Raw genomic sequence first — 72,089 nt, forward strand, 5'->3', positions numbered from 1 at the left:
TCTACTAAGAGATGAATCAAACTGAAAGATCTAACTAAGCGATACAGAAGGCTTTCTGGCAGAGCCTTATATACAAGGAGCAGAGCCCACGCCTGTGAGCAATTAACAGAAACACCGGCACCTGTTTCTTTTAAACAGACAGTACTTACATTAGACCGGCTCTAAAGTAACTTGACTATTCAAAAAATCCAACAGGAAAGAGAGAGCCAGGCAAGCAGGAAGGTTGGACTACCTTCTCCTGGAAGATGCTGCCTTGACTTTTTCATTGGGTTTTTCCCCGTCCTGCCTGCCTCTCCTTCCTGCCTGATGCCTTTTACACCCACAAATTGCTCTGAGGCAGCAAACTTAACCCATGCTTTAAATATACAGTGGGTGTGCACAGCCTCTGAAGTTTTGATGAAAAAGCAAAATAAATGTTAAGAAATGAAATACTGAGGCATTAGCATTCAGAGCAGCAACGTTCCTTTTGACTTTTTGTAAAGTGTACAGACCCACCGTACATGTTCCAAAACTGTAACATCCGTCGTTGGATTGGCTGAACTTTAAAAGGGGGCTTTCATAATCTTTATTTACCTTCAAGAGACACATTTGATATGGATTGTTTCTTTCTCACGTTCACCTGCCCTTTAAAGATATTACTTGTGATTGATGATTACCGCAAGGAAATGTAAATTCATCAGATTGGGAAAAAAGTCAGGTTGACTGCATGAACAGCTGATTAAAACGTACGCACACAGCAATATTACCCAGTTCCCAAACAGGCCGTTCTGTGCCTAGCTGTTAAAGTTAGCACTAAGCTCTCCAGAGAAGCCAGTCTCCTCTCTCCAGCAGCTGCCACCTGGCATCAGTCAATACATCCAGGCATAGGCAAACTCAGCCCTCCAGATGTTTTGGGACTACAACTCCCATCATCCCTGACCACTGGTCCTGTTAACTATGCCTGCCAAGCTGTAGCAAAGCAAGAGAAGGGAAACAGGACCACTCCATCAAGCACAGCAACTTTTGGCTTTCTCTCTTTGAACTTTTCCACCCCAGCCAATCATTAGAGAAACTTGTATCCAAAAACTTGTGCCTGAATTTGCATATCTCCTCCTTCCACCCCTTACATGTTCCTTTTGTGCTGTGTCTTCTTAAGATTGCAAGCCTGATGCAGGCAGGGTCTGTCTGTTTTATCTATAGGAGCTTTTGGGGGGTGGTGGGGTATGAAGAATTGGATTATTATAGAACAGACATAGGTTGGATGGCCATCTGACAGGGATTCCTTAGCTGTGCACTGCAAGGGGTTGGACTAGATGGCTCTTTTTGAGTGCTTTCCAACTCTACAATTCTATGATTCTAAGACATGCATATTTTTGAATCAGTCTCAAAAGAGATCAGCTTGGTGTGACAACACAAAGCACTCGATAGTCATGGGAGAAGTTTTTATCTTTTTACATGAGTGTTCCATGTGGTGTTTTAAAAAACAAATAAGCAAACTTTTCCAATATCTGCTTGATTTGAGGAGGGTAGGATGGCTCTGTTGCACATCCGGAGCTACATTCCCTTGGTTATGCACCCAGATTTTATTGTGCTTTCTTGATAAATGGCTCTGGGTGTTACCTTGACAAGAAACACAAATAATAGCCGAGCAGAGTGTGTGCTCTGGAATCACATGCTGCAGCTATTTTCTGCACCGTTTCAGACTGCAGGTAGTAATAGATTGCTTGTTTCGAGAGTTTTTCTCAGAGTGGGGTGAGGTGGGGGTGGTTATTTAAAAAAAACACCTCATCCCTGGCATACTCCCCTCCTCTTTTGTACAGAGTATTGCTGTTTCGTTGGGGAGGGGGGGGTGTTTCAAGGATGTTTTGAAACATGTGGTGCCAACACAGGGTTGTATCCATTGTTAGACATTGCAGCCACTTTGCTGTGTTAAAAACTGTGCTCGCTCTGCTTTTCAAAAGGATGGTACAGGGGGCATGGTGCTTGTTGAATCAATGTCTTAGTTTGCATTTTGCTATGCATCTATACCTCTCATGTACCTGCTACACCTTATAACCTGTGCCTTGTCCACATACCAATCTAATTTACGCTTTCAAGCCTCTGGCAGGAACTGAGCTGCAAGTTCAAGTTTTTTTTTCTGCAGCAGTGAGTCCACCCATTATCACCAGCGTAGAATCATAGAGTTGGAAGGGAGAATAAGGGTTATCTAATCTATCCCATGGCAGTGCGGGAATCATTCTCCCAATGTGGGGCTCGAACACATGACTCTGAGATTAAGCAGCTCATGCTCTACCAACTTGTTCCTGTGGCCCTGGGAAAGCTTCTCAGAAGGGAGGCTAAGAATGCCCTGTTTGGGCATTCTAAACCCCACCCTTCCATAGCTGCCAAGTTTTCCCTTTTCTCGCGAGGAAGCCTATTCAGCATAAGGGAAAATCCCTTAAAAAAAGGGATAACTTGGCAGCTATGCACCCTTCACCCCGTGCAATTATACTGTAATTGCATAAGCGGGAGCAGAGATGAGCAGGCCAATTCTACTGCCCATTGACCAACTCTCTGCCCTCCATAAATGGGAGGCAAATGTCTGGAGTTGGGGACCTGTTGCGCTTGTGTAGGCACTCTGCATTATTCAGAACCCTGGAAGATAATGTCCTAGGAGAAGAGGCTCCCCCTTTCCAAAGATATCCCTATTATTCATGGAAGCTGAAAGGGAGAGTAACAGGTTGTGCAGGAATAGTCCAGTGGTGTGAACTGGTATAGTTGCATGCCACCTCAATCTCTGGGCAGTGTGAGATTCCAGGGTTTCCAGACGCTTACCTCTTTGCTTTAAAAAGAGAATGGGGAGCCTCAAGTCTGTGGGCCAAATATGCACACAGAGAGACCCAAACTACTCTATATAGCCCTCAGGATTCTTCCCTAAGCCATGACCCTCTCTCCACGACACATTCCTCATCCGTCTAGCTCTGTGGCCACTGTCAGTCCTTTTGTTGTCTGGAATGTGTCCTTGAAACTTGGCTTGCCAGGGTGGAGTTTGTGTTTCTGTGTGTGACTGGAGTGTAGCCTGCTGGAAGAAAGTCAGAGCTCTATCTGTTGCCCTACCCATTGCGCTGTGGGTTAAACCACAGAGTCTAGGGCTTGCTGATCAGAAGGTCGGCGGTTCGAATCCCTGCAACGGGGTGAGCTCCCATTGTTCGGTCCCAGCTCCTGCCCACCTAGCAGTTCGAAAGCACATCAAAGTGCAAGTAGATAAATAGGGACCGCTCCGGCAGGAAGGTAAACGGCGTTTCCGTGCGCTGCTCTGGTTCACCAGAAACAGCTTTGTCATGCTGGCCACATGACCCGGAAGCTGTCTGCGGACAAACGCCAGCTCCCTCGGCCTATAGAGCGAGATGAGCGCCGCAACCCCAGAGTCGGACATGACTGGACCTGATGGTCAGGGGCCCCTTTACCTTTACTTCTCCTATCACTCACATGCAGCCCCCAGAAGATTGGTTCGCGGGGAATGTGAAAAAAGGTTCCCTGCCCCTCCTTTAGAAGCAGCACGAAATTGTTCAAGACAGAGAAAGAAGAAACAAACGACAGGGTTATTCTGGCCAAAACCAATCTGGGGCTCCAGCATACATTTAATAATGCATCTAAGTTGCACACATTTCAACCATAAGCCTTACATCCTTGCAATGAGAAGACAAGGCTGATGTGCCTTTTAGAGGCTGGTAAACAAGAAAGCACCAATAGCTAATTGACTGATGATGGCTGCAATTATCCAGACACTCCTGTTGCTCCTCTTAATATCATAAACACTACAGACACCCTCTTTAGGATGAGATGGCTTTGGAGTTTGACTGTTTCCAAATATCCTCTCCTCCACTGCCCACATTGCAATTCTGTTCCTGAGTGGAACAAGTCGAACAGGAAGCTAATGAATCCAACAACCAACAGTATTTAACTGGGTTCCTCCTTCTTTGGCTGGTGTTTCCTTCTGATCTTGTAGAGTGAAAAATTCACTCAGCGAATAGTTAAACTACGGAATTTGGTTCCACAGGTGGGCAGAGTGGATTCAAATGGAAAAAAGGAGATTCCAACTAAATATAAGGAAGAACTTTCTGACAGTAAGAGCTGTTAGACAGTGGAATGGACTGCCTCAGAAGGTAATAGACTTTATTTCAATGATTTTTTAATTATGATTCCTGCATTGCAGGGGTTTGGACTTGATGACTTTGAGGTCCCTTTGACTCTACAATTCTATGAGTCTATGCAGTGCTATTTTTCTATTTAAAAAAGGAGGTGCCAGAACTCACCATGAACACCTACCTTGTTCTCTTATAATGGCAATGGCGCCCACCTGAGAAGTGCCAGAATTGAGTTCTGGTGACTTCTGACTGGGAATATGGGAAGCTAGTTCCCTACGGCTTGTCCTTGTCATCAGAAGTGAGTCAGAAATGCATCTCTGCTGGCTTCAATAAAGTTTTCGTTGGCCTTTGGTTTTAACAAAAATAACAGAACAACCCAGGAGATGGAAGCAAAATGTCATTAAAACTATAAAAGTGGCATTTATCACAGGTGGAGCCCGATGAGTCATGCCACAATAGGAGCAGACCGTTGCCCCCAGGTTCTCCTAAAGGGAGCCTCTCCACCAAATTAGTATACAGAAGGAGATTTCTTCAAGCTCAATTAAAAATCTTCATCAAGCCCTCTCGATCATGAACTATGGATTGATTCAAGCTTCAGCAGCCACCAATGAATGTGAGGAGGAATTAAAGAACCTCTTAATGAGTGTGAAAGAGGAGAGCGCAAAATATGGTCTGAAGCTCAACATCAAAAAGAACTAGGATCATGGCCACTGATTCCAACACCTCCTGGCAAATAGAAGGGGAAGAAATGGAGACAGTGAGAGATTTTACTTTCTTGGGCTCCATGATCACTGCAGATGCTGACAGCAGTCACAAAATTAAAAGATGCCTGCTTCTTGGGAGAAAAGCAATGACAAACCTAAATAGCATCGTAAAAAGCAGTACAACGCATCATCAGAGATCTACAACCTCTCCTAGACAATGACAGCTCTCTTTCTCAAGCTCTGGGAGGAAGACCTTTCATTGCCTACAGATAGCCACCCAATCTTAAACAACTCCTCACCCACAATAATACCACCACCAGACTTAACATGGACACTGGCACCAGAGCCTGCAATAATCCCAGATGCCAACTTTGCTGCCACATACACCCGGACAACACCATTACTGGCCCCAACAACATCCAACATTGCATCTCAGGACTATTCAATTGCTCGTCTTCTCACATTGCGTATGCCATCAAATGCCAACAGTGCCCTTCAGCTCTCTATATTGGACAAACAGGCCAAACCCTATGCCAAAGGATAAATGGACATAAATCTGACATCAGGAATCACAAGACAGAGAAACCAGTTGGGGAACAATTCAATCTCCCAGGACATTCTATACAAGATCTCAAAGTAGCTGTCTTATTACAAAAGAATTTCAGAAATAGACTGGAAAGAGAAGTTGCTGAACTGCAACTTATTACCAAGCTTAAAACTATGGAGAAACCTGGTCTGAATAAAGACATCGGATTCTTATCTCATTATACCTGATAAAGCTATCTTTAGCCATCTCATCCCTTGCTTTTTCCTGTAAGACCAATTGCAGTCGTTAACAGTCGTCAACAGCTATCAGTCAGTCAATCACCCATTCCCACCACCCTTCTGAGTAATACCCCCTCCCCACCCTCTCACTATATTTAAGCATCTGGTGTCTTCTGTTTCAGTGTATCTGAAGAAGTGTGCATGCACACGAAAGCTCATACCAATGAAAAACTTAGTTGGTCTCTAAGGTGCTGCTGGAAGGAATTTTTTTATTATTTTTTGTTTCAACTACATCAGACCAACACAGCTACCTACCTGAAATTAAAAAGCAGAGACATCACCTTACTGACAAAGGTCCGACCGTACAGTTAAAGCCATGGTTTTCCCAGCAGTGATGTATGGAAGTGAGAGCTGGACCATAAAGAAGGCTGATCGCTGAAGAATTGAAGCTTTTGAATTATGGCGCTGGAGGAGACTCTTGAGAGTCTCATGTACTGCAAGAAGATCAAACCTATCCATTCTGAAGGAAATCAGCCCTGAGTGCTCACTGGAAGAACAGATCCTGAAGCTGAGGCTCCAATACTTTGGCCATCTCATGAGAAGACTCCCTGGAAAAGACCCTGATGTTGGGAAAGATGGAGGGCACAAGGAGAAGGGGACGACAGAGGATGAGATGGTTGGATAGTGCTCTCAAAGCTACTAACATGAGTTTGACCAAACTGCGGGAGGCAGTGCAAGACAGGAGTGCCTGGCATGCTCTGGTCCATGGGGTCACTACTAAATGACTAAACAACAACAACAACAACAAATGACTGGAAAGCAGGCGTACAATGTGTTGTTCCCCATCTAGGGGTGGCAAAACATGAGTTCATGCCACTTCAGCCAAAATCAGGACTCTGCCATGACTTGGTGTGCTCCCATTGGCTTTTGAGGTCAGCTGAGTGTTGTCAGGCCGGTGCTGCCACTAACAGGCAGCCATCCTTTACATAACAACATAGACTGACCAGTGAACAAGGCACTGGAGGTTGGCCACTGGTGGTCTCGTTTCAGACAGCTCCACCTCCTCAGTCCCTTACACAGAGGAAGAGGAACCCGTGGTCCTCCTGGCTTAAACTCCCATCATCTCTGACCGTAGGCCATGCTTGTTGGGTCTGGTGGGAAGGCCAAATTTTTCCCATCCCTGCCTTACACTGATTAAAATGAAGCCACTGGAGATCCTTCTTTAATTATGATATATTTCCGGGGGGTGGGGTGGGGTGGGGTGGGGGCTGGTTGAGAATCCTCAGGTGCCTTTGATGCCTAATGAAAATTAACATAAGGCATACCAGGCATGCAGAATAATGCCTGTCTGTGTTAGCAGCTTTTTAAATATTGTTTTTCCTTCTGAAACCTCAATTTTCCTGTTAATTATGGCTGAGAGCTTCTGTGCAGATTGATAATGAATGGCGCATTGATTCAGAACCCCCTGTTTAATTCATACTAAGAGGATTCATAAAGCGATGATCCATTAAAACAGGCAGATAAACTGCCAGGTACATTTATTTATTTATTTATTTAAAAATGTACACCTACTTTGGATTTAAGGAGCTCTTTTGCTTTTTATTTGCAAACACTTGCTATTATCTGTTGGTTTCCCCCCCTCCCCGACATGTTTTTATCTATACATAATTTACAGCTTAATTAAGTTACGGAGCCTGGTGCATCAGGAGGAATGTTGTGAAGCACAATCTTGGGAAGGGGAAAGAAGCAGGCGATGAGTTGAACACAAACACCACTGCCTCACGAGGAATGAGTCACACGCCCAAGAGGGTGGAATTTGCAAAGATTCCTGAGGATAGAAATACTTTACTCTCACGTATCACAGCTTGACAACACATCTGGGTTCTGCAAGGCTAAGATTGTTTGTCTTCCAACAATTCCAGCTTCAAGCATGGGTCATTAGCAGAGTCGTCATAACCAGTGTATACTGAAATTGATAGCAATTTTCCAAGGAGAGGCTCAGTTCAGTTCCTAGCCTTCTAAAGGGAGGCTCAGTTCGGTTCTGTGTGCTTCCTAGCCAAATCCAAAGTACTGATTTTGACCTGCAATGCTTTTTACAGACCCCAATAGCTTCTGGAATGCCTCTCATGGTATCAGCCTACCTGGACCTTTCAATTTTCTTCTGACGCCCTTTGCTAGGTCCTTCCTCTGAGGAAGCCTCAATGAGTGATCACAGTGATGGGCCCCCATCTGAGGAATTCCATCCCCAGAGCTGGTCAGCCTAGTATCTCCGCTGACAACTTTACATTTCCGAGCACAATTCAAAGTGTTGGTGCTGACCTTTAAAGCCCTCAACCCAGTATACATGAAGGAGCGTCTCCACCCCCATCGTTCTGCCCGAACACTGAGGTTCAGCACTGACGGCCTTCTGGCAGTCCCCTCATTGCGAGAAGTGAGGTTACAGGGAACCAGGCAAAGGCCCTTCTCGGTAGTAGCACCCGCCCTGTGGAATGCCCTCCCAGCAGATGTCAAGGAAATAAACAGCTATCTGAAGGCAGCCCTGTTAGTTTTTAATGTTTGATGTTTTATTGTTTTATTGTGTTTTTAATATTCTGTTGGGAGCATTTAAGAGTGGCTGGGTAGGCCCGGCTAGATGGGTGGTGTTTAAGTAATATATTATTATTATTATTATTATTATTATTATTATTATTATTATTGTTATTATTATTATAGCACCTGGTAGAGACTTACCTTTTCCCCAGGCATCTCACAGACTGTGCTGATTTTGCTCTACTAATTTTGCATGATGCCAAAGTAGCTATTTGGGGGGGGGGTGTTTTGATTGTGTGTGTGTGTGTGTTTCACAGAGAAATTCCCTCGGCATAATTGTCATTTGCACTCTGTGGCTATTTGGCAGTCTCATTTGACTGTGAGCAAATCATGCACAGAAGCCAAACGGAGCTCACTCAGAATCATAGCTGCCAAGTACCCCGTTTTCCCCGGGAAACCCCCGTATTTTCTTACCGTTTCCCGCAGGTGTCCCGAATGGCAAAATACCCCAGATTCCCCCGGATTACGGCGCTCCTGCCGGCAGCCATGTTCTTCTGGTGCCGCGCCGGCACCGGAAGTCGCTTCTACGCACTTCCGGACATGCGTAGAAGCGACTTCCGATGCCGCTGTGCCCATTTCCAAAATGTCTGTGGCGCCAGAAGTCGCCTCTATGCATGTCCGGAACTTGCATAGAGCAAAAAAAGAAAAGTCGAGTCAATTTGGAATATGGAGGGAATGATGAAAATAATTTAAGGAATCGCAGAAAGAGAGAGAGGGAAGTTGATGTTTGAAATGTTAGAATTATTGTTGAAATGTATATTTGTTATAAATAAAAAAAATTAAAAGGAAAAGAAAAGGTTTTCTCTCCCACCCACCCCACCCTGAGAACACAAATTAATTGTTGTTCCATTGTTGGGATATCAGCTCCACTGATACACATAACATTTTACAAGGACAGGAGGAAACACCACGGACAGAATAATTGCTAGACACAGGAAGAACAAGGATATAGTTTGAGTGCCTCACTTGTAGTTTTATAAATCATTTAATGCATCAACACAAACAGAAGTCATTAATATTGCAGTTGATGTATAAGGTATTATTATTATGACCGGAAAGTAATTGAAATTAATAAGATTTTCGAATGCAAAAATAAAGAAAATAATCAAACCATCAATTCTTTTTTTAAGTAATTTTTATTCATTTTCCATTAACTTCATGTCTGAAAGTACATCATAATCAAATTACATTCATACATAGAGCGATAAAACAAAAAGACAAAAACAAGCAAAAAAAAGACCTAAAAAAGGCCAAAAAAGAAAAAGAGAATAGAATAAAATAAAATAAAAAAGAAAAGAAAAATACTGAACAAGAAAAAAAAACTTCTTAATTCATATCATTATCATAACAATTACAATTTGGACTTCCCCAACTCCCCCCACTCTGGGTTCCTTGTTAATTATCAGTTAGGCAGTTTCCACAATAATAATATAATCCTTTTTAATACTCAAAATTAACTTTTCTATTTTGCACATGATGTTCATATTTATATATCTATATATTCATTTTCATACTTCCAATTCCCAAACTTAGATCAAACCATCAATTCTAGCACGTGGGGGGGGGCGCACCTAAATCATACAATTTGGTATTTGAATGACTGGCATTATAAATTGGTATTGTTAAAATGAGGTTATTATTGGATTGCAATTGAAAATTAATAAAAATCATTATATAAAAAAAGAGAACACAAATTCAGGATTCCGTAAGTGCTGCCCAGATATTACAGGTGTGGCAGATGAGCAAGCTAGCTGGTACTTAAGGGAGTTGGAATTTTTTTCCCCTGTTGGAGCTGGACAGAGTAGCCATCCAGATGTGATGACCAGCGAAATCCCCCGCGGTGTCATGGTCCCACGAGGCGGTGGGACTCTTCTGTTAGGGATGGCGGTTATTCATAAAGCCCTGCTTTGTGTGCTTCATCTTCTGCATTTTCTGTCTTTCTCCTTGAAATCCACAGCCGATGGGGAGGGGCCAGAGATACTCCTGCTGCTGGCGGTCGCCTTCCCGGCCAAAGGCAGCCGGTTCCTTTGAGGGCCCCACCACCACCACAATGAAATGAGCGCAGCTGGACAGAGCATGTGGGGCTGGGGATGGAGAGTGCTTGAGGCTCAAGGGGCTAACAGTGGGAAGCTGTGCCAGCAACTTTGGGGGTGTCAGGGACTTTACTTTTTGAAATATGGCAAGCTTAGATGATCGAATCAGCCGAAGGAACTGGTTTGGTAAGCTTGCCTTCATACATTCTGCTCTCACAGATACAGGATCCCAAGAATTGGAAGGGACTCAGGGAATCATCTAGACCAGTGATCTAGGATTGAAGCTGTTGAGCTTTTTTCATGATTTTTCCCCAAAGTTGTTGAGCTGTTTTTTAGGTTTGAAGTTGTTGAGGTTTTTTTTTAGGATTTTACCCCAGGAAATAAACTGTCACAGGGGCCGGATTAGGCCCCCGAAAAACCACTTCCGCATTCCCATGGAGGTTGTGTTGTGGGCTGGCCCCGAGGGAACTCTCGTGATGGGGCTGAGAGCTGCTCAGCCCCCTCGCGAGGTGGGAGTTCCCGCCTCCGTCAGACCCGGGCCGCCCAATAGGGTCGGCCAGGAGGCGGAGCTTACTGAATTTAAAACCGGCCGGAGGCAGGAACTCAGCCTTTCCTGCCCCGGATCCCAACCCGATCGGATCCCAACCCAAACAGACTTTGGGCATGCCTGATCTGGACTGACAACACACACGACCTCTTAAACTCCTAACCGTATTGTCTTCACTGACCGACCTGCCAGAGTTTCAGACAGGGGGTCTTTACCAGGCCTAGCAGGAGAGGACAGGCATTGAGCTTGAGACCAGGGCCAGATTTAGGTTTGATGAGGCCCTAAGCTACTGAAGGTAATGGGGCCCTTTATATGTCCAGCTGTCCTTTGTCAACAACAAATTGTCACTGTTTTTGTGTTGAATATATGCTATATGGTACTTTATGGACCTAATAGGTATCTAAAGCCATTTGCACATAACGATATTTTTTTTTATCAAAGTAATTGTTGAACTAGGGACCCAGGTGTCGCTGTGGGTTAAACCACTGAGCCTAGGGCTTGCTGATCAGAAGGTCGGCGGTTCGAATCCCTGCAACGGGGTGAGCTCCCGTTGCTTGGTCCCAGCTCCTGCCAACCTAGCAATTTGAAAGCACGTCAAAATGCAAGTAGATAAATAGGAACCGCTACAGTGGGAAGGTAAACGGCGTTTCCATGTGCTGCTCTGGTTTGCCAGAAGCGGCTTTGTCATGCTGGCCACATGACCTGGAAGCTGTACACCGGCTCCCTCGGCCAATAATGCGAGATGAGCGCGCAACCTCAGAGTCGGTCACGACTGGACCTAATGGTCAGGGGTCCCTTTACCTTTACCTTAATTGTTGAACTGGAATACAATTATGAAGAAGTATATTAATAGTGTAATACAATTAAGAAGAAGTATATTGGGGTGGGGGGCAAGAGAGTGAGGCCCTAAACTATAGCTTGTTTAGCTTATACGGTACATAAATCCGGCACTGCCTGAGACCTTCTGCATGCAAAGCACATCCTCTGCCCCTGCTCTACATTCCTTCCCGATAGCATCTGTAGGACCACCATTGAGGAACGCTGCTCTGTAGAGCCTCATCCATTCATAAAGACCTGTTACCTTTTCCTGACATGGCTCTTCTTCACCCAACACATTGCGGAGGCAACATCAGAGGCCCATCAGGCAGTACCCCAAGCTCCCACTATAATGAAGCCGTTAATGGTGTCTTAATTGTTCATTCCTTCTAATTTTCCTCACCTGTCAGGTGCTTTCAAAGGCAGTGTTGTGGCATGGCAGATGAGTAAGCGGGCTTCTTAGATATGATCCCCATGCTTTCCACATCTTTCAGTACAACTAGTTGGGGGAATTAGTGGATGCTTAGCTTACGTTCTCATTGAATACATCATGCCGCAAAGAAGAGGACAAAGAGCTGGCCGGGGATTGAACCTAGGACCATAGCTGCCAAGTTACCCCTTATTTTAAGGGATTTTCCCTTATGCTGAATAGGCTTCCTCGCGAGAAAAGGGAAAATTTGGCAGCTATGCCTAGGACCCTCTGTATGCAATAGAGTTGCTCTACCACTCATCTGTGGTCTTTTAGGAATGGCAATTTCAGGGGCAGTGATATTAGGTCTAGTTTACTTTGCATGAAGGGCACTAAAGGCACTCTTGGAGGAAATTGATTTTCTAGATCCATTTCAAGCAGGGGGTTTTGGCACAGAAACTGCTTTGGTTGGCCTGTATTATGACTTCTGTCGGGGTGGGGCTTTCTCCTCTGCAGTGGCCTTTGATTGCCACTTCAACCACCAGGTAAGCTTGATTTGATTTTCCCCTTGTTCCCGATACAGTGGTACCTCTGGTTAAGAACTTAATTTGTTCCGGAGGTCCGTTCTTAACCTGAAACTGTTCTTAACCTAAAGCACCACTTTAGCTAATGGGGCCTCCCGCTGCCGCCGGAGCACAATTTCTGTTCTCATCCTGAAGCAAAGTTCTTAACCTGAGGTACTATTTCTGGGTTAGCGGAGCTTGTAACCTGAAGCGTTTGTAACCCGAGGTACCACTGTATAGACCTTCACTCCCCACTTGTTTGCAATGAAAATATTTATTCTGCCCTTTCTCTTAATTTAGATATTCACTCGCCCTTTCTTCCTGGTGGTGATTGTGGGGGAACTATTGTGTGGTTTGCCTCAGGTACCAAAATATATTGGGCCAGCCCTGAGCAAGACAGGACAGGACTTATTAATGAACACATGCGAAACTGGTATGGACTAGCAACACAGTGAGCCATCCATTCTTACAAGTCAGAAGCCAGCACTGGAGAATATCATGGTATATAAGATCACATCAGAGTGCAGGGAGACCCCCTTACTCAAGTAAAACTCATTAGGAACAAGACGACTTCCCACACTCTCTCCTGACTAGGAGGAGCCAGTGGCCAGCCTGGTGGCCAGAGTCAATCCAGGGCCTGGAGGCAGAGTGGGGCCTGCCACTGACGCAAGGGTTCTGTTCCACATGCAAGGGCAAAATTGTATAAAACCAGAAAAACCCCAAATCCACCTACCTCTACCTGTCCAGAGCAGACCTTGCCCTCTGCCTTGCTTACAGGGCTCTGGGAAGGTTATGAGAGTGTCCCCACGGCTCTCATGTGACTTTTCCAGAGTCCAGTAAGTGAGGCACTCCCATCCTTACCAGCCTCTGAGAAGGATGAACAAGGGCTCTGGGGAGCTTCCGTGACCTTCCCAGACGATGGTAAACAAGGTGGAGGGCTTAAAAAGCACTTTCCATCACAGGTTTTCCCCTTCCTTCCTTCCTTCCTTCCTTCCTTCCTTCCTTCCTTCATTTACTTGTCGTGCACCTCATGTCGTGATCATGTAAGTAAATGACACCTGGTTGCTGCCCCCTTGAAGTTCACTGAGAAACTGTCACCTGCAGTTCAGTGGCCCACTATAGGGGACAGCCGAGTAGAAACCTAGTTGCTCCTAATGGGTGCTTGGAGGGAGAGTTGGGGGGAAATGTAATGAATATATTTAAATTATATAGTGATCAAATGTCTAACAGCTTCTCTTAAAATTCAGCATGTTTTCTTCCACTGCTAAGAATAAAAAGTGGCTGGTCATTTGAACTCAGGTGTGTTTTTTTTAAGACACTTCTATGGCAAAGCCATAGCTGCCAAGTTATCCCTTTTTTAAAGGGATTTTCCCTTATGCTGAATAGGCTTCCTCACGAGAAAAGGGAAAACTTGGCAGCTATGGGCAAATCCTGTGAACACTAAACAAACTTCCAAGTCTTAGAGATTTATGTACAGTACTAGAGTTTATGGCTGTGCCTTGCATGCCTCTTCCTTAACAGGAAGGAAAGCCAATACCTTACCATGACATGCCTCGTGAAGAATTGTATTCTGAAAGCATCTCCTTCTTCCCCTCCCCCCAGAGATGATTTGAAAATCTTCACAAGCTTACTTGTGTATAAAGAGGTGTGACAACAAGGGAAGGCCAGATGAGAAAGTATCACATCAAACCTCTTCATCAAAATGTTGGCAAAATCCAAAGGGCTTTTCAGCAAAAAGATATGATGAATCATGAGTGCCCAGCCAGCTCTCTGAAATGAAGACTGTTGCAAAATCCTAAGAGCTCCAGTAGCAGCTTGATAGTGCCTCTGGTGATCTGGAGAAGAAAGAGGTACAGTGGTACCTCGACTTCCGAATGCCTCGACTTACGAAGGTTTTGACTTACGAAGTCGGCAAACCTTTTTCTCCGCCTGCGCAGAAGCGGCAAACGCGGTCTGTGCATGCACAAAGCACAAAATTGCGCTTCACGCATGCGCAAAATGGACACTTCGACATCTGAAGGTTTCAACTTACGAAGAGCGCCGCGGAACAGATCGCCTTCGTAAGTCGAGGTACCACTGTACATGTTTTTCCTCCTGTTTGGAGAAACTCCAGTGAATTTGGTCCAGTAGAATTTCAAAGTGGCTCATTTGTACCAGGGAAAACTCCAGGGAAAATGATCCATCAGGTTGTACCAAGAAAAAGCTGGCTAACCAAGGGGCCTAATGGCTGGTCTCTAGCACCAATTCCATGGAGTCATTTTGCAATTCATTTTTATTAATGAACATAAGAAGAGCTATGCAGGATCAGACCAAAGGCTCATCTAGTCCAACAGTGACTAAGCAGATGCCTATGGGAACTCCACAAGTAAGACATGAGTGCAATAGAAATCTCCCACTCACGTTTCTCTAACAAATATTATTATTATTCATAGACTTAGCAGCGCTGATGCTGGAGGTAATATATTATGATTCACAGCCATCTGCTTCTGTAGGTCAGCTGAGAAGCTCAATAGAGTTTCACGATCAGTGGTGGACCTGAAACTAGAACAAGTTACAGGTAGGTAGCCGTGTTGGTCTGAGGTAGTCAAAACAAAAAAATAAAAAATTCCTTCCAGTAGCATCTTCAAGACCAACTAAGCTTGTCATAGGTATGAGCTTTCGTGTGCATGCACACTTCTTCAGAGTTCTGGGTAACCACTGTTAATCTTCTACAATGGGGTTGTTCCATGACAGATCACTTAAAAAAAAATTAACTATTACATCTCAGTTCCTGATTAAAATAGTGGTACTGGATTATCTCACATGCCACAGTCACTGGTGTGAAGAAAAATTTTCTATGCTTTATAGTTCACATGCCACCTTTACATCATCTCTGCTACTGACTCTCAAACTTTGGGATTTATTCAATCTGAGTTGTGTGACTCAAATTGGGTCCACTAGACCTACAAAATTTAAGGAGTGTGGACTGAAGTCAGTTGTGGAGGTCCTCTGGGATTTTGAGCCTTGAAGCTTAAGCTCCATTAGTTTCGCAGCAGATCTGCCTGTGCTCATGATTTAACACTATATAACTGAAGGCTCCTAGATATCAGGATATCCCAGACTGCCTTCCTACCTGCATCCAGTTCAAGGGGTGGCACTGGCTATTAGTCTCCTCCTTCATCTCAGTGTTGCCCTTATGGAAGTCAGCAGGCTGGAAGATGGTGGCAAAACTGGAAGTAGGTGACTCTGCCTGACACTGATTTGGAGTCCATCCGCCCTTGGCTCCCTGCTTTCTGTCTTCCTAGTCTCAATGAGAACCAGCCAATGGGAAGGTACAGCCAATGGGAAGGTACACAGCACATAGTTCTACTATGGAAGTCGCCCCCATGGGAGGCCTTCAAAAGAGGATCAGACAGATTCCTGGAGGCAAATGATATCAAAGGCTACTAGTCATGATGATAATAATAATAATAATAATAATAATAATAATAATTTATTATTTATACCTCGCCCATCTGGCTGGGTTTCCCCAGCCACTCTGGGCGGCTTTCCAACCGAATATTAAAAACAGTACAGCATCAAACATTAAAAACTTCTCTAAACAGTTGTCTTCTAAAAGTAAAATAATTGCTTATTGCCTTGACATCTGCTGGGAGGGCGTTCCATAGGGTGGGTGCCACTACCGAGAAGGCCCTCTGTCTGGTTCCCTGCAACCTCACTTCTCGCAATGAGGGAACCGCCAGAAGGCCGTCGGTGCTGGATCTCAGTGTCCGGGCTGAATGTTGGGGGTGGAGACGCTCCTTCAGGTATACAGGACCGAGGCCGTTTAGGGCTTTAAAGGTCAGCACCAACACTTTGAATTGTGCTCAGAAACGTAAAGGGAGCCAGTGTAGGTCTCTCAGGACGGGTGTTATGTGGTCCCGGCGGCCACTCCCAGTCACTAGTCTAGCTGCTGCATTCTGGATTAGTTGCAGTTTCCGGGTCACTTTCAAAGGTAGCCCCACGTAGAGCGCATTGCAGTAGTCCAAGCGGGAGATAACCAGAGCATGCACCACTCTGGTGAGACAGTCTGCGGGCAGGTAGGGTCTCAGCCTGCGTACCACATGGAGCTGGTAGACAGCCGCCCTGGACACAGAATTAACCTGTGCCTCCATAGACAGCTGTGAGTCCAAAATGACTCCCAGGCTGCGCACCTGGTCCTTCAGGGGCACAGTTACCTTATTCAGGACCAGGGAGTCCTCCACACCTGCCCGCCCCCTGTCCCCCACAAACAGTACTTCTGTCTTGTCAGGATTCAACCTCAATCTGTTAGCCGCCATCCATCCTCCAACTGCCTCCAGGCACTCACACAGGACCTTCACCGCCTTCACTGGTTCTGATTTGAAAGAGGTAGAGCTGGGTGTCATCCGCAGACTAATGAACACCCAGCCCAAACCCCCTGATGATCTCTCCCAGCGGCTTCATATAGATATTAAAAAGCAGGGGGGAGAGAACGGAACCCTGAGGCACCCCACAAGTGAGTGCCCAGGGGTCTGAACACTCATTCCCCAACGCCACTTTCTGAACACGGCCCAGGAGGAAGGAGCGGAACCACTGCATAACAGTGCTCCCAGCCCCTCTAGACGGTCCAGAAGGATGTTATGGTCAATGGTGTCAAAAGCCGCTGGGAGATCCAGCAGAACTAGGAAACAGCTCTCACCTTTGTCCCTAGCTCGCCGGAGATCATCGACCAGCACGACCAAGGCAGTTTCAGTCCCATGGTGAGGCCTGAATCCCAATTGGAAGGGATCCAAATGGTCCATGACTATGCTCTCTGCCTCCATGGCATAGCTGCCAAGTTTTCCCTTTTCTCGCGAGGAAGCCTATTCAGCATAATGGAAAATCCCTTTAAAAAAGGGATAACTTGGCAGCTATGCTCCATGGTCTGAGGCAGTAATGCTTCTGAATGCCAGTTCCTGGAAACCACAGGAGAGGAAAGAGCTCTTGTGCTTGAATCCTGCTTGCAAGGTTTCCTAAAGGCATCTGGGTGGCCATTGTGAGAATGGGATGTTGGACTAGATGAGCCGTTGGCCAGAACCTGCAGGATCTTCCCGTGTTCTTATGTTTCCCATTCCTTGCAGCAGGTTGGACATGGCAATCTGTATTCATAGGATGCATTTGAAGGCAACAAAACTATACAGTTATTTTTTAAACATTAACTATCGCATTAGATCCAGCAAGTCGATAAAGTGAGAAAAGAAACAAGGGCCTGCTCTCTCCCTTCCGATAATGTCCTTGATATTCCCTTTGCGAGTGTATTCTCCTATTCTCTTTACTTTACCTTATCAACCCTGCTTTATAATAGCAAATAAATGCACCTCTCTGAGATTATTGGCATGCCATAAAATAGGGAGCTGAGGGAGGGAGGAAAGCTGTGTCTTGAAATTTGTGGGGTTTCAAATAAATAGGACAATCTCTGCAGTTTCTGCGACTCCTAAAAACAGCTGTGACACTCGTTATCTGCAGTCACATAAACACAGTTTATCAATGCAATTACAGGGAGGAAAAAACATTTCTCTCTCGGCTTTCTCAAGGATATAAAAAAGGCAAACAGACCGAGGAAATTACCTGGATAGAAGCTGAAAGCATGCCCAGTGGGAGAAACAGGATATTAGTGTGCTGTGCTTAGCGGCAGTGGCTGCCACACAAACAACTTCAGGTAAGGGTGAGAGGATTTCTGCCAGCATATTTCCACTGCCATGAGAATATAGGAGGCTGTTTTATAGTGAGTCAGAACTATCTGTCCATCTAGCTCCATATAGTCTACACCAGGCATCCCCAAACTTCGGCCCTCCAGATGTTTTGGACTACAATTCCCATCTTCCCCAACCACTGGTCCTGTTAGCTAGGGATCATGGGAGTTGTAGGCCAAAACATCTGGAGGGCCACAGTTTGGGGATGCCTGGTCTACACTGTCTGGCAGCTGCTGTCTGAGATTTCAGACCCAGGTCTCTCCCAACCCCACCTGAAGATGCCAGGGACTCAACCTGCAAAGCAGATGCTCTGCTACTGAGCCACAGCCCTTCCACAAGAGACAAAAGGTCAGAAGTTCACTGGCAGTTTGGAAAACTGCTGTAACACCCTTCCCTCCCCCCAATTCCTCCTCTGAGGAGACCATCAGCCTCCAGGTCCGGGCAGAGCTGAACCCTGATCCCTTCCTACACAGGAGGAACCAATGGCCAGTCTATGCAGAGTCAATTCACAGCCTGATGGTACTTTTCCAAGAATACGCCACCTGCAATTCCCTGGTCCATCACATGCGGCAGGTGTCCACGGATCCCAGAAGCTGCTGATACCTGATTTTCACTGCTCCTGCCTTCCAGTTTAACTAGGATAATTTCTAACAACATTTCTGCATTTGGAATAGGTGCAGTTAGCCATAACTGCAAGGAACTGCAAGTTCCTTGTTTGCATATTTTCGCCCCACTACATTACCAATGTATGTGAACATTGATCTGCCGAAATGCATATATTTTACAGAATAGCAATGCTTACATATTTTGAACAATATGTGTTTGTTTGTTTGTTTGTGTGTGTGTGTGTGTGTTCCCATTGCATGTTCTCCAGTGCCTGTTATGTCACAGTATATTCCTTTTTAAAAAAACACATTCTGATATTCAATACAAAGTGAAACAGCTTATTTAACAAGCTTGCAGACAGGATTTGGGTACTAGAAACAGCTTTCTTAATGTGACACCAAAACTTCAGAAGCCAGCGGCAGTCCTGCAAAGAGCCTTCTGACTTTTATCTGCTTGCGTTGACAAGATCGTGTAATGCTCTGCAGGCTTACTCAGATAGTGTAGCCGACTCTAAAAACATCAATACACAAGGAATGCATGTGTTGGGCTCTGAAGTGTATCATTTCAAAAGGGAGCCCCCGCTATTCCATTTCTGATGGCTTTATTTGCAAACATGTTCAGTAATCAGCTTACATTGCAGTAGCACTATTACTGCTTAGAAATTTCACCATGCCGAACAGCTGCATTCTTTTATAAGCTTCTCAGAGAAGCAGCCAGCTTTCTTGTTACAGCCCTTCATCCTACATAGAAAGAAAAAAATGAGTAGGCAAGTTGGGGGTGAAGAAGAAAGAGGAAAAAGTATGAGGCACACCCAGCAGTGGGTCATTTGCTTTCCCCTGAAAAGGTGGGATACCCGTGAATTTCTTCTTATCTGAATTTCATCCTTCATGTTGGGGTTGCAACATGAACGAGGGTTGTGTGCAAATGGTCCTCTTGAATTTCTCCACCCTTAGGATTGACCTCCTTTATTCTTTTAGTAGGACCATCCCAATTAGATTTACAAGAAGCCACGGTAAAATGGAGAAGAAGTGTTTTGTCAGAAAGCAGAAGACACACAATGAATCCTACAGATTGTGTTTTGTCACAAGATGGCACTTTGTCAGCAAATTACCCCTGGAATAGCAGCAGGATCCTAATTTGGGCCTACTTTAGGTAAACCTTAGTTTAATAACATCCATTATATCCAATTTTCATAAATTCAATCCATTTGATCTATTTACTTCTAAAATTACAAGGTTCTTTTTCTACAGCGGGTGACAAAAAGAAAAATCTATTAGAAAAATGTATTATGAGTCATTTCTGCTCTCGAATGAGCTGCTGTTTTTCTGGAAGTGGAATTAGCAATCTCCAGTGTTCTATCTTTACATCTGAGTTTTGTACAAAACCCTTTGGAACAGCAGTTTGCCACAGTATTCAGCTCATAGGGATGGGTGACACTTATCAACTTCAGTTTCCAATCCTAAATTCACTTCTCCACATTTCCTTTTTTTTAAAAAAAATCAACCTCATGAAAATCCATCAGCATTTTACTGTGTTGCCATTGTTGTTGTTATTATTAATTGCCTTCTAAGCCACTATGTTGAGATGATTTACACAGAAGATAATTAAAAACAATTAAACAAATGGAAAAACAAATGCAAACACATTTAAAATAAGTTTTTGGGGTTCCCATTTTTGCTCATTTATTCCATTCAGGGTTGGAGCATGTCTTTCCTGCCTAATCATTGTCTTTCCTGCCTAGGCATTGTTAAGAGCATGGGTAGGCAAACTAAGGCCCGGGGGCCGGATCCGGCCCAATCGCCTTCTCAATCCGGCCCGCGGACAGTCCGGGAATCAGCGTGTTTTTACGTGAGTAGAATGTGTCATTTTATTTAAAATGCATCTCTGGGCTATTTCTGGGGCATGGTAATTCATTCATATTTTTTTCTTCAAAATATAGTCCGGCCCCCCACAAGGTCTGAGAGACAGTGGACCGGCCCCCTGCTGAAAAAGTTTGCTGACCCCTGCATTAAGAGGAAAGTAGCAGGGGCCAGTGGAGGCAACCAATTCTGTGGTAGCTGCCAAATGCCCTCCCTTTCCGCCCGCCCCAAAAAACCACCCATAATGCTGTGCAAGAACATTCCGCATTGCAGGTGGGTAGAATCTTGGCTCCCGCTGGTGTTTGCTTCACACCAAATAGCAACAGGGAGAGACACATTTTAAAGGGTGCGGAGTGGGTCTCAAAGATCAATGTTCACTCGAAAATGAAAGATTAGCTAACAAAGAAGGCACCAGATGAGTGCAGTTTCAACAAAGGAGGCCCTGGGACAAACAAGGCAATTGTGATTGAAAATGAATGCAATCCTGGTTTTGTTTTTTTTAAAAAAAGAACTTGTGTACTGCCGCTGAAGACATGATTGTGTTATTTCCAACAGACAGTAGACAATTCATGCACCTGGTATATATTCCAGAAGGAATTATATGTTGTTCTGGCAGGGCAATTTGCACGCCATTGGTTTTTATAGCCCTCATTCATGGTGACTACATTGATCCTTGCAGAATGGATTTTCAGCATCCTTCCATCACTGTGCTTGAGCTCTCCAGGATTTCCCCCACTTCCTTATTGTCATGTTTAATTCCACGCTGTCAGGTTTATTTCATCTTAATTGCTGAGAATTTTGGTGGAAACAGCTCCATGGCATCCTTCAGGTTGCGGCTATGCAATTTTAAAAATTGATTATTTGCACAGGGACATCAAACAAACATGGAGACACACACAACCGTATATCAAAATCACCATGGTATACATCTTGCAGGGTGGGGAGTTGGTAAGGATATAGCCGGCCAGAGGGGGAGGGAGAGAGAGAAAGAGAGATTCCACACTGCTTCTCAAGAAAAGTTACAGAGTAAAGATTAGTATAAAGACCACAATAAGAGCCCTGCTGGTTCAGATCAAAGGCCACTTATCACAGTGTTTTGTTTTCCCCAGGGGCCAACTGGAAACCTGTGGGAATCCCACAACTGGTAAGGTAAAGGTAAAGGGACCCCTGACAGTTAAGTCCAGTCGCAAATGACTCTAGGGTTGCGGCGCTCATCTCGCTTTACTGGCCGAGGGAGCCAACGTTTGCCTGCAGACAGCTTCTGGGTCATGTGGCCAGCATGACTAAGCCGCTTCTGGCGAAACCAGAGCAGCACACTGAAATGCCGTTTACCTTCCCGCCGGAGCGATACCTATTTATCTGCTTGCGCTTTGACGTGCTTTCGAACTGCTAGGTTGGCAGGAGCTGGGACCGAGCAACGGGAGCTCACCCCATTGCGGGGATTTGAACCGCTGACCTTCCGATCAGCAAGCTCACCACTTAGTGGTTTAGACTGATGTTGGGAAAGATTGAGGGCACAAGGAGAAGGGGACGACAGAGGACGAGATGGTTGGATAGTGTTCTCGAAGCTACGAACATGAGTTTGACCAAGCTGCGAGAGGCAGTGGAAGACTGGCGTGCTCTGGTCCATGGGGTCACAAAGAGTCATTCGCGACTAAACAACAAAACAGGTTATATTTATTAAATATAACAACTTGAGGATCTGAGAAACAAACTGATTAGTAAGATCCAGCCAATGTAAGCAAATCAAATTAAACATGGGCAAGGTTTGTTACTAGATGGGAGTGATTTCAACCCCCATCACCTGGGCAAGTTAACAGCCCCACACTGTATATGTGCAATAAGGTTTCCCAAGATTCCTTCCTCCCTAAAGTGTGTTCACCCTGATATATCCATCAGGGATGCCCACGAGTCAACACTGCCTCAAATCAGTGCTGCATTCTTTCTGGAATATTCTGCACAGATTTACATGTCAATTAGTCAAACTGAAGGGAAGGCACTCCAACAGACAAACACCCAACAGTTTGGAGTAGGTGAAAAAGAAAAGACCCAGAGACAAAACAAAACAAAACAAAACAACAATAACAATAACAATAACAACACCTACTCAGCCCCTGGAAAGCAAATGACTAGCCTGTGGGTCCACACTGCAAAGGTGGAGGGGATGCCGGATAAAGGGGAAATAAGAGAACAGAGTGGCACAGGTTAAAAAAAATCTGTCACCACCTTCAAGCCATAACGTTCTTCCCTAGGGAGATACCATTTCACCTCCATTCCACCCCACTCTGCTCTGTTCTGCCCTTTCCCCGCCCCCTTTCAGCACCAAAACGACACGTGTGTCAGTGGTTCCGCAAGTGCTGATTGCATGCTAGTGGGGAGAGGCCCGTATTTGTAATTGTTTAATTTTTGCATGTTGCAAGCCATCTTGAGCATGGTTTTAACTATGGAAATGCTGCCTACAAATAAAATGATGTGTTTATATATGTATGGTGTATTTGGGCATTTTTGTTTTAGGTTTTTTTTAAAAGCAAACTGATGCAGAAATTATACAAAACTGAACTTAAATTGGACAAGCTGAGAAACTGAGATTGATAGATTCGCCCATCCCTAAAGGTGAATGGTTGAATGATACCGGTAGTCAGGGAAGGACCCGTTTCCTTCTTTAGACTTCACATGATCTCATCTTCTTTTCTTCTTTTCAAGCACTTGTTCTAAAAAAGGGGAAAGGAAGGTACTACCCATATTATAGAATTCTTGGTCTTCGTTCAGGGAACCAGAGGCCTTGTTAAAGATGTTGAACTAAAGAGCTACTAATGAGGAAAATGCTGAGAAGTAATTGAGCAAATTGTTTTTCAATCTGATTTGATAAGAATAGTACTGAGTCCTGCTGTGGTACATTTTGCATCTTGAAAGAATCCTGCGGCATTAAACTACACACAAAGTGTACACAAAGCCTACAGTGTGGTTTCCGCCCCGCCCCCTCCCGCCCCCCACGCAAGGGCAGCCATTACAGTTTGGGGTGGATTAAAAAAGAACCACTTAATCTCCCGGGGCATTTTGTGGACAACTGGGCAGAAGAAAGCTTTAGGCGTGAGATAGATGCCTCTAGATACAAAACCTGCCAAATTGCAGCCACATCAGTCCAGGGGGCGTTGTGCTATGTACTTTTAGAATTGATTAGAAAGTAAAAGGGATTCGCTTTCCTTTATATACAGTGGTACCTCGGGTTAAGAACTTAATTTGTTCTGGAGGTCCGTTCTTAACCTGAAACTGTTCTTAACCTGAGGTACCACTTTAGCTAATGGGGCCTCATGCCGCCACATGATTTCTGTTCTCATCCTGAAGCAAAGTTCTTATCCTGAGGTACTATTTCTGGGTTAACGGAGTCTGCAACCTGAAGCGTCTGTAACCTGAAGCGTCTGTAACCTGAAGCGTCTGTAACCCAAGGTACCACTGTACATGCATTGTTTATATTTAGCTATCCCACCTGGAAGCCACAATTATGAGAATCGCAAAATAGCAGAGCTGGGTCCCCAAGGGTAATCTACTCCACCCCCTGCGATGCAGGAATCACAGCTAAAGAATCCCGTGTTTCTCCAAAAATAATACACCGTCTTATATTTATTTTTCCTCCAAAACACACACTATGGCTTATTTTCAGGGGATGTCTTATTTTTTTCCTCCTCCTCCTCCTCCTGCCGCGGGCGGCATTGCTGCTGCGCCTATCACTATGTCTTATTTTCGGGGTATGGCTTATATTCCTTGACTGCTTAAAAATCCCGCTGTGGCTTATTTTATGACTACGTCTTAAAATAGGAGAAACAGGGTCTCTGATGAGCCATTGTAGAGAAACATGGCAAATCCTCTCCTCTGATTGACAGCAATAGTTGTCACTTGGAAATAAAATTACTCATCCCCCTCCCCACAAATTTTCCTTGTGTGTTGTTGTTGTTGTTGCACTCTTCATCTGTAGATCTCAGGGCGACTCACAACATCAAAATACAAAAGAAAAGCACAAAATACACAATAAAAGCAAGAACCAAAAAACCCCACAAACCAATAAACCTTGCAAAGGTTTTGCATATGAAAAGCTCCACCCATCACCTACCCCACTCCACACACAACTTGGCATTTCCATTGCAATTAGGGAGTGAGACATAGTTTTTCTCTGGAGATGCATGCTTTATGTGCACTTTTGCAGCAGAGTTTAATTTTTGCTTTACATCTAAGTCTTTGCGATACCCAATCTGTCCTATTGCACCTCATGGGAGCACTGCATCACTCTGCCACAGCACAGATCAAGTGCACATTTATCAGTCACAGAGTAGTAATAGTTCTCTGGGAAATCCCACAAAGCCATGTAGAATGAAGCAAAACAACAGAGGCAACTTGTTCTGGTGCTTCATTCTATGTCACTCATTGCAGAGGAAATGGAGCAAACCAGGAGAGCTGAGCAAGAGGTTTTCAACCTTTTTTGAGTCCACAGCTCCCTTGGCCAACTGCATTCTTTCTGCGGCCCCCACATGAGCCCAGTAACGTCACCTTTTGGCTGCAGATCTGGCAGCCTCTCCCTTTTTCAAACACTCTCCCTTGTGGAGTATTTCCTCAGCCTCCTCTCTTCTCCCCTCTCTTTGGGAGTCCTCTGGGCAGGCACTACTGCCGCCTCTGTCTCTGAGCTTCCCCCCCCCCCTGCCCCAAAGAGAGCTGCCTCCTCACACTGCCACATAGGGGCCTGGGAAGAGGATGCCCCCAAGTCTTAGTGGCCCAATGGACAATGGTGAATGTGAGGCCAGCACCTAACCTTGGGAGGCAGCAGTGGTAGCAGTGGGCACTGTTTTTTTATATATATATTAAATTTTTATTAAATTTACAATAGTAAAAAATACAACAATACAAAAATATAATAGAAATAAAGAAGAGAAAGAAAAAGAAAAAAGAATAAGAAAAACACAGAATTTAATTACCTAATCTTAATCTCTTCACATTGAATATAGGGACCTCCTCGGGTTCCCACCCACTACACTTCCTTTCCAATTTACAATTTAGCAATTTCCAAAACATTTTGATTAACATTATCTAGAAATTATTTTGCTTTTATCTAGTTTACTTAATTTCTATTTCCACAGCTTCTTTATATCCTGTACCTAATCTTAATATACCACTTTAGCATATTTTTTAAAATACAATTTTAAATCTTTCCATTCTTCTTCTGTCGATTCTTCTCCCTGGTTGTGGATTCTTCCGGTCATCTCAGCCAGTTCCATATACTCCATCATCTTCATCTGCCACTCATCAACTGTTGGTATTTCACGAGACTTCCAATTCTTGGCTAATAGAACTCTTGCTGCCATCATGGCATAAATAAAAAGTCACATTTTTTCTTAGGAATCTCTTTGCCAACAATGCCCAGTAGAAAGGATTCTGGTTTCTTAATAAATGTGTTTTTCAACACCTTCTTCATTTCATTATAAATCTTTTCCCAGAAGTCTCTTACTACTGCGCACGTCCACCACATATGATAAAAGGACCCTTCCTCTTTCTTACATTTCCAACATTTATTATCATAGTTATGATAAATCTTAGCTAATTTTACTGGTGTAAGATACCATCTATACATCATTTTCATTATGTTTTCTCTTAAAATACTACATGCAGTAAATTTTATATTTTGTTGCCAAAGCTTTTCCCATTCCTCCATCATAATATTATGCCCAACATCCTTTGCCCACAAAATCATAACATTCTTTGTTTGTTCATCTTTCGTATGCCACTCAAGCAGTAACTTATACATTCTGGAAAGTACTCTCGTTTTAGGTTCCAACAGTTCTGTTTCCAACTTTGACTTCTCCGATTGAAAACCAAGTTTTCTATCGAGTTTGAATACTTCATTAATCTGATGGTATTGGAACCATTCATCAAGTTTATGCTTTAATTGTTCATATGTTTTTAACTTAAATTGGTCTCCATCTTCTATCAACATATCTCTATATTTTAGCCAACTGGTTTCCATATTAAGTCTTTTAAAGGCCTTAGCCTCCAAAGGCGAAATCCACTTGGGTGTTTTCCTTTCTAAGCAATCTTTATACCTAATCCATACAATGATTTTCTGATTATATTATTTTTGAAGCCTTTGTGAACCTTCACTTTATCATACCATAAATATGCATGCCATCCAAACGCATTATCATAACCTTCTAAATCAGGGGTCCCCAGACTTACCGGGCTTCGGGCCGGTGCCCGCCGCGCCGACCGCGCGGCGGGCCGGAGAGCAGGGGAGTGCGCGCGCAGCGGGCCGTTTTTTTTTTCGGGGGAAAATCGCCGAAAATCGCTTGTGCGCATGCGTATGGGCCTCCCCCGACCCGGAAGTGCATCGGAAATGACCTCTTCCGGGTCGGGAGAGGTCCATACGCATGCGCACAAAGGATTTTCGGCGATTTTTTGCCGATTTCGAAGATCGCCGCCGTGCTGCGCGCCGTAAGAGCGGGCGGCGGCAGCGGGCGGCGGGGGTCGTCGCGGGCCGGATTGGGCGGCTAATTGGGCCGCATCCGGCCCGGGGGCCGTAGTCTGGGGACCCCTGTTCTAAATCTAATACATCAGTGTTTTCTAACATAAACCATTCTTTCATCCAGCAAAAGGCAGCTGCTTCATAGTAAATCTTAGCAGTGGGCACTGTTGGGCCTGCAAGATGGAAAGGCTACCCTTCAGCACCGGGCACTCAGGTCCCAGGCAGGTCTTGCACACAGTAAGCACAAGAAAGACCAGCGCAGTGCCTGCCTGCCTGCCCAGCCTCCTACTTGTCTGTCTGTTCCCAACAGCAAGGGCTGGCAGACTGGCTGGGCTCCCTCACCCACGTGCTTGCTTCCTCGGAGGCTGCCTCAGTTCCTGCCAACCAGCACCCTCTGGCCAGTCCTAGAGGCACCATTTGCCTGCGGAGCTTGTAGCCAGGGCTGCTGCAACAAACAGCTGCACAAGCCTTTCAGAGGCAGAGACATGAGAGGGTATCAGAGGAGGGAGGGAAAGAGGGGCAGAGCCTAGCGTTGCGCACAGCATCCCTGACCATCATTCAAGGCACCCCAGGGTGCCACAGCACACTGGTGGAAAACCACTGGTCTCTAGGTGAAGAAGAAGGACCATGGACAGCTCTTAGTCAGTGCTTATCCATGCACATCTGCACATGACAGGTGTACCGTGTTGTGGGAAGAGATGCATTAGAATTCAAAGAACCGGAAGCACATATTCCAGTTCTGGAATTATTTTTCAGAATTTGTTCTAGAAAAACCACAGTTCAGGAGGATCACAGGGTTAGACTCTTGTCAGTTTCGCTTTCATGTTTCCCCTATTCTTAATCTCAGTTTGCCACATTTCCATGGCAGTTTGCCATTTTTTAAAAAAATGTTGTCGGAAAATTTCATCAATATTTTAATGTATTTTTATAACACTTTTCTATGTTGTTTGCATGGAAAGATATGTATTTTTCTACACACTCCGCCCTGATAAATGGTTTTCTGTACACATTTTTTTGAGGGGTTGGAGAACTGCATTGAAAAATTTGGAGAAGTGTACATTTTGAAGGGTACCTATGTTTTGGTTTGTGTGTTGTTTTGGGTCGTGGAAACTAGTTAGGTTTGCATGGAGCACTCAGGAAGAATGAGTATGTGGGGAGTCTGCAGGAATTCAGACCACTGGAGAGAGAATTTCTAGAGCAAAAGAAAGGGAAATTCCACCCCCTCCCATTATCTCAAAAAGAAGATAAGGAAGCACAACAAAAGCCCAGCACCCCACTCTTGAGAAGTTCACCAAAATTTTCAGAAAAATGGGTAAAGTACAAATTATACATTCAAAAATATAGTAAAGGTGCACTGACTTTGGTAACATTCGAATGAATTTGAAGATTTGGAAGGAAAAATTTTAAAATCAAACAATGAACTTTGATGCATTAAGAGGAAAGAACGTACTAGATAAGTGTTTTAAAAAACTAGGTAAAGGGACCCCTGACCATTAGATCCAGTCGTGACCGACTCTGGGATTGCGCGCTCATCTCACATTAGAGAACTATACTGGGTTAAATACGTTCGTCTAAGTCTAAAGAAATACATCAGGAATTGGCAGGAAGTCTGTTAGGAAAGAAATAAATATAGGAAAAAATGGATAGGCCATCTTTCTTTTTCACTATTTTCTTCTTTATCTACTCTCACCCCTTTTTTTGTTTTTAGAGCATAATACATGGTATAACCAAAATGATGGGAATAAAGGGGAAAGGGGTGGGGGGAAATGGGTGAGAAAGGAAGAAGAAGAAGAAGAAGAAGAAGAAGAAGAAGAAGAAGAAGAAGAAGAAGAAGAAGAAGAAGAGGAGGAGGAGGAGGAGGAGGAGGAGGAGGAGGAGGAGGAGGAGGAGGAGGAGGAGGAGGAGGAGGAGTTTGGATTTGATATCCCGCTTCATCACTACCCGAAGAAGTCTCTAAGCGGCTACCATTCTCCTTTCCCTTCCTCGCCCACAACAAACACTCTGTGAGGTGAGTGAGGCTGAGAGACTTCAGAGAAGTGTGACTAGCCCAAGGTCACCCAGCAGCTGCATGTGGAGGAGCAGAGACACAAACCCCATTCCCCAGATTACAAGTCTATCACTCTTAACCACTACACCACACACACGAGGGTGGGAGGTGGGGAGAGGGTGGAAGATAATTGTTTTCTTGGGTCGATGTGTGGAGGTTGATTGTATGACGTATTTTGTATTCTGTATGGATATGTGTGTTTTCTTTTTCTGTTTTCTGCAATGTTTTCTATATATTGAAACAAAAATTTTAATATTAAAGAAGAGAGAGAAGTTCACCAAAATTTTGCCTTCCATCTTAATAGCTATTGAACAAAGTTTCTTTTCTCATTAATTGGCGGGGGGGGCGGACTTCGGCACAGCACTAATCCCAGGCTCTTGATTTAAAAGATATATTTTATACAATTATTAAATTAGATGCCTAGCAGCAGCAGGGCTAATAATGGATGGCTTACATTTTCAGGCTGAACCTGTGTTCCCCCAATCTGTGTAAGTAACATTAATCAAAGTTCCTGTTTTATTGATCTTGTGGAAAGAGTTGGGGGGGGGGATAAAACATGGAAAGGGCCAGCTGATGTCCTTACACTGTAAAACTTTCATCTCCCTCATGAGGAAAGGATATATTCTTGTGACTGTAAAAACAAACAAACAAGAAAAACCATACCGGTAGGATTTTATTTATATTTTTTCTGAAGAATATCATCTCTAAAATCTCTACTTGCTAGCCTAAGAGCCCATGTGCTAGTGGAGGGAAGACTTTTAAAGTTGTGGAACAGAGGCATCGAACAACAACTTGGCTCTTTTTGTTCAATGGGTTGCACATCAATCTTTGGCAATGTACCCAGGGCTGTCTTTAGCATATGCGCCGCCAGGGTGCAAAGATCCACCCAGTGCCTCCAAATTAACTTTTATTCTGCTTATGTCACTATTATCATTTGATAAATTGTGCTCACGCCTGCATGGCTGCAAAAGGAGTTTTTTTGTGTGTGATCTTTGTTTAAAACCAGCTTTTCAAAAGAACACCAAGAACACATTGGGAGTCAGTGTAAAGACTCCGTGCGTGCGCTTATGGTCGTAGGGAGGTGTCTGAAAGATGAGACAGGCGGGCTTTTGCACATGCGTGGGACAGCCATCTCGGGCAGCCTTTCATTCTGGCAGCAACCTTATTTCTAAAGGAGTTTGGAGGGCCCTTGCAAGTGTGCATATACAAGCTCTTCTTGGGAAGGTTCCGGAGCTTCTGCACGCTCCCATCGCCAGATAGGCACATTCTCTGTCTGTCTGTCTCTCCCTCTTTCCTGTCACTCCGCCTCCTTCCAGCTTTGGTGAGCGAGATTTTCCAAAGAGTTCTCCCTGCAGCAGCATAAGCTTAGGTGGCAGGTTCAGCGCCGGGCGCCTGATGCACCCCCAGAATTTGGTGCCCGGGTGCCCCGCACCCCTTGCACACTCAGGTAAAGATGGCCCTAAATGTACAGTGGACACTCAGGTGGTGAATGTGATCCATGCAGGGTGTACATTTGCAACCTGCAGCATTCGCAACCGGCGCCTGCACTTCTGCGCACGTGATTGACCGTTTCTGTGCATGCTCAAAGCACGATTTAGCATTACTGCGCATGTGCATGCACCGAACCCGGAAGTAACCCATTCCAATACTTCCAGGTTCGGCGCAGAGCGCAACCCAAAAAGATGCAACCTGAAGTGGACGTAACATGAGGAACTTACCATGTTTCTCATAAAATAAGACACCGTCTTATATTTATTTTATTCAAGAAAATAAGCCTATGGCTTATTTTCGGGGGTGTCTTATTTTTTAAAAAAAATTACCTCCTCCTCCTGTCACGGCTGCTGCACTGCTGGGCGCTTTGTTGGCGCTTCAGCAGGGCACGCTGCTGGGTCCTGCCGGGTCCGGGCTCCACGTGGCGCGCGCTGCAGCTCTTGCCGCGTCCCGCGGAGGGGCAGCAGCATCCGGTTCCGTGCGCTGACAGGCATCTTCCTCTCCCATGGCGCCATCCAGACCTGCTCCCACCAATAAGGGTTATTTTGGGGGTATGTCTTATCTTTTTTCAACCCAGGAAAATCCTGCCATGGCTTATTTTCCAAGTGCGTCTTATTTTATGAGAAACACGGTATGTTTTCCCTTGCAACAATGTCCTGCCAGTGCAACTAGTATACTGCTAAGTGTCTTTACATTGGTCACAACCCATAGTAAGCTGAAATTGCATGTGGATGCGCTCTCTCTCTCTCTCTCTCTCTCTCTTACACACACACACACACACACACACACACACACACACACACACACACACAAAATCAGTTTGCCATTTATTAGGGTTGCACAGCAACCACAAGACTCAACTTGTATCTGTAGTGGATAGAAGCAGCCTAAACTATTTTGGCTCCACTTTAGGTCATTAACTCTAGGCTTTTATAAGGAGGGCAGCTATTACAAGGAAAGCCAGCATTTGGCTGAAGTTGGAGGAAATCCCTCCTTGCCGCAGTGGGGACTGGGAAAGACTTTACACAGAATTTAGGCAATGCAGACACTCTGCGCAATTAATAGAGACATCAAGGCTGGGACATAACCAGGAGTTTCAGGTAAGCCAGGAGCTGGGAACCATGGGGCAAGCCAGGCGACAGGAGGAAAGAGTAAGTGATGATGCAGGAAGGCAAATCATGTTGCTCAAGGAAGAATCAGCTGGAACAGGAAACCCTTTTATGCTCCTTCCTGCCCACAAGGATCCAATGGCCAGCTTGGGTGGGTGGAGTCAGTCCAGGGCCTGAAGGAACTGGCCTGAAAAGCTGCCACCTGCATTTCTGGGCTCACCTTATGGAGGAGTTGTGCACAGACCCAGCAGCTCCTGGCAAGGGCTCAGAAGGGGTGGGTAGGTGGGCTCAGAGAGCAAAGCAGGGAGGCAAGTGATCACCATAGCACTTGGGCCTTATGTCTCAATCTCAGCTTACTTTTACATGAGAGCAAAATGAGAAAGTGCAGCCAGGTGTGTGAAACTGGCTGTTTCAGCACAATTAAGGTTCACGCTGCTCTTTCTGGATAAAGATGGATGGTGCTCAGACCGTGTCCAAAAAATTAGTGGGTGAGCGAACAAAAGCCACCTTAATTGTATTAAGAGTGCACCGTTAGTGCCCTGTTAAGTCCTCGGATTTTGTTTTTGAAAGAATTAATAGCTTTAATGTAGAAATAAATTGCTCCATGCTTCTCCTTTTGTTCTCTTGCTAGGAAGTGCTCCCAAGTGTAATTGCAGGAGCTAATTACCACCTTTTGTTAGCGGAAAACATGGCCGAGCTGGAAAAGGCGGGGGAGCAGTCATATTATAGTTTAAAGGAAGGTGAGCTTCCGATTAAAGTGTGTGATGCCTCCACCTGTTAATACTTCATGTAGCAGCAGTAGCTATCACCCCTGACCAGGGCTGACCTGGGGAACACCTGACCCATATCCACCCCCAAATCATTTCAGAGGCAGGGCTAATGTTAAATTAGGGCGCTTTTTTAATTTAAAAGAACCCTAACTAAGCATATGGTCGGGGGGGGGGGATATGCTTGGTTCCCCGGAATGAACTGCAGAGAGCAGGAAAGCCATTTCTGCTGGGTGGTGTCTCACCGGTGTAGTGAGAGCCAGTGTGGTGGTGTGTTTAAGAGCGGTAGACTCCTAATCTGGGGAACCGGGTTCGCGTCTCCGCTCCTCCACATGCAGCTGCTGAGTGACCTTGGGCTAGTCACACTTCTCTGAAGTCTCTCAGCCCCACCCACCTCACAGAGTGTTTGTTGTGGGGGAGGAAAGGAAAGGAGAATGGTAGCCGTTTTGAGACTTCTTCGGGTAGTGATAAAGCAGGATATCAAATCCAAACTACTACTACTACTACTACTCCTCTTCTTCTTCTTCTTCTTCTTCTTCTTATTATTATTATTATTATTATTCTTCACCAGCATGTTCTCTGCAGGCAACATGCTGAGGACCCAGACCCCTGGAGCCATCCAATGAGCAAAGGATCCTATCCTGCTGGGATCCCATTCCCTAGTGTGTTGCTTGCAGTGAAGTAGAGATCACTTTCCACACTCAAGCTGCATCGTTATGGTTAGCATGGTAGGTTTTAGGGCTGGGGTTTCTCAATGATATTTATTACAGCTAGGGAGGTAGGGAAGGTTTGAAGGGGGCAAGTAATAATTGGTGGGAGTAGTTGATGTTGTATTTCACCTAGACTGGGTTCACAAAGTAGCTTTCCCCTGCATCAAGTGGGAAAGGGTGGGCGCCACCACCGAGAAGGCCCATATGTGCAGCCGGGGTGCAAAGATTCACCCAGCGCCCCCAAATTTAGTTTAGCCCTCAAATTAACTTTTATTATGCTTATGTCAGACACCACAATTACACCTTATCTCTTGTTGACGAAAGAAGGGAGGAAAAAGAAACAAACTTTTTTTATTTGCACATTTATTTACAATACATTTATACTTAAGTATACATTACCACCACACGTAACATAATATTTTGATGTAAGAGTTAATTTTGCAGGCACGGCACCGTTGTGAATGACAAGCGCCGTCGTTGAGTTTGACAAGCGCCACCGCTGATGTGGCGCGTCTTTGGTAAATGAGCTCACAAAGTCGAAAGTCCTTTAGTGACACAGTAGGTATACATTTCAGTAATACCTAGGTATATATTTACTTTGTTTTTCTAGCTTGATCAAAATTATTTATTATTTCATAACAGGTAGATAGTTAAGAGCAGGCTTCCTCAACCTCGGACCTCCAGATGATTTTGGCCTACAACTCCCATGATCCCTAGCTAGCAGGACCAGTGGTCAGGGATGATGGGAATTGAAGTCTCCAAATATCTGGAGAGCCGAGGTTGAGGAAGCCTGGTTAAGAGCTTAGGCGACTTCAGTGGTGGGCACCTGGGGGCCCCCAGAATTTGGCATCCGGGTGCCCCACACCCCTTGCACCTTTGGGCAAAGACAGCCCTGCAACCCTCATTCAAAACAGCCTTAAGGCAGAACAGGTGAACCTGTGACCCTTTAGGTGTTGACTCACATGGCCAGCAGAGATCATGAGAATTGCAATCCAACAGTGGAGGGTATCACATTGGCTAACCTGCACTAGAGATTCAGAGAAGGTTCCGTCCCAGCCCTACCTTGAGATGCAGAGGATCAAACTTTGGACCTTCTGCATGCAAAGCACTTGCACTCTACCAGTGAGCTACACACTTCTCCAATGGGCACTTGGAGGAGAGATAGATAAGAAAGAATTACGTTAATGACCATTGGCTTTTTCCAGGAAAGTAGCAATGAAATCTACCCTAGTTGCAATACGCAGAGATTTAAAGCTGAGCGAACGCCACACTTCGTATCGATTTTAATTTGCATTTTAAATAAAGCCGGTGCTCTCTTGAAAGATAGCAGAAAGGAGAGAGCCCTCCCAATCCAAAGTGTAATTTTTCATTAAATTCCAGGAATGCAATACTAAATATTTTTGGCCAGATACTAAATAACATTGACCGTCATGCTTAACAGTGAATTTCTGCTTACCCAAAGCAGAACGAATTGAGATATTTTGCTGCCTGTAAAGTCCCTCATTGAGAAAGTGAGAGAATGCAGCCATTTTACTTGCATATGTTGGAGGGGTCCATGGGAGACAGAGGCCACCCAATAGGAAGGACAAGACGGAGAAAAGTTTCCTTGCTTGGCAGAAGAACAAAAGAACAGAACTCAACATTTATCCATATCTTTGGGGGCTTCTCCTGATTTCATTCTCTAAACCATCATATCTAAGCTTAGAGATGGATGAATCTATCAATTTCAGATTCTCATTTTTCTTTAGTTCAATTCTCCACATTCAACATCAATTTGCAATTTTTTTAAAGTACTCATGAAAATTCACCAGCGTTTTAGTACAAAATTTTCCTAATAGAGTGGTACCTCTACTTACGAATTTAATGCGTTCCGAATGCACATTTGTAAGTCGAAAAAAAATTGTAAGTCGAATCCCATAGGAATGTATTGGGAGAAAAAAATAATGCTTTTGAATTATGGTGCTGGAGGAGATTCTTGAGAGTCCCATGGACTGCAAGAAGATCAAACCTATCCATTCTGAAGGAAATCAGCCCTGAGTGCTCACTGGAAGGACAGATCCTGAAGTTGAGGCTCCAATACTTTGGCCATCTCATGAGAAGAGAAGACTCCCTGGAAAAGACCCTGATGTTGGGAAAGATTGAGGGCACTAGGAGAAGGGGATGACAGAGGATGAGATGGTTGGACAGTGTTCTCGAAGCTACGAACATGAGTTTGACCAAACTGCAGGAGGCAGTGGAAGACAGGAGTGCCTGGCGTGCTCTGGTACATGGGGTCACGAAGAGTCACACGACTAAACAACTAAACAACAACAACAGTGTGTCACTGCTCAGCCTATTCTTCTCCAAGCTAAACATACCCAGCTCCCTCAAGCATTCCTCATCAGGCTTTGTTTCCAGACACTTCGTTGCCCTTCTCTGTCCACTTGTCAATATATTTCTTAAACTGTGGTACCCAGAACAGGACACATGATGGAGATAAGCTTCTTTTTGCTGGTAGTTTGCAGTTAGAAGTTGCCTGCCACCAATCCCTTAAAAGCATAGCCAATGAATCTAAAAATAAAGAAGTCAATTCACCCTTGTGAGTCCCCATAATGGATGGTATACCTAATGGCTTCAGTGAGAAAGAAAATAATTTGAGATTAAAGAAGGGACCCGATAAAGGCGGCATTTTTCTTGGCATTAAAAGCTCTGCTCCATGTTAATGAAGATAACCGAGGACAATGGATTGCAAGGCAGGAAATGAAAGCAATTTTTATCGAGATGCCACAGCTGGGAATATCTTATCGCCGTCAGAAAGGTACCTGGGTGCACATGGCGTACAAGCAATTTACTGATTTAATTACAAATGGAGACGGCTTTCAAATTGAAACCAAAAAGCTTTAGAGATGTGGATATTCGAAATCTTCACTTTGAAAAGAAATTAAGTGCATCGGGAAAGACAGAAGTTAACAGGTCTCTGATGTGAGCTGCTTTGAAAATGGATTATTTGTTTCTGTGGTGAACCAAGTTGTCCATGGGAAACTGCCTTATACCAGCCAAGACTATGCTTCTATTTGGCCCAATATTGTCTAGTAAGACTTTCCCGGGTCTTGGACAGATTTATTTCCTATAATCAACCACCTGATCCTTTAGGACAGTGGATTCACTCATAATTGGTTGGTCCACATCCATCCCATCACCATCTTGGCTGTGAGTCTTGGAAGACCTGCTCCCTCCCTGCCTTGCAAGCCTTTTCCCACCTGGCCTATGAGAGTCACTGACTGACTGACTATCCTGATTCCAGCTACAAAAGCTGAGGGTCTTGGTTTCCTGAGAACAAACCACCAGGGTGATTTAAGACGGGAGTTTTGCATAGAACTGATGAAAGAGACAAAGAAGAGGGTGGAATTTGTGGATCACCTTGTGGACCATGTTTGAGGCTTTTGCATTTTTACCTCTAACCACACAAATGGATAATGTTTCCCCCCCCCCACCCTCTGTAATAGAGCAAATATAGAAGATTTCAGTCATGTAGATACAGTACTGCTGTGTGCAATTCATCATGGGTTATTGAAAGCTGGATATCTCCCGCCACTGGGTGGGGAGCAAAATTGCCCTTGAAAATCAATGGAAAAGTCATTACATTTGTAATTTAGTGCTTTGATGCAGCTACAAACTAGCCTGTTAAAATGATTACTGATAGCGAATAAGAAACATACGGTGATTGCAGCTGGTTGCAGATGTCTCTGCTTTGCTTTGTTGTTTTTAGTTGTAAAGAGTTTTGTTGGTGGGAGTGTTGGAGTAGGCTACAGAAAATCCCTATGCTTTCTAATGGGCAGACCTGGAGAAGAGACCCTCCCCCACACACATGCATTTCAGCGAGAAGACCTGGCTAGGGTTGCCAGACTAGATAGAGGACAAGACTCCTGTGCCTTTAATTGCCCTGCTCTCTTTTGAGTCTGGAAACCTTAAAGAGAAACTAGCAGACTCTTTGTTTAATTTCCAAGCAAAGGGTCTGCTGGTTTCTCTCTAAGGTTTCCAGACTCAAAAGAGAGCAGGGCAATTAAAGGCACAGAAGTCCTGTCCTCTGTTGAGTCTGGCAACCCTAGACCTGGCCCCTTTTGTAGGGTATGTTAGATGCTCAGGGAGGAACACTGCTAGATGCTCAGACTCCCTTGCCTCACAAGCCCTCAAACTGAGCTGTTATCTGCAAAGGAAGATTTAGCTCCATGTAAGACTGACGCTCTCACTTCCATACATCACTCCTGGTGGGCGGTGTGTACAAAGGGCAGGGAAGTGTATGGGAGTGAGAGCTGGACCATCAAGAAGGCTGATCGGCAAAGAATTGATGCTTTAGAATTATGGTGCTGGAGGAGACTCTTGAGAGTCCCATGGACTGCAAGAAGATCAAACCTATCCATTCTGAAGGAAATCAGCCCTGTGTGCTCACTGGAAGGACAGATCCTGAAGCTGAGGCTCCAATACTTTGGCCACCTCATGAGAAGAGAAGACTCCTTGGAAAAGACCCTGATGTTGGGAAAGATTGAGGGCACTAGGAGAAGGGGACGACAGAGGACAAGATGTTTGGACAGTGTTCTCGAAGCTACAAACGTGAGTTTGACCAAACTGCGGGAGGCAGTGGAAGACAGGAGTGCCTGGCGTGCTCTGGTCCATGGGGTCACAAAGAGTCGGACACGACTAAACAACAACAACAAGACTGACGCAGCTCTAGTTGCTCAGCCCCTTGTTTTTGTCCTCAGAGATGCTGAGAGGGTTTGCTGCCCAGAGGGGACACCAAGAAAACATCAAGAATGATGGCAAAAGTTGCCTGAATAAAGCTGTACAAATTTGACTATACCTGTATATCAAATCTCCTTTTTATGTATTTATTATTTATCTAGAAAATCTATAAACAGCTTGATTACTTTTGGGGGGGGTGGAAAGAGCTAAACAAATAAAATTACAGGTTTTAAAATGGCAAAGATCCACAAACAAAATGAAAAGCAAATACGCATTAAACACCGTTATGAAAAATGAAGAGCAGAGCCATTAAAAACAAAGATATCAAAAAACAAAAAGATATCAAAAAAGCTCATACCTATGACAAACTTAGTTGGTCTCTAGGGTGCTACTGGAAGGATTTTTTTATTTTTTGTTTCGACTACGTCAGACCAACACGGCTACCTACCTGTAATCCAAAAACAAAATATTGGTAAGTGCCATAGCTGCCAAGTTTTCCCTTTTCTCACGAGGAAGCGTATTCAGCATAAGGGAATTTCCCTTAAAAAAAGGGATAACTTGGCAGCTATGGTAAGTGCAGTGCATTTTTCCGGGGGTGGGGGGTGGGGATACAGGGGTACACATACCCCTAGACTTTTTTTAAAAAAAGGAAAAAAGCACTGGGTAACTGAATCATGTGTCTGGATAGACTCACTGAAACAAAAAAGCTTTTTGGCAGTTGTGTCTGCCTAATGTTAATAGGACAGAGTTTCAATGCACAGGTGTTGCCACAGGAAGAGACCAACTGCTCACAACTGCAGAAGTCAGTTTTGAATGTGATCAGATTTAGCACATCTTTCGTAAACCACATTGAATGCTGCTTGGGGCTATAAAGAGGGATATAAGTTGCGGTCGCACATCAACTGCATGATTCATTTTAGACCTCAGTCTGGCCCATTAAACACAGCCCGTTTTGGTCTAAGGTGCTTTGCAGGATGGCTGTTTTCATTAGGGTTACATCTGAATCTGCTCCAACGTGTGTATGTGCGTGCATACACAGAAGAAGGAGAAGGAGAAGGAGAAGGAGAAGGAGAAGGAGAAGGAGAAGGAGAAGATCAGTTTGGCTCATATTTTAATATGAGCCTACCTAATTCACACAGTTCAAAGTGTAGCACTCCCTTGGAATTCTCACTCGGCATTGCCACTCTCCAACAAGTGGGTGCAAGAAATACATTGAGTTAGGAAAAAATGTTTTCCATAATGTATATATTAGTCAAAATAGTTATATATTCTAGGAGAAATTTTCATGAGAAATTTTTTAAAAAAAATTGCAAGGAAATTAAGGAATCTGGAGAACTGAACTTAAGAGGAGAAACAGAGAGAATCCAAATTTGGCCGATCCATCCATCTCTCTGCAGCCACAAAGAACAAGAGACACTATTCCTATTAATGTAATTTCTAAGAGTGCTTGCCATCAAACTTAAAAGTTAATCTCTCAGCAAAATTGAAAAACTTTTATCTAATTAATTATGGAGCCAAAACATGGAAATTGAAGGAGTGCTAAGGGTAACCATTATTTTTATATACATATAAAACACTGCCTCCCTCCAGTCCTCAAGGAAAAATCCAATTAAGAGCCTTATTAGCTCTATTTTGCATAGCTAATTACATCCAACTCTAGACAAAACATCTAATCACCAGTTTATTCACTCCGAGTGGCTTGCAACATGATGAGGAATATTTCAGAAGAATGTATATCAAGGGTTTAGAAATACTTTTAAACATTACATAAAATGCAAATCCATCCTTTTTAATCAGCAGTGAAGACCAGACTGAGCTAGAGAGGGGGGAAATTTTGAGAAAGGGAGAGAGAAGATACTTTGAGAAATGGATCTTGCATCTGTTACCATCCTATCTCAAGCCTGTTTTATACCTGCTGTGGTTAAGGTCCTGGGTCCTTCTGCAGAAAGAGGGCAGATGAATGCACTCTGGGAATCTTGATGGCGTTCCCCGCTCATGCAGCAGCAAGACAATGGGTGCTATTTTTCTTTCTGACTTTGCAAATGTAAAATGAATTTTCCAGCAAAAGGCTGCATAAGAATTTCCTGGAGTCGCATTACAGTAAACTAATGCTGGGATTTTGTATTGCTACTGTCAGGTTAAAGAAAGAAAGAAAGCTACCTAAATGTGTGTGGAGCAGAAGACTAATGCTTTTCATCTCCTTGTTTTGCTGCAAAGCTATTGCAATCCTGTACATTCCTGCTTATTTTGTTGGACAAATGAAATCATCTACAACAGGCATGGGGGAGCCTTTGGTCCTCCAGATATTGCTGAAGTCTAGCAACGTCTGGAGGGGCCATAGATTCTCCACACCTGTTCTACAATGTTTCCGTCCCCTCAAGTCTGAATTCTGTTCAGGTTAGGACACCAGCTGTGGTGGGTTGTTAGAAACAGCTTAAGAACAAAGGCCTCTGGCATTACACATCCACCCTCCCTTTCTCCAAATAATGTGTGCATGTGCATTGGTGGATATAAAGGCAAGGCAAGCTGGAGTCAGCAGTTACTTATTACTCGCGTTACTGATTACTGAGCTGGAGATATGATGCTGTGTGTAGTACTGAATTGCACTAAGTGAGTGGACCTCTCTGAATATTTGGATCTCTACAATTTAACCTCTAACTGTACTTAGTAGAATAGTTTGTGATGCACCAACATTTCTTAAATTTATGTATATAGTGTGTTTGACTTGCCCGGTGTCTTGGGACAACAAACACTTCACACTGAACTGTGTGGGCAAAGGGTTTTCTTAACCATCAACTCTGGAGAGGCTGACAACTGGAGAGCAAGCAGGCTCTGATGCTCTACTGGACTACTCTTTTAGAGTGGTGCCTAGTCTGCGGATCACACTGGTCAAGGTGCAATATCCTAAGACAGGGGTTCCCAAACTAAGGCCCGGGGGCCGGGTGCGGCCCAATCGCCTTCTAAATCCGGCCCGCGGACGGTCCAGGAATCAGCATGTTTTTACTTGAGCAGAATGTGTTCTTTGATTTAAAATGCATCTCTGGGTTATTTGTGGGGCCTGCCTGCTGTTTTTACATGAGTAGAATGTGTCCTTTTGTTTAAAATGCATCTCTGGGTTATTTGTGGGGCATAGGAATTCGTTCATATATTTTTTCAAAATATAGTCTGGCCCCCCACAAGATCTGAGGGACAGTGGACCGGCCCCCTGCTGAAAAAGTTTGCTGACCCCTGTCCTAAGACAATCAAGCAATCCAATTCCTTCTGTTCTATGTTCTTGTCCCATTCCCCCTCCCACCGCTGACCAATGCCACCAAATTGTCACCGCAGGACTCATGACAGTAATTCTCCCTTCATTGTGATTCTGCAGATTGTGATCCCCTTGGGTCATCTTTCTCCAAAGCTAAAAAACCTCAGCTGCTTAAGCTTCCCTTAAAGGTTACCATCCATCCTTGTCAGGGTTCCCCCCCCCCCAACTCAGCTGGCATTTCGAGCCATGTGTTCCCCAAGCAACATTTCAAAGCTGTGTTCTTGCAGCTTTACAGCCTGACTCAAGACCCCCATAACTCTGAATGCATTCCTTTGGCCATTTGCATGGTGGATGTGTGGCCAATGACATGCTTGACATACACACATGGTCAGGTGGAGCCTTCTAGCTGCACAGTGTCCTGGCACAATACTCTTGGGAGTGGCTCTTTTTAAAGAAATGAATTGGGACAACTGTTTTATTAAAATCTTTGAGGAACAGATTGCAAAAAGCAGTGGGTTCCTAATTTATTTAAGTAAAATGTATTATACCGCAGTAAAAGCCTTGTAAGTGGTAGGCAAAAAATAGTTTTTAAAAAATCAATAAAAACAGTTAAGAATATTTTTAAATAATTAAAATTCACATTAAAAGATATTAAAACGTATCCACATCTGCATGTCTGGATAGGCTTGTCTGAACAAATCTGTTTTAAGCAGGAAAAGAGCACCGTGGAGGCAGCTGCCCGATGTCAATAGGCAGGGAGTTCCAATGTGTAGGTGCTGCCACACCTAAAGATCAACGTGTTGCAACCCAATGAGTACTGTGTGGTACGTGTAACAGGGTCAGTTCAATTGATCAAAGCAGTCAAGTTAACCCAGAACGTAAACTGGTCCCAAGCCTTTAAGGGCTTTACATACCAATAGTGACGCATTTCACTTGGTTTGGTAACAAATCAGATCTCTGAGCAGAGGTATTATACACTGACAGGGTCTTACTCATGTCAGCAATTGTGCTTCAGCATTCTGCAGTAACTGCAGTTTCCAATTCAAGTACCATTACTAGCTCAAGTGAAAAAGGAATACTTAGTGGTAAAGCATCTCTTACATGCAGAAGGTCCCAGGTTCATTCCCCAACATCTCCAGGGAGGGATGGACAAGACTCCAGCCTGAAACCCCTAGAGCAGGCATCCCCAAACTTCGGCCCTCCAGATGTTTTGGACTACAATTCCCATCATCCCTGACCACTGGTCCTGTTAGCTAGGGATCATGGGAGTTGTAGGCCAAAACATCTGGAGGGCCGTAGTTTGGGGATGCCTGCCCTAGAGAGCCTCTGCTAGAAAGCACAGGCAATACTGAGCCAGCTAAAGCAATGGTCTAACTCAGAACAAGGCAGCTTCCTAGGTTCCTATGGGTGTGTGAAATAGCAAGAAGCAGGCAGCTAAAGATTGCAAGCTGCAAAGACAGGCTCAGTAGGAAAGACTGTGGTGCTGGAACTCAGAGTTTCAAAGATGATCATGGCAGTTCAAGCAGAAGGTTGCCCCTTTGCCCCTTCCTGGTTCTCAGCCAGGCCCTCCTCCTAAGCAGGCTCACCTGTACTATAAGCAATGATTCTTCAACATCAGCTTTGTTGAACTGCTCATGTTGTGCAGATGCCTGATGATCGTCTTCCAAAAGCAACTACTCTATTCCGAACTTAAAAATGGAAAGTGCAATGTTGGTGGTCAACAAAAGAGGTTCAAAGACACTCTCAAGGCAAATCTTTAAAAATGTAGTATAGACACCTACAGTTGGGAAACCCTGGCCTGCGAGCGTGCCAATTGGAGAACAGCCTTTACCAAAGGTGCCATGGGTTTTGAAGACGCTCGAACTCATGATGAAAGGGAGAAACATGCTACAAGGAAGGCATGTTTGACAAAGCCTCACCGTGATCAACTCCACCCAGAAACCTATGTCCCCAATGTGGAAGGACGTATGAATCCAGAATTGGCCTCCACAGTCACTTACGGACTCATTGTTAAAACCGTTTTCATGGAAGACAATCTTACTTGGCTACGAGTGATCACCAGAGAAGAAGACTCTGCCTGGCACACCAACCCCTCTGTTTCTGCAACCCTGAGGGTGACGAAGGATAACCATGTAACCGGTGCATAGAAACACCCATGCTGGTAACCAGAACATCTGAATTTGATGTCTTCTATGGGTCTCTGACAGTGTGGGAGGGTCTTCTGGGGAATCTTGCTTCCCTAGCCCCTTCTCCAGCGAGACTCCATGTCTCATGTCACAGAAGGACCAAACTCTGACAACTCCTAAGGAAGATGGTTGTAATTTTAGCAGCGCATCAGCCATTTTCCTATGCCCAGGAGCTCCAATAAGTCCTAATTGCCTTTTACAACTTCCAGTCTCAGCCTGCTTCAAGTTGCATGGAGGTAAACATTTTGTTTGCTGCTAAACAGAAGGGGGAGTTGAACTTCATGCATCACCACATCAAATTAACTGGAGGCAAGCCATGAATTATACAGATAGTTTGTAATTCATTTTCTTCACATTGTAAAGCTAATTAAGGGTTATATTTTTCCCGGTGAACTCCATAATTACACGGACTTATGCTAACCAAGCATTTCATTCCTGGCCAATCACAAGCTCCAGATCAGAGTTAAAAGTTAATGGAACTCCATGGGTTCTGACAGTAGCCTGAACTGTAAAATTAATGACCAAGGCCGCCAGGTTATTGGGGATCCAAGACATATACTTTTCTTGTTGGAAATAAATAAGCTTCTATGGAGGGCAACCTACCCATGTAAGGCTGGGAAGGGAAAGCACTATGGGTGCCTCTAGACCAGCTATGGCAAACCTTTGACTCTCCAGGTGTCACTGAACTACAACTCCCATCAGCCCTAGCAAGCATGGCCAATAGCCAGGAATGATGTGAACCATATCTAGGGAGGCAAAGATTCCCTGCACCTATTCTAGACTGTCAGGGTTGTGTCCAACTAAGTACAATTCATAGCAGACCCACTGAAATTAATGAACCTTAGCTATGTCTAAGGGACGCAGGTGGTGCTGTGGGTTAAACCACAGAGCCTAGGGCTTGCTGATCAGAAGGTCAGCGGTTCGAATCCCTGCGACGGGGTGAGCTCCCGTTGCTCAGTCCCAAGTCCTGCCAACCTAGCAGTTCGAAAGCACATCAAAGTGCAAGTAGATAAATAGGTACCACTTCAGCAGGAAGGTAAACAGTGTTTCCGTGTGCTGCTCTGGTTTGCCAGAAGCAACTTTGTCATGTTGGCCACATGACCTGGAAGCTGTACGCCGGCTCCCTCGGCCAATAATGCTAGATGAGCACCGCAACCCCAGAGTCGGTCACAACTGGGCCTAATGGTCAGGGGTCCCTTTACCCCTTTACCCTTTACTCTGAGTATGATAAACATTGGATACAACCCATCATATTTTGTGGGAGCAATTCAACTTTAGCTGTAGCTGGTGAACCAGATGGAGCTAGAAACAGGCATTAGGATTTGTACCCAAGCTATCAGAACGTAAGAGTTCGACTGGATCAGACCAATTGACAATCTAGTCCAGTACTCTGTTTCCTACAGTGACCAATCAGATGCCTCTGGGAAGACTGAAAGCTGGGTGAGAGACCTCTCTCTTTGTTTCTTCCTGCAGTTAGTATTCAGTACCAAGCTCCAAGTCAGTAGGATGGAAGGGAAATCTCTGACTTTTTAAAGTTGGAAAATGGAAAGATAAGCAAGGGAACGCTGTTCATTGAAACAGAGAAAAGCATAATTTATACATACTTATGTTGTAGAGGAGGGGGTTGGTGTTCTTTTTCTCTTTTCAATTATCTTGTCATCAGTGTTATGGATGCACATTATAGGTTTGTAAAGAACTAACCCATCCTTCTCTTGACACTGATTCCTGCCACCGCTATTCCAAGTGAGTGATATTATTGCAAGAGTACAAGTGATCTCCCCCCCCCCGCTTTTTTTAATGAACTGAATTCTTATTGCTTATTTAGATCCTCTTTCAACGTAAATCATGGAGAGAAAGTAATCGAATTGCAGGAAACAAGCCAGTTGAGAGTTTTAAATGTGCCCCTTTACATGGAAGTCTATTTAGAGTCCAGGACAATTCTTTCTCCCTTTACTGCCATGCTACTCATCCCCCATCAGATGCGACTCATTCTCCAATACATTATTTAAACAATAGGATTCAATTGCACCCTCTCTTACTCTTTCCATTGGTACAGCAAATTGGGTATATATACAATCGTTTTCAGCCCAAACCCTTTTATTTAATGTTTGTGAGCTATACATTTGATTGTTGGTTGTGGATTGGAAAGAGGAACCTCTGTCCAGGAGTAGGTCTAGATTATTTTTTCTGGTACACAGTATAGCTGTCAACCTTCCCTTTTTTTGCTGCAAATTCCCTTATTCCAGCACCGTTTCCCGCTGCTATCCTGGATTGTTAGATATACCGTAGACTGTCTCCAGGACAGGTGAGGCTGCTGATCCCTAATTTTCAAATCCGAAAGTTGACAGCTATGGTACACAGTCAGCTTTTCTCTCAATCAATGGAGGCTGTTGTCTTTGTCCATGGAGTTTTCTTGGCAGGGATACTGGAGTGGCTTGCCGGTTCCTGCTCCAGGTGGATCACGTTTAGTCAAAACTCTCCACTATGACCTGTCCATCTTGGGTGACCCTGCACGGCATAGCTCATAGCTTCTCTGAGTTATTCAAGCCCCTTCGCCATGACAAGGCAGTGATCCATGAAGGAGACATCACCTTGCCGACAAAGGTCTGTATAATTAAAGTTATGGTTTTCCCAGTAGTGACGTAGGGAAGTGAGAGCTGGACCATAAAGAAGGTTGATCGCCGAAGAATTGATGCTCACTGGAAGGACAGATCCTGAAGCTGAAGCTCCAATACTTTGGGCACCTCATGAGAAGAGAAGACTCCCTGGAGCAGACCCTGGTGTTGGGAAAGATTGAGGGCACAAGGAGAAGGGGACAACAGAGGACGAGATGGTTGGACAGTGTTCTCAAAGCTACGAACATGAGTCTGACCAAACTGCGGGAGGCAGTGGAAGACAGGCGTGCCTGGTGTGCTCTGGTCCATGGGGTCATGAAGAGTTGGACACGAGTAAATGACTAAACAACAACAACAATGGAGGCTGGTCCATTAGCATGAATGTGGAACTGCCCCACCAGCTTCAATCTACCCTTTGCCTGCCCCCACCTACCCTGCCTTCTTAATTACATCCAGTCCATGACAGACAGAGTCAACTAATTCTAGTCCTCCTCCCAGGCCCCAGTAACTTGAATTAGTTGGCTCTGTCTGTCATTGGCTATGGCTCCCACTACTGTTGACCTTTCTGTGTTCCATCTTTGGCTCTTATTCTAATAATGGGAGATCTAGGCTGGTCTCCGTATAACGTACCTCAATGGTTTGTTGTGGAGATTTAAATGAGAGGCAGGAGAACCACATACACTGCATTGAGCTTCTTGGAGAAAGTGGAATGCAGTGTGTGTGTGTGTGTGTGTGTGTGTGTGTGTGTGTGTGTAGAAGCAGCAAGCAAGCCCAATTCAGTTTTGCTGAAGGCAAGATTCAAACTGGGGACTCTGAAGCCCATGCACTCCAGCATCAACACTCAACAGCTCTTTCTGCAAAGCAAATTTACAATCTTTCATCATCATTATTACAGTGGTACCTCGGTTTACGAACACCTCGGTTTACGAACTTTCGGTTTACGAACTATCCTAACCCGGAAGTTAGTAAACCGAGGTGCCGGAGGTCTACTGAGTGTCCGATGCCTTCGGGGAGGCCGGGCCTTCGCTCCGATGCCTCCTGGAGGCCCGCAGCGAAGGCCCGGCCTCCCCGAAGGCATCGGAGCGAAGGCCAAACCTCCCCAAAGGCATCGGAGCGTCGGATACCTTCGGGGAGGCTGGGCTTCGCTCCGATGCCTTTGCGGAGGCTGGGGAGCCGCGAAAGCGGTCCCCGGCCTCCGCAAAGGCATCAGAGCAAAGCCCCAACCTCCGAGCCGGGACTTCGCTCCGATGCCTTTGCAGAGGCCGGGGACCGCTTTCGCGGCTCCCAAGCCTCCGCAAAGGCATCGGAGCGAAGTCCCGGCTCCGATGCCTTCCGGAGGCCGGGGAGCGTTTCCGCGACTGGGCTGTGCAGCCGCGAAAGCAGTCCCCGGCTACCGGAAGCCGGGGACTGCTTTCGCGGCTGCACAGCCCAGTCGCGGAAACGCTCCCCGGCCTCCGGAAGGCATTGGAGCGGCTTCACTACGATGCCTTTGTGGAGGCCGCGGAGCACTTTCGCGACTCTCCCCGGCCTCCGCAAAGGCATCGGAGTGAAGTCCCGGCTCTGATGCCTTCCGGAGGCCGGGGAGCGTTTCCGCGACTGGGCTGTGCAGCCGCGAAAGCGGTCCCCGGCAACCGGAAGCCAGGGACCGCTTTCGCAGCTGCACAGCCCAGTCGCGAAAGTGCTCCCCGGCGTCCGCAAAGGCATCGGAGCGACTTCGCTCCGATGTCTTTGCGGAGGCCGGGGAGCACTTTCGCGACACTCCCCAGCCTCCGGAAGGCATCGGAGCCGGGACTTCGCTCCGATGCCTTCCAGAGGCCGGGGAGCGTTTCCGCGACTGGGCTGTGCAGCCGCGAAAGCGGTCCCCGGCTTCCGGTAGCCGGGGACTGCTTTCGCGGCTGCACAGCCCAGTCGCGGAAACTCTCCCTGGCCTCCGGAAGGCATCGGAGCCGGGACTTCGCTCCGATGCCTTTGCGGAGGCCGGGGACCGCCTCCGCAAAGGCATCGGAGCGAAGTCCCAGCTCCGATGCCTTCCGGAGGCTGGGGCTTTGCTCAGATATCTTTGCGGAGGCCGGGGACTGCTTTCGCGGCTGCAGCCCAGTCGCGGAAACGCTCCCCAGCCTCCGCGAAGGCATCGGAGCAAAGCGGTTAATCCGTTCTAGGGGGTGTTTTTCCTCGTCTAGAACGGATTAATCAACTTCCCATTACTTTCAATGGGAAAGTTCACTTCGGTTTACGAACACTTCGGTTTATGAACAGACTTCTGGAACCAATTGTGTTCGTAAACCGAGGTTCCACTGTATTAAGCAAGCCTGCAGACTTGGCTGATGAAGGCACATTTTTCCATTTCACTTTTTAAAAGCACAACCAGGCGCCATTTCCAATGGATCTAAGTCAAAAGGGTAAATCCAACCCACAGCATATTCTGAGTGCCTAATTGTTCATAGTAAGGCACTGCAGCTCCTTCATACAGGAAGGTTAACTTCATAGGCACTTGCTTTTAAAAAATGCAAAAGAGGGCCTTTGAAATCCTTTGCTCCTTTTCACATGACAAAGGGCACAAGGCATTCATTCTGCTTTTGTTGCCTCTAATTCAAGGGAATGAGGTCTCACCTTTGGACATCACAGCAGCCTCAGGAGTTCTGATTAATGCCTTCACACCCATTGATTAATGCAGTTCAGCTTCTCTGTCTCCCTAAAGCAAACACTCTAACAGGATGGTCTCTGTTAGAAGAGCTTACAGCCTTTTTAGAGCAGTTAATAGTTTAAACAGTAGACTTTTCACTTCCACGCAGCCCATCTTTGGCACTGAAGTGCAGCTTTTACAGGCCAGCCTTCTGCCAACGCACTCAAAGCGGTTCACTTTGCAAAGCAGCAACAACTTAAAACTTAACAGAGGCAACACAAAAGTGGAAAGGGAAGAGGAAAATGAAGCACATTTAAGATACTGTACAATGGCTACAGGAAGCAGTTCTAAGAGGAGAGGAACCAAATAGAAGTAGATGATGGAGTGGTCCTTCCTGCGGTCTCACCTCTTCCTTCAAGGCAGCAATGTAGAATGACTGCTGGTAGAGACAGTTCTGGGGCAGGAGGTGCCAAACATCTCAGCTGAGTCAAAGGAAGGGGCCTGCCACTTGGAGGAATCTTCTTCAGGGGGTGACCTGGAGCTACTGGAGACAAGCATCACGAAGAAGGAGCCTGTATCAAGGGCCTATATGAGGCAGATTAAAGGGATCAAGGGTGCCCTCATGGAGACATGGCAACCCAACCTCTTTCTCAGGACATGGAGAACTGGAGGGAGATGCCAGCAGTCAACGAGACACTGACAGGCGCAGGCTCAGCCAGATACCAGCTGCTGAAGTGCCTGGCTGTGGAACTAGGACTCCTTGGGAGTAAAGGGAAACTTGCGATCGGGCTGCTCCTCACAAGTAGACCAAATTGTCAGACTACCTGCTCTGGGTGGGACTCTGAAGGCTCAGGTTCACAAGCCTTTAGTTCCAGGCACAGAGCTCTTTCCACCCTAAATTATACTGAAAATAAATTCCTAAATATTTAAATTTATGTACCCTCCAGTTTCCATGAATAAAGTTTTCGACTCCTTGAAAATATCAGTACTTTGGACTTGGTGTGGTTGATAGACAGATGATTAAAATGGCAATAAGTCACAACAATCTTTAGTGCCCTCCTTAAACCCACTCTGGAGTAAGAGAGTAGCCCCGCATCATCTGCATAGAGAAGTAATGGACAACGATAATCTGCTATACGATGGGCGTGGATAAATTTTTGTGAGTCGGCTAGTATACTAAACTCCATAATCCAGCCTATGGCTGACAAACCAGTTGATTTACAGCTTGCCTGGATTCTTCAAGATGTGGATCCTTATATTACTCTACAGGTTGCTAAATTCCTAACAGCCATCCTCTCGTACAAGAGACGGAATGGAATGTCAGCTGATTATTGATAGTTATAAGAATTTTCTAAGATGACATCAGATATTGATTTTAGCGTAGTGCCTAAATTTTAATCTTAATCTTAAACTTTTCTTTTTTGAATTAATATTTGTCCTTGTGAGCTGTGAATTGTGTTATATTATTTGTGGCTTGCACGAGTCCGCTGTTTTATTTGATTTGATTTGTTTTGTTGTGTTTTATGATGGGCGTAAAGCTGAATAAACATCTTTGCTTGCAAGCCTTTAGTTCCAGGCACAGAGCTCTGGAACCGGGTTGTTGACCTGTGTAGCCCTGGCTATCTAGCTGGCAGGGCTGTATTTGGACTTTGTACCAACTCTGGACCTTGTCTGTTATGTTTGGACATCTGTGATTGGACATCTAACTGCCATCAGTTGGATTCTGGAACTGTCCCTTGTAAATCGTCTGCTGCTGTGCCTGTACATAACTGGAAGTAGGACAAAAACCATGCGGTTTCACCAGTGGCAGCTGGCCCATTAGGGCAAATGGGTCACTGCCCCACCCAACTCAGTGTACAGTGGTACCTCGGGTTAAGAACTTAATTCATTCTGGAGGTCTGTTCTTAACCTGAAACTGTTCTTAACCTGAGGTACCACTTTAGCTAATGGGGACTCCCGCTGCTGCCGCCGCTGCGCAATTTCTGTTCTCATCCTGAAGCAAAGTTCTTAACCCGAGGTAATATTTCTGGGTTAGCGGAGTCTGTAACCTGAAGCATCCGTAACCTGAAGCGTCTGTAACCCGAGGTACCACTGTTCCCTCAACCAGTCCGCACCTGCTTCTCTTCTTGCTCACATCTAGTCCAGGGGGCAGTGGTCCAGGAGGCAGTCAGCTTCCCCCTCCCTAGACGCAGCATTGCCTTTATGGAACTCAGCAGGAAAGAGGAAAGGGACAAAACTACAATTAGCTGCCTTTCATCGGCTCTGGCTTCAGCTCCTGTTGGGCTGCCTCCCTTTCATCCCACCAGTCGCAATGGGTACCAACCACTCCTGTGCCCCATTTCTCCTTCTGAGGCACTGTTGATTCTGACGGAGGCTGATGGGGCTTGGAGTTCAACAATATCAAGAGGGCAACAGGATCTCCCACTCTTCATGTAGCTGAAGGGTGAGCAAGGCAAATGCTGTCTGAATATGTCAAAAGATGGTTTCTTCTTATCACAGGGTGAGAGATTGTGAGAAGAGAGGGATGAGCCCAGGTAAGAGCTAGGAGGGCCTGCCTTCCTCTGTAGGGGATGGAAGTTAAGATATAGTGATGAGGGAGGATCTCGTAGTTTCTTTCGTTTCTTTCTTCCCTTTATTTCCTGTAGCTTAGTTTGTGGTTGGTTGGTTGGTTGGTTATTGTGAAAAGTTCAATAAATCCCTCCCACCCAAAAGCTGGTTTCTTCTTTGCTTCCAATAAGGAAGCCCTTGTAGAAGGCAAGGAGTATCAGTTGACTTGCTCTGATTTATTGGAAAAAAGAGATTTCCTTGGCTAGTCACTCTGCGTTTCCCCACTTTGTGTGGTAGAATGCAGGTTATATCCCAGATCTTCAGAGGTCACTCGATCAATACCTACTTTGAGCTTGGGTCTTGACAACTTCTTCCAGCTAGAGCATCAACTTCCATCTCTGATTGTATAAAGATGGTCAATCACAGCTGGTAAGATCAAGAGTTTTCAGTCTCATTTCTTCCTCTTTCCCTGCTGGTGAGTGATAATGCCAGCACAAACAGAACTGGTTGTATCTGCCCTGTGACATTTCTGGAAAGACACATGGTGACCCAAGCAAGTCTGTGGTGGAAATCACCTTGAATTCTTTGCTTCAGTAGACAGGGATTGTTAGGTGTTGAGAATAACTGCAGGTTCTTGACAATGTCAAGATGTTCTCAGGCTGATCTGAGTTCCTGGATGTCTCATTTTAGAAGCTAAACATCACTCAATGGCAGGAGACCAGCATACCCAAGGGCAGAGGAGAACCTAGGGGTTGGACAGCTTGGCCTCCACCAAGGGTGCTGTCCCGGGGAGGGGCGTAAAAATCATGCCTCTCTCACCGCCTTGGTGGGGGAATCCACACACTGGTGTGGTCCATCACAGCAGGCCTGCAAAGCCCCTTCCCCAGTTGGCCGAGGCTGGTGGAAGAAGAAGAAGAAGAAGAAGAAGAAGAAGAAGAAGAAGAAGAAGAAGAAGAAGAAGAAGAAGAAGAAGAAGAAGAAGAAGAAGAAGAGTTTGGATTTGATATCCTGCTTTATCACTACCCGAAGGAGTCTCAAAGCGGCTAACGTTTTCCTTTCCCTTCCTCCCCCACAACAAACACTCTGTGAGGTGAGTGGGGCTGAGAGACTTCAGAAAAGTGTGACTAGCCCAAGGTCACTCAGCAGCTGCATGTGGAGGAGCGGAGATGCGAACCCGGTTCCCCAGATTACGAGTCTACCGCTCTTAACCACTACACCACACTGGTGTAGTTAGGTAGTTAGGAATCCCTGCGAGGCTGCTTGACCCTCCACCCTAGTACCCTCCACTCCCCCTGTTTGCCCTGAGAGCAGCCTTTCAGCAGATATGGTGGCTGAGAAACATCAGACAAGGCTCTTTATTTACCACAGCTGAGTCACTTTCCCCTGGTTTCTTTCCCACCTTGATCAGTTTTCAGTGTGCGTGCCACTGCATATTTACGCCAGAGAGCAAGGGGCATTGACTTCAGTGGGGCTTACTTCTGAGTAAAGTAAACTCCGGGGTGCAAGCTCGAAGTTAGTGCCTTTCTGCTGGCGCCTTGTCAAACTACAAAAACTTGAAAATTATGGAATCCACTCCCTTCTCAAATATGGTTGGCATCAATTGCCTTTAGTTCAGTGTTCTTTCACCTTGGTTCTCCAGGTATTGTTGGGATACAGAAGTTCCTACCTCTGGCTTACTAGATTTAGGCTGCAGTCCTGTATGCCCGCTTTCCTGTGAGTAAGCCCCATTTAACTTGACAGGATTTACTTTTGAGTAGGATTGTGTTGTTAGATGCCCTGTTTAAGAGTCATTTGTGATGATTGAATTATGACATTTTTTTCTGGAGATGGGGAAGGAGGGTGCCAATACAGCTCTTTGCCAGGGGCACAAGGAAGCCTAGGCATGCTTCTGCCCAAGAGATCAACTTTCATATCAGACCATCCTGGAATGTTAAGTACATCACTTAATCCAGGGGTCAGCAACCTTTTTCAGCTGTGGGCCGGTCTACCGTCCCTCAGACCATGTGGGTGGGCCGGACTATATTTTCTTTTTTGTTTTTTATAATATATTTATTGATTTTATAGCAAACAAAAACATACAAAATACAAACAAAAACACAAAAATAAAATTCCAACTTTCTATATCTTAGTTCAAATCTAACACTGTTGACTTCCTCCTCCAACTGCGTTACATTGTAAATCATTTTTAGTAATTTCTACATCTTGACCTTAAACTTATTTTCCATTTTAACTAAGCCTTTTTATATTATATTATTGTAACTTAACATATATTTCAAATCCTTTTCCAAACTTATAACTACATCTAAATATATTTACTCCTCTACACTTTATATTTCTACAACCTCTCTGTACCTCCTTCACTTCAATTAATTCTATCCAATAATATGCTTATTCTTTAAATAAACTTTAAATTTATTCCACTCTTCTTCCACCGCTCTTCCCTCTGATCCCGGAGTCTCCCGGTTAGCTCCGCCAGTTCCATGTATTCTATCATCTTCTTCTGCCATTCACCCACCGTTGGTAATTCTTCATTCTTCCAATTCTTGGCTATTAAAATTCTTGCTGCTGTTGTGGCATACAGAAAAAAAATAACATCTTTCCTCGGTAATCCATCTCTAATTATCCCAAGTAAGAAGGCTTCTGGTTTCTTAGTAAATGTGTTTTTCAACACTTTTTTCAATTCATTATAAATCTTTTCCCAGAAGTCCCTTACTTTGGGGCAAGTCCACCACATGTGGTGAAAGGTTCCTTCTTGATTTTTACATTTCCAACATTTATTATCATGCTTGTGATAAATCTTAGCTAATTTTACCGGTGTAAGATACCATCTATACATCATTTTCATCATATTTTCTTTTAAAATATTACATGCGGTAAATTTCATATTCTTCTTCCACAACCTTTCCCAATCCTCCATCGTGATATTATGTTCCACATCATTTGCCCATTTAATCATTAAAGATTTAGTTAACTCATCTTTCGTATGCCATTCCAACAGTAAATTATACATTTTTGATAAATTCTTTGTTTTACATTCTAACAATTCTGACTCCAATTTTGACTTTTTCATTTGAAAACCAACTTTTTTATCCATTTTATCCATTTCATTAATTTGATAATACTTTAGCCAATCATTAACATTATTTTTCAGCAGATCATATGATTTTAATTTAATCTGTTCTCCTTCCTCTACCAAAATGTCTTTGTATTTTAACCACTTGGTTTCCATATTCAGTCTTTTCAGTATCTTAGCCTCTAAGGGTGAAATCCACCTGGGTGTTCTTGGTCCCAGCAAATCTTAATATCTAATGCATACATTATACAAGGATTTTCTAACAATATGACTTTCAAAACTTTTATGAACCTTAACTTTATCGTACCATAGACATGCATGCCAGGCCGGACTATATTTTGGGGGGGAAATGAACAAATCCCTATGCCCCACAAATAACCCAGAGATGCCTTTTAAATAAAAGCACACGTTCTACTCATGTAAAAACACTAAGGCAGGCCATACAAATAACCCAGAGATGCATTTTAAAGAAAATGACACATTATTTCATTTTTCTGTTGGAAGCCGCCCAGAGCGGCTGGGGAAACCCAGCCAGATGGGCGGGGTATAAATAATAAATTATTATTATTATTATTATTATTATTATTATTATTATTATTATTATTATACTCATGTAAAAACACACTGATCCCCGGATCGTCCGTGGGCCGGATTGAGAAGGCGATTGGGCCGCATCCGGCCCACAGGCCTGAGGTTGCCTACCCCTGACTTAATCCATTACCTACATCTGGCTGCCTATATGCTACAGAGACAAATGGTGCTTGCATTGACATACAAAGTCCTATAGAGCTAGATACCTGATGGAAGGCTGTAGTCATATAGACCTGTCTGTATTAAGTGGATGGTGCCCCATTGAATGTGCCAAAACTGCCTGAAATTTTTGTGCTGCAACACGGGGAAAGGAATTCTCAGTTCAGGTGCCCCAATTATGGAATCCACTCCTTCTCAAATACGGTTGGCATCAATTGCCTTTAGTTCAGTGTTCTTCCACCTTGGTTCCATACCTGACAAGTTGCTGTCGGAGAAATAAGGGACCGGGCCGGAAGTAGCAGGCCGGCAGTAGCGCTGCCGCCATTTTGGAACTGGGTGGAGCATGCTCAGAAGTGACTTTTGATGCTGCTTTGCCCAGTTCCAAAATGGCTGTCGCTCCAGAAGTCGCACTGCAGCCATTTTGGAACTGGGCAGAGCAGCATCAAAAGTCGCTTCTGAGCATGCTCCGCCCAGTTCCAAAATGGCCACCGCGCCAGAATAAACCGGGGGAAAACAAAAAAATCTGTTTTTTCAGCTAGGAACAGCTGGAAAAACGGGGATTTCCCGGGGAATACGGGAGACTTGACAGCTATGCTTGGTTCTCCAAGGTGGAGATACAGTTGGGATACAGTTCCCATAATCTCTGACCATAGCTTCAGCTGTCTGAGGATGATGGGAGGTGTAGTTCAATAATGCCTGGGGACTCAAGGTTGAAGAACACTGCTTTAGCTTGGGGTGTGCCTTCTTATCCAATCTGTTTCTACCTCTCTCTGTCTTTCTCTCTCCAAACTCTCCTTGTCCCACTGGAAACGCATTGTTATTCACCTCAGTTAATTCCTCCCACCCATTATTTCTGCTGACTGCTCCTCATTACTCAGCATCTTGTAGAGAGCATGATTGCCTGTCACAACTGCTCACTTGAGAAGCCTTGCAGCCTTCTCCTTAATTTGTTCCACCAAGTCAGGAGAAAAAAGAGAAAGAGAAGTGGTGCTGAGGTCTCTTCTTTGACGTGGCATCTCTTGTTGCTCCATGACACCAGGTGCTAAGATGAAGTCAAGCTGTGCTTTATGCTTTCAGAAGAAGGGACGTCAGCTGCCATCTCTGACAGATGCTCTTTGGGTAGCAGGCTAATTTACATCTTCAGAGGGTTAAAAGCATAAAAAGCAAAAAAAAAAAAATTAAAGAGAGAGAGAGAGAAGAAGAAGAAGAAGAAGAAGAAGAAGAAGAAGAAGAAGAAGAAGAAGAAGAAGAAGAAGAAGAAGAAGAAGAAGAAGAAGAAGAAGAGTAGTTTGGATTTGATATCCCGCTTTATCACTACCCGAAGGAGTCTCAAAGCGGCTAACAATCTCCTTTCCCTTCCTCCCCCACAACAAACACTCTGTGAGGTGAATGGGGCTGAGAGACTCCAGAGAAGTGTGACTAGCCCAAGGTCACCCAGCCGCTGCATGTGGAGGAGCGGAGACGCGAACCCGGTTCCCCAGATTACGAGTCTACCGCTCTTAACCACTACACCACACTGGCTCTCCAGTGCTGATTAAACCTCTGCTGGCGTTTTGCAGGCTCCCTTTAGGAACTGGGCATGTTCCCATGTGCCTTGCAGCATCGAGACTTTTCATAACTCAAAACAAGGTGAAAATGTGTCCTGGAGGACAAGTTGGCAAACTTTTTGTATGACAGTGGGAAGACTTAGAATTTTGAGAAAGTGTATGCGTGCTCCCAGTACGTTTCTAAGTACAATTCAAAGTGTTGATGCTGAACTTTGAAGCCCTAAATGGCCTTGGCCCAGTGCACCTATAGGAGCGCCTCCACCCCATCGTTCAAGCCCGGGCACTGAGGTCCAGCTCCGAGGGCCTTCTGGCGGTTCCCTCACCACAAGAAGTGAGATTACAGGGAACCAGGCAGAGGGCCTTCTCTGGTTCCTCTGCCCCTTCGAAATCCAGCTTGCACTTCTCGGTCCACATACTGCATAAGCCTCACCTGTCCCGGGGACAGTCTACGGTATATCTAACAATCTAGGATAGCAGCAGGAAACAGCGCTGGAATAAGGGAGTTTCCCACAAAAAAAGGGAGGGTTGACAGCTATGGTCTGGGTGGCCACTGTGGAAACAGTGCTGAACAAGTTGAGTCTTTGCTGTGATCCAGCATAGCCCTCCTCATATTCTTGGGAGGAACAATACTCCAAGTCTAGCAGCAGCAGCAGCAGCAGCAACAACAACAACAACAACAACAACAACAACAACAACAACAACAACAACAACCTAACCAAAAGCTCTCAATATTTTACTCAGCAATGCAAACTTTAATATTCCAGAGTTTGGGTTTTCATATTGTTTCTGGGAATGCAAATTAGGTGGTATCAGCATATGCACAAGGGGCAGCCATTTCTCTGCTGCGCTACCTTCAACTCATGGAAGAAGCTATCATTTGCAAGACTCTTCTCAAATAAGGGGGGTGGGTGTTTCTCTCACACCCATGGGTGCGGAGAAGGCAACTGAAATTGCCTGCATCGCTGGGTCCCTTTCTGGTGGAAGCACAGGCTGTCAAACACTTGAGCAACTTCTGGAAGCAGACAGGCAAAGTGGTTGTCGTGATGACCTTTCTGTGCTGGAATCTGACAGACATTTTCCTCCCCGATTGAGATAATCCTTCGGAGCGGCTGAACTGCCAGCGCATCTTTAACTAGCTTCTGCCGAGCGTTATCAGGTATCTGCACCTTTTGCTCAGACTAATAGTTTGAAAACAAAGAAGCAACTCACTGTGGAGACGCTTGGGTGAGAAAGAGGCTCTCGGAAAGTCTGCAGGCACTGAGAATTAATGAATGTACTGCCTTTAAAATAAAAAAATAAATAATAGCATTGCCCCATCCAGGTTTCTCAAGGGCAGAACGGAAGAGATGAAGATACAGATCGATGGGAGAGAAGTTCTTAAGTTCAGAGTGGTTTTGACAGTTGCAGTGTCATCTGCGTCAAGCAGATCTGCTCTGTTTCGCTCTGGAAACCATTCAAGAAAATGGGATTGTTTTGCTGGAAACTATCCAGAACTCAAACTGGTTCTCTGGAGTTTCACCTGTGAATTATTCGAGGGATGCTGTCACATCATCCCAACATAATGGGGCACATGAGTCTGAGGCCCTCAGATATCTTCCTTCTCATTCCTCAGTAAGATTAGGAAAGTAAGGGGACAGCAGGGGCCAATAGGGACCCACGGTGTCAGGGGTGTCAGGGGTGAGGCACCTGTGGGCAAGGCCCATGTGAATGTGCTTGCCCCTATCCCCAGTTTTATGCTTTGTGTGTTCAGGTGAACATAAGAAGATGAATCAGACCCTTGATCCATCTAGTTCAGTATTGTCTACACTAACCGGCAGTGACTTTACAGGCTTTCCAGCAGGAGTCTTTTCTAACCCTGGCTGGAGCTCCCAGGGATTGAACCTGGGTCCATCTTGATGTAACACAGGTGTTCTAGCACTGGTCAGTGTCCCTGCTCCTGATGATTGCTTGAGATTTCTCATAAACTACCTTCAATGCTTCGCCAGTGCAGCCTGAGATTGCATAATGAGTAGCCATTTCCTTAGCACGTACGCAACAACCTACTATTCACTTGAACCATCCTTGCCTGTCTCCAAAATACAGATGCAATTATATAAATGCTGCAAAGGCATTTCCTTATGGAGAGAGAAAGAGATGTTGATATTCTATTCCCCCCCCCTTTTGCAGGCAAACGCTGCCTATGTAACTGTTAGAACAGGGGCCCGCTCAGCATGAGCTACAGATCTCAGATTAATCAAGTTGATGAGGCTTTCTGCAGCCTCCAGGGAGATCTGAGCTGTCACGGAACAGCAGGCCCGTTTCAAACCACTCTAGAGGAACCCTAAAATACACAGTTTTCATGCTGACATTCCATTTGTCAAAGTCGTTTAAGAGAGCACTACCCAAGAAGTAACAGCCGGGCTGCATTGCATTTGAAAGAAGCTACCCCCCCCAAAAAAAACCCAATACTTCTAATTGGCAGCAAAACATATTTACTCCCCCAAAATTATCATGAATAGAGATCCATTCCGTGTAATTAAAGCTGTGGTTTTCCCAGTAGTGATGTATGGAAGTGAGAGCTGGACCATAAAGAAAGCTGATCACCAAAGAATTGATGCTTTTGAATTATGGTGCTGGAGGAGACTCTTGAGAGTCCCATGGACTGCAAGAAGATCAAACCTATCCATTCTGAAGGAAATCAGCCCTGAGTGCTCACTGGAAAGACAGATCCTGAAGCTGAGGCTCCAATACTTTGGCCACCTCATGAGAAGAGAAGACACCCTGGAAAAGACCCTGATGTTGGGAAAGATTGAGGGCACAAGGAGAAGGGGACGACAGAGGACGATGTGGTTGGACAGTGTTCTCGAAGCTACGAACGTGAGTTTGACCAAACTGCGGGAGGTAGTGGAAGCAGCGGCGTAGCTAGCCACCTGGCTGCCCGGGGCGGCAAACCCGAAGGCACCCCGCCAGGGGGCGGGGTGTCCGTTGTGCATCATGGCACATGCATCATGGCGCATGGCGCATGCATGCACAGGAGGCATACGACGCTGCGATGCAGCAAACCCCGAGAGCAAGCCGCGGAGTGAGGCAGTCTCGCTTGCATCGGGGCTTCTCCTCAATGGCGGCGATCACACTGTGCGGCTGCGGCAGCAGCAGTGGCCGTCGGAGGTGGTCAGCCTCGTCCAGCCTGCTGCCCCCCGTCCAGCCTGCTGCCCAGGGTGGCGCGCGCCCCCCGCCCCCCATTACTATGCCACCGAGTGGAAGACAGGAGTGCCTGGCATGCTCTGGTCCATGGGATCATGAAGAGTCGGACATGACTAAACGACTAAACAACATTTAGCTACTATTTTTAGTAGCTAGCCAGAAGGTACCCAGAATTTTGAAAGTGAGGTGATCCAATCAAAGATTGGGGAGGGGCATGACTTGCTGTGGCTTTGTAGTGGAACAGTCCAGCACAACACTCTCCTGGCCCTACCTGAAAAGGCCAGTGATTGAATCGGCACCTTCACTGTGCAAAGTAGATGTTCTTGTGTTGTGCTACTGCTCTTCAAGGACTTGGAAAAATGGGACCTGCAGCCTGAGAATTCTCTTGTGCTTCCTTTGGCCTTTTGGAGCACTTCATATAAAATGAAAATGGTGGATAGGGATTAAAGAAGGCATCATTTCCCATTCCACCCTATATCCATCACAATTGACACATGATAATATCGCCATGGCAGCTATCTGTAAACAAACAATAAACGCCCATAAAAATGGCAAAAGTAGTTTCTTTCCCAAGTAGGTTTTGTCTTAAACAATAGCAAACAAAGTAAAAAAAAAGGTGTTCACTTGTAATATATCCGTGGTCCAGTGCTAATTTCTTCTCTTTCCAAAATAGATTTTATCTTGAACAATTGCAAACGGGGTAATAAATAGTCCACTTGTGATACACCAGTGGTTCAGTGCTCGGATGTCATTCCAGTAATCCGACATTTCGTCGCTAAAGAGCTTAGTCATCGAACTTTGTAGTAAATAATATACAAGAGAAGAAAGTATGTAAACAACTGGGGTTTACAGGGGTATATCTCTCCCCATCTGCATTTTTCCATCGGGAGGAGCATAGAAAGTGGATGATGTCAGCTACTGAAGGACATCCTGCTTTAAGTCATTTACATAAAACCTATTTGGGAAAGAAACTACTATTGCCATTTTTATGGATTTTTATTGTTTGTTTACAGATAGTTGCCTTGGTGATATTATCTTGTGATGATTGCAGTAGTCATTGTATCGCCACCCTGTTCATTGTTTTATATAGTATTCCTCACACACAACACAGTTTCCATTCCACTGCAATTCATCTTCTGCCCAAAGCTACGTTACTTGTCTCACTGTCTGCAGTGACAGAATTATGTGACTCATGTACTTAATTACAGAAATATGTTGTCATATTATTCCACCCCATTACTCAATGCAAACCATGCAAGTTATAGGGTGGGATCATAGTTAATTGCATTATTATTTGCAGACTGAAAGCAACAACAGTAAATACCAATTCTTTTGCTGGACTGAACGGATTTCTGTTCCAGACATTGTCTGCGTAAATGAACACTGGCAATTTCTGCCCCAATTTCCCTTTTGGTTGGAAGTCTCTGAAAATGCTAATGTTGGGCACCGTTGGGGCAGTGAACTTGTAGACAGACAGCTACAGTTCTTGGGGTAGTTAAACAATCAATCCTCCTTCCAAGGACACTCCAGAAATTGTGGCACTGCGGAGGAGGCTAGCGGGTCTCCTCATAACTCTTAGCACCAGTGCTATTTTTCTATAAAAAGTTCCTCAAATTATACTTGAGTCATAACGCAAAGTGGGTATTATTTAGCATTATGGAACTAGGCGCCTATTTAACGAGTGGAATCAATCATAGGAGAAGAATGCTATTAAAGGATGGGAATGTTTTCTTTAAAAAAAAACACAAAAACATTTCTTTTAAAACCTCCATGAATGCTTAGTTAGAAGATGGCTAATTAGAAATATTTTGATAGCTATTTTCTTGTCTGCATCTGTTATTTCAAATTTGATCCCCCCTTTTTTTACAGCTCCTTCCTCACCAAAGCATATTTTTTTTAATTAAAAAAACTTATTTTTTACCATTTTTAATTCCTTTTTGCCCTGCTTGCATTTGAGCAAAAGCCCAAATAACAGACAAACAGGTATTCGTACAATTTCGTGATAGTGGTCCCTCCAGCTTATGCTGCAGGTTATGTGAAAATGCAATCAATAATATACCTATCTCTATTCATATGGTGAACATATGAAAGAAAGCAAGGGAATCAAGATTAACATTTTTGTATGATCCACCATGCATTCAACATATTAGCAATTACTGTAGCATTTTCTTTTCTAAATACGTAGAAATAATATTTATGCTGTATTCATGTTCCACTTCTGCATTGATGCTGTATGATGTTTCTGTTCTGGTATTCTCCTTCTCTCTTCCCTTTCTTATTTTTCTTCTGTAAATTTTTTCCTTTTCTTATAATTTTTAAACTTCAACAAAAATTATATGGCGGAAAAATGAAGCCCAGTGGTGATTGTCTCTGAGCCACATGCCCACATGACAAAACATCCTTTCTGGGAAAATTACCCTTATTGAAGAAGACATGCAGCAAGGCCTTTGGAAACATGGTTTAGCCGAATTGCAAACCTCTCTTTTAATTGGCTGTGGCAGTGTTTTCTGCTGTAATGAGGAAGGCTAGAGAATATAAATGAGAGGTGGCTGCTCTGTAAGGTCAGCCAAGTTCATTCAGGCCAACACTGAATTACTCAGTCCTTACCGATTGGCCTGACCTCAGAACCCTGTGATGAGTTGATGACCCAAAACTGAATGAATGCTATTACAAAATCAAAACAGCCGCTAACCATGCAAGAGGGAAGATCACACTGAAAAGGCCAGCTGGGCTAATACATATGCAGGAAGGTGTCTGGATGTAACAGCAATTCAGATGTTCAATTCCAGCCATCACACACACACGGATGGAAGCTAAGAGACATCTTTGCAGAAGCATGATGAGCAGCAACAGGAACAGTTAAGAGCAGGGAGAGACATTTTTGACTTTGACCACCCAGCTGCCTGGCCTGAGCTGTGGGCAGCAGTCTAGAGAATCAGGAGCTGCGATAGCTATCATCAGGATCAGCTCCAGGGCTTCCCTCAGGTCAGCCAGTGTGAGAACAGGATGCTGGACTAAATGGGCCATTGGCCTGTTCTTGCTTTATGCTTGGAGTTGAACTATGTTGGGAGAAAACATGTTCAAATGGAATCCTAGCACTTTAGGAAAAACATCTCTTTGAACAAGGCTTGCTTTTCCGCAGTGAAGGGTATTTGTTTTATTGATGTGGAAGAGAATGCAGCTATTCCGTCTTCCATTTGCACACTGAAGTGGTTTGTTGCTAGGGGAATGGTCCCTAGCAACACTGCTGCACGGAAGAACCTGCAGGATCACATAGATGGACCGTCTGGTCCTCCGTCCTGTTCACACAATGGCCAACCAGATGCCTGTGGGAAACCCACACATGAGACCCCCCCAGAGCAAGAGCACTCTCCCCTCCTATGGTTTCTAGCAACTAGTATTTAGAAGCTGCTGCTTCTTCCTCTTTGGTGACCACTCGTAGCCGAGTAAGATTGTCTTCCATAAACACGGTTTTAACAATGAGTCCGTAAGTGACTGTGGAGGCCAATTCTGGATCCACACATCCTTCCACAGTGGGGACACAGGCTTCCAGGTGGGAGTTGATCATGGTGAGGGTTTGCCAAACGTGCCTTCCTCTTAGCACTTTTCTCCCTTTTGTCCTGAGTTCGAGTGTCTTCAAAGCCCACAACACCTTTGGTAAAGGCCGTTCTCCATTTGGAGCGCTTGCAGGCCAGGGTTTCCCAGTTGTCAGTGTTTATACTATGGTTTTTTTTTAGATTTGCCTTGAGACAGTCTTTAAACCTCTTTTGTTGACCACCAGTATTACGCTTTCCATTCTTAAGTTCGGAATAGAGTAGGTGCATTGGAAGACGATAGCCAGGCATCCGCACAACATGACCGGTCCAACGAAGTTAATGTTGAAGAATCATTGCTCTGACACTGGTGGTCTTTGCTTCTTCCAGTACACTGGCATTAGTTCACCTGTCTTCCCCAGTGATGTGTAAAAATTTTCAGAGACACCATTGATGGAATCTTTTGAGGAGTTGGAGATGGCAATTCTAAGTGGTCCACGTTTCCCAAGCATACAGTAAGGTTGGTAGTACAATAGCTTTGAAAACAAGCATTTTGATTTCCCTGTGAATGTCCTGGTCCTCAAACACTCTGCACTTCAGTCGGGAGAATGCTGCACTCGCAGAGCTCAGGCGATGCTGGATTTCGGCATCAATTTAGAGGCATTACCATGGACATTGTGTCTAGTAGCCATGGACACCCTTTGCCTCCATAACACATGGTCCAGCTCTTAGCTGAACCTAAATCAACCTAAATAGCCACACCACCCATATGGCTCTTAAGTGTTCTGAAAGACAGTCACCACCAGAAACAGACTCTGTCCCCGCACACATACACATGGCTGGCCATTGGATTCTCCTGGACAGGGAAGAGAACAGGTGAGTCCTTGTCTCCAGCTGAGCTGCCTGTGAGCAAGAAGCTGCTGCTGACCCAGAGGTATCCAGGGTTATGCTTTTGTGATAGATTATGCATGTTTATCCAAGTGAGCTTTTGGAGAGAGGGTGTTTTGATGTTTCTGTTTTGGACTAAATATATTTCAGAAGGCTAGCGGTCTGAGGAAAGCAGGATAAGTGAATGTTGGAAGCTAAAGGTGAGACCCTTCTGGGTAGTCCTGGCACTGTTGCTAAGGGGCTTGGGGTGCTCTGTTCATTGTGATTGTCATTTGCATGCTGCTTTTTCATACATCCATGCACCCCAAGTGAATCAAAACAGCAACACTACAGTAAAACTACGGATCAATACATCATTACAATAGGCAGTGTAATGCCAACAAATTTCAAACACAATTTGAAAATGCAGGGAAACCATTCATTTTGATAATATTAACATTTTAAACTCACTGCCAAAGAGGCAGTAACCATCATTAAATCACAAGAGAAGTTATACACACACACACACACACACACACACACACACACTCACTTAAAGAACACACAAGAACAAGGAAAAACAACAGAACTGAATGAAAACTAAAATTAAACATGCACACATACGAAGGACAAATTTATGTTCTTTCATTTACATTCCTTGGAAATAATAATAATCAATTTGTTTTATTTATAGATATCAGGATATTGTCTTCAAGGTCTTATGATATTCTCACTCAAAATGGAAAAGTTACTAAGAATTCAAAATAGTATCATATTTTATAGGAGGCATTTGAACACTGTTATCATCATTAATAGACAAAATAATTTTTTGCCACGTAGTTGAAAATAAATCTCTCTCACACTCTTTTTTTTGTGTTCTCTAGCATATCTTGATTTCTGAGTTAATTTTTCATCAATAGCTATGGACCAGACTTGATTACACCATAAATTCTTATTTAGTCCCCATAATATTTCCATTTCTTTCAATAACCATCCTGGCAGCTATATAGAATCAATGAGTTGATATTATTTATGTTCAAATGTTAAACCAGTCAGGTACTTATTTTACTTATTTCTTATTCCCATTTACAAATGGATTGCCATAAAATATCTCAAAGTGATTTTGCCATTAAAAAAATGCAGTAATTACAGGGTTTCATATATAAAAGCAATTGTTACCCCCCCTTTTTTTTTAAAAAAAGTTACAGACACTTTCCTATGTAAACAGCTGAAAACAATTTCACATGTTAAAAAAAATCCAGCTCCAATACAGATGCCTCCAACTAAGTCCTACTCAGGGTAGACCTATTGACTTGTGCCCATCACAGTGCTAAGCAACTGTCCCATCAAGGCAAGTTTCTCCACTTGTACAATATGACATTCCCCCCCCTGCCTCCCTCCACATAGTAAGGGCTCAGAGATAACTCTGTCTGAAATCTTGGAGAGCCATTGTTAGTTAGTATACACAGTACAGAACTTTATGGACCAATGGTATGACCAGTGGCGTAGCAAGGTCAGGTGGTACCCGGTGCAGAAAATTTCTTGTCACCCCCCCCACACACACACACACATACACATTGAAATTATTACGTTTTTGCCTGCAAAAAAATGGTTTGACTTTATTTCACACTCTCACAGACGTTGAGTGCCGCACAACATTTTGTCACCCCCCTCAGAAGTGACACCCAGGGCGGACCACATCCACCTTGCTCCACCCCTGGGTCTGACCCAATATAGGTCACCTTCCTATGATCTCATGCCTGCCATCCCTGCTACTGGCTGACCCCTTGGGTCCTGGATTCTGACTCACCTTAGACCAGGGGTGCCAACCTGAATAAAATATTGGAAGGGGGAGCAGGTAAGCCCTGACCTGCATAATCAATCACAAGTCTCGGTGCACACACACCATTTGAATGGCAATGCCCATCAACTTTGGGGGGCTCTAGCCCCATCAAATATTTTATTGTGAGAGCCTAAGAGACCTCGGCCCCTCAGAGTTGACTCTCATGCCTCAGGCTGCAGCTAATGGGCCGGCCCCAAAGGACAGGAGAGCAGTACCGCAAAAAGGAAACAAACTAGAGCAAGGAAGCTTCTGAGATTGCTCTGGAAACCACTGGTGGGCCTGCTGCAAGCCAGCCCTCAGCTACTTCCAGGCAACTTGAGATATTGGAGTTACATGCCACTGGCTCGTGAAGAGTTTTGATGGATTGCAGGTGATTATGAGATGCAGTGTGACCGTCTTGATCATGGGGACACAGTGAATGAAGTCTATATTAAGATGGATCTGAAGGGAGTTGAAGGACCGGGGACGACTCTCCCAGCGTTGACTAATGGACCTTCTGCTGACGAGCTCCTTGAAGAGCAGAGAGGGAAGGGGGCATAGCCTTTGCACGCAGAAGGTCCCAGGATCAACCCCTTGCATATCCAGATGGAAAATATAAAGTGGCAGGCAATGGGAAAGGCCCATCTCTGCCAGAAAGCAGCTGCCAGTCAAAGTAGGCACAATTGGGACAAGTGCCTTTGTGTAAGGCACACTTCTGTGATTGCTCTTGTGGGTAGCTTTGTTTGTTTGTTTGTTATTGTATTTACCCCCCCCCCTTTTCCCCAAGGAGCTCAAGCTGGCACTCACATTTGTCCTGCTCTCCATTTTATATTCACAACAACCCTCAGAGGTAGGTTAGGCAGAGAGGCAGTGACTGGATCAAGGTCATCCAATGGACTTCCTGACTGAGCAGGGTTTTGAACCTCGGTCTCTCCTGCTATTTGGTCATCTGGTGGGATTTTATTTCCTATGCTTCAGACGCAGATGCTCAACACTCACTATCCATGATAGCGCTTGAAAATTTGGATGCCTTGGTTTATGTTGGTTTGTCACCATTTCCTTCTCTTATATATGGTATAATGCTATATAAGGGACCCAGGTGGCGCTGTGGGTTAAACCACAGAGTCTAGGGCTTGCTAATCAGAAGGTCAGTGGTTCGAATCCCTGCAACGGGGTGAGCTCCCATTGCTCGGTCCCAGCTCCTGCCCACCTAGCAGTTTGAAAGCACATCAAAGTGCAAGTAGATAAATAGGAACCGCTCCGGCGGGAAGGTAAACGGCGTTTCCGTGCGCTGCTCTGGTTCACCAGAAGCAGCTTTGTCATGCTGGCCACATGACCCGGAAGCTGTCTGCGGACAAACGCCGGCTCCCTCGGCCTATAGAGCGAGATGAGCACCGCAACCCCAGAGTCGGACACGACTGGACCTGATGGTCAGAGGCCCCTTTACCCTTTACCCTTTACCCTTTACCCTATAATGCTATATAAATACCTTGGTACTGCACTTTGGGGTTGTTAGCAATGGTCATTACATCACTATAAAATAGTAGTAGTGGTCATAATAGCAAAGGGTTTTCCGAACCTGTGTTAAGTGCTTGCAACCTTTAGCACCAGCCATGTTGTTGTGTCATCATAAACAAAAGACAAGCTGCACACCTTGTTCTTGCTCAGTGTTGCTTTGCTTGAAAATCCTTTCATCTCCACCCAATGCTTTCCTGCAACCTTCTCCAGAGCTCCATTCCCAGAGTTGTTCTTTCAACTTGAGAAGCAAAATACAGTTCAGGGAGGTTATTCCACAGAAAGACGTTGCTGCCTGTCTCTCGCCTTACACTGCACATATTTTCTCTGCTGCATTTTTTCCCCTGGCAAGGTCAAAAGGAAACAAAACCTGTATGAATCTTTTCTTTTCTTTTTCAGAGACAGAGCATTGCTTTGAAGGCAGATGAGATACACTGCCAAAGGCAGCTCATGCCTCTGTTTCAATTGCGCCAATTTCATTTCCTTCATCTATTCGTTTTATTTGAAGAAGAAGAAGAAGAAGAAGAAGAAGAAGAAGAAGAAGAAGAAGAAGAAGAAGAAGAAGAAGAAGAGGAGGAGGAGGAGGAGGAGGAGGAGGAGGAGGAGGAGGAGGAGGAGGAGGAGGAGGAGGAGGAGGAGGAGGAGAAGGAGGAGGAGGAGGAGGAGAAGGAGAAGGAGAAGGAGGAGAAGGAGGAGGAGGAGAAGGAGGAGGAGAAGGAGGAGGAGGAGGAAGGAAGGAAGGAAGGAAGGAAGGAAGGAAGGAAGGAAGGAAGGAAGGAAGGAAGGAAGGAAGGAAGGAAGGAAGGAAGGAAGGAAGGAAGGAAGGAAGGAAGGAAGGAAGGAAGGAAGGAAACCATTTTCCAGAAGTACTGGAAGCTCATCCTTTAGGGCAAATGGGAGACCACCCTTTGAGCCTCAGTCTGCCCTCAGCCAACCCCAAGCAGACCAGGGAGTGTTGTGAGCCTTGCAATCCAAACTGGCCCAGGATTGGGGTGGCGGCTGTTGTCAGATGTGGAAGAGAAGGAGGAGAGCCCAAAGAATGCTGCCGACTGTGAGCAGTCGAGGAAGAAGGAAGGAGGCGCCACTCTATTGCACTTAGAGGCTAGGGTAGGGGACATAGCCCAGCTGGCTCCCTGTCCCCACCCGTCGATGGAATGAAGGGATTCCTTAGCAATGGGAGAGGGTTTCAACCAGCCAAATAGGGAGGCTGGTCAGCTGGAGGGGGAAGAACCAGAGGAGACTGATCTCTGTCCTATCACCAAGAATTTTCATGTCTTTGGTGATCTGTACCTGTAGCCTGCCTTGTATTGTTGTAAGCCCTGAATATAGCCTTTATCGGCCCAAGAGCCTCCCTCGTTGCACTGGGGACAGGAGCTAGGCAAGGGGTGACACTGCTTGAGAGCTTGCTTCTCCTTAGTCTCAGTGTTACCCTTGTAGAACTCAAGAGGATGCTAGAATTATTTGGCAGTCTGAACTGGCTCCATCTCCTGTTGCCTCTACACTTTCTGCCCTACCAGTCCCAATGAGGATCAACCACCACTGCCCAGAAATCAAATGGACTCACTCACACAGACCAGTCCAAGAACCTGCTATGAACATCCAACCGTCCTCTTTCTATAAAGGCTTCCCCATTCACTTTCATATTGGGGCACATACAGGGTATGTTTGCACATACAGGAATTTCATGTCTACACTGAAGCCCAGGGTGAGGCTCTGATCCAGGGAGATGCAAAGGATTTTATCTCTGCTGATCACACACTTCTAATCAGAGATGTGTTAGAATTTTACCATCCTACCATCGCAGAGTTAGGAGGGAGCCCAAGGGTCATCTAGCCCAGGCACCCCCAAACTTCGGCCCTCCAGATGTTTTGGACTACAATTCCCATCTTCCCCGACCACTGGTCCTGTTAGCTAGGGATCATGGGAGTTGTAGGCCAAAACATCTGGAGGGCCACAGTTTGGGGATGCCTGATCTAGCCCAATCATCTGCAATGCAAGAATCACAGCTAAAGAACCCCTAACAGATGGCCATCCAAACACTGTTTAAAAACCTCCAGTGAATAAGAGCCCACCACCTTTTGTGGTAGTCCATTCTACTGTCAATCAGCTCTTACCAGTATTTCCTTTCTTGTCATTTGAATCCATTGGTTCCGGGTCCTACCTTCTGGAACAGCAAAAAAACAAGCTTGCTCCATCTTCCATGTGACAGCCCTTCAGATATTTAAAGATGGCTATCATACCACTTATCCATCTTCTCTTCTTCAGACTACGCATACCCAACTCCCTCAAAAAATAAAAAATTCATTCCAGTAGCACCTTAGAGACCAACTAAGTTTGTCATTGGTATGAGCTTTCGTGTGCAAGGTGACTTCTGTTTCAGTGTATCTGAAGAAGTGTGCATGCACACGAAAGCTCATACCTATGACAAATTTAGTTGGTCTCCAAGGTGCTACTGGAAGGATTTTTTATTTTATTTTTTGTTTCAACTACATCAGACCAACATGACTACCTACCTGTAACCAACTCCCTCAACCATTCCTTGGAAGATTTGGTTTCCAGAACCTTTATCATCTTGGTCACCTTCCACTGCACGTGTTCCAGCTTATCAGTATCCTTCTTAGACTGTGGTGCACCGAATTGGACTGGAATACTTCATAACATCTCCTGGTGTAGAGAATCCATGGTCAGGCTCAGTGGGTAGAGTCACTTCAAGAGCTCCTCTGTTCTGCCTAGGACAAGGGAAGACAATGTGGTGCCCTTCAGATGTTAATAGAATACAACTCCCATCATCCCTGAGCATTGACCATGCTGGCTGGGCTGATAGGAGCAGGAGTCCAATAACATTTGGAAGGCTACCGGTTCCTCAACCCCTGCACACATGCTTGCGTTTGGCTGGGGAGGGGAAGAGACTCAAGGGCCAGATAGAGAGACCTAAGAGGGCTGCCCTTCCCCTTAGGTGCTACACCCCTGCTGTAACCCAAGAGTCAGTGTAGAAATAGGATTCTTCTCCTTCTCCTCCTCTTTCCTCTCTGAAATTAAAAAAGGTTCCATACAAAGGTCTTCTCTGCACTTTGAGCAGATTTGGCCTCCTCTTCCCCCTGCAATATCTCTTTCCTCTTGCTAATATGTAGTCCTATTCATGTCCTGAATACAGGCAGCCAGAAGGATTTGTGCAAATGAAGCCAGTTTATGTGAATTTACTAAATCTCCATAACTTTGATCTGCTTTTAAGATTCAGAACGTCAAAGACATTTGTCAAAGACTAATATTGCCTCTGGTTTAAAGCAGCAGAGGGTAAAGATGGAGGAGAATTGTGAGAGGGAAGGGCCTGGAAATGAGATGACCCAAAGGAAAGGGAATAAAAGAAAGGGCTGTTTATGACACAGAAATCCTCCTAACTCCACTTAACTGAGAGTAAGCCCCACTGAATAGACATGCTTGGTATTCTGCTGCAAATAGGCATAAAGAAAGGTAAAGGGACCCCTGACCATTAGGTCCAGTCATGACGGACTCTGGGGCATAGCTGCCAAGTTTTCCCTTTTCTCGCGAGGAAGCCTATTCAGCATAAGGGAAAATCCCTTTAAAAAAGGGATAACTTGGCAGCTATGCTCTGGGGTTGCAGCGCTCATCTCATGTTATTGGCTGAGGGAGCCGGCGTACAGCTTCCAGGTCATGTGGCCAGCATGACTAAGCCGCTTCTGATGAACCAGAGCAGCGCACAGAAGCGCCGTTTACCTTCCCGCCGGAAGGTATCTACTTGCACTTGATGTGCTTTCGAACGTGCAAATAGGCATATCCTCATCTACAGTATTTCTGAGCCTCCGTCAAATGCTGCTGCAATATAAACCCAAGTTTTTCCACACCATCACAAGAGATAGAAACTGGATTAAACAAACCAACAAAAGTCTTTGTTTGGTTGGTGTTTTTTAAAAAATAAATACATATATTTTAATTAACGATTTTCTTGGTTTCGTATACATCGTTTGCATGCCCAGCTTCCTGTAAAGCTCTTTTACATCATAAAAAGGTAAAGGTAAAGGGGCCCCTGACCATCAGGTCCAGTCGCGTCCGACTCTGGGGTTGCGGCACTCATCTCGCTCTATAGGCCGAGGGAGCCAGCGTTTGTCCGCAGACAGCTTCCGGGTCATGTGGCCAGCATGATAAAGCTGCTTCTGGAGAACCAGAGCAGCGCACGGAAACACTGTTTACCTTCCCGCTGGAGCGGTTCCTATTTATCTACTTACACTTTGATGTGCTTTCGAACTGCTAGGTGGGCAGGAGCTGGGACCAAGCAACGGGAGCTCACCCCATTGCAGGGATTCGAACCGCCGACCTTCTGATCAGCAAGCCCTAGACTCTGTGCATTAACCCACAGCGCCACCTGGGTCCCTTCTACATCATAGACCATGTAATTGAGCAGAAGCCCACAAGGTAGGGGAGAGAAGCTTTGCTCAAATAATTAATACCAGCAGCCTCTGATATTGATTTATACCGTTGGTATTCCAGGTGGAATTACCCATTGTGG

Source organism: Zootoca vivipara, chromosome 17 (assembly GCF_963506605.1).
Source record: "Zootoca vivipara chromosome 17, rZooViv1.1, whole genome shotgun sequence".
Lineage (NCBI taxonomy): Eukaryota > Metazoa > Chordata > Lepidosauria > Squamata > Lacertidae > Zootoca > Zootoca vivipara.